Here is a 71,092-nt window from a genome sequence, read left to right as displayed (position 1 = left end):
TTTGTGCTGAGAAGTGGGAACAGCCCCAGAGCCATCTGCCAAGGAAGCTTGTGGCCAGCACTAGGGTGCCTGAGGCACTGGGCAGTGTGAGGCCATTTGAAAGGGGATAGGGCGGGTGGAAATGTGTAAAGAGACCTAGAAACCTACGTCCACACCTCTGGACCCTTCAGTACATGTGTGCCCTTCGTATCTGCTCTACAGCTAGGCATCATGCTCCAAAACAGGGTCCCTGACTGCCTTCATCTCATCCCCACTTGGGAGCCAACTTAGGGTCCCTGACTTAACATGTCCAAGACCAATCTCTTGATTTTCCCTCCCAGACCCACTTATTCCTTGATTCAATGAATCAACACCGTCACTGACTCTGGTGCTCAATCCAAAATGCCTAGCGGTCATCCTCTCGATCCCTTTCCCCCAGTCAGCAAATCCTATGGGCTCTAGCTCCAACATGATCTAGAATCTACCCACTTGTCTCCACCCCCATCACCATCACCCCAGTATAAGGCACCGTGGCCTGGATAATGGCCTTCTCTGGCTGCTTTTAACTCCCCTTTCCCCAGTACTCTCCCTTGCGGCACCTTGTTTTATTTTCTTGATGGTACTTCTCAGTAGCTGAAGTTACCTTGTTGGTTGGTTGATTTCCTTGTTACCACCTATCTTTGCTCATCAGAGCACAGGTAAGCCCCAGAAGAAGGGGCCTTACTGTTCTCGTCCATCACTGTACCCTAGCCCCTTGGCCAGCTCTCAGCACCTCGGAAGTGCTCCATCATAGTTATTGAATGATTGAAGGAATCTTCATCTGGTTCTTGTTGTCTCCATTTTACAGGGTTAAGAGAAGGAAAGTGATGTGGTCAAGGCTACAAGCTGGTGAGCAGTAACACCAGGACTGGATACCAGGTCTCCTGACCCACAGTCCAGTCCTCTCTTTTCTCCAACACTTGGCCCCTTAGAAAATTCTTCCCAGACTTCCATTCCACAATCCCACTAATGACTGGTTTGAGTTGAGAGGAAATGTTCTGGGAGCTTCAAACCCTGAAGGCTGAGCTGCCACAAATCAGACTTGCTCAGTAGCTTAAAGAGAGGTCAGCAATGTCTGCAGCCTGGCAACTGTAGGCACCCTCTCCAGATTCCCCAGGGGGCCACCCCAGCCTGCAGGGGCCCACACCTGGTGAGTCATGGCTGAGTCAGTGGAAGCTCTTTCAGGGCTGAGTGCCTAGGAGGGTCCTGGCCTCACACAGGGCGGCAGCAGAAGCAGAGACCCAGCTGGGTCACTCAGTGGAACACAGACCAAGCCCCAGGAGCATGAAGAGCCGGGCCACAGCTGGGGCTGAGGCTTGAGGGACCACAGTGGCTGCAGGGGTTGGGATCTGGAGAATTCTCTCCAGTGAGGTGGAGAGGGGCCCCAGAAGCCTTTGGAACCCCCTAACTCACTGGGATCAGGCCCCAAAGAGCTCCCACCTCTACATGAAATACTTCACTTTAATTTTTCATTTATAGATCACCTTGCTACCTCATTCCAAAGAGGACTGCAGGCTAACTAAAAAGACGCACATAGACAATACGCCAAAAGAAAACATTTTTAGAGTAGATGGGGGAAAAATGAGTCAAAGGGGAGAATAAGAGTAGAAAAGTAAGATGGAGCCAGGGATGAGGATAGAGGACCCAAAGCCTGCCGTGAAGTCCTCTCCACTCCTAAGGAGGGCACACCCTTGGCTCTGGGTTTTCTAGAACCCAGAGTGAAGAGCACAGCACCACAGCTCAAGAATGACAGTGTCCAAAAAAGAAAAGCAAACCAGCTGCTCCAAGAAGCCCAGTTCTCCTGAGGTTGAAGCACAACAAAGTCCGTCCAATGCACGAGTTGTCCAGTGGGCCCTCTTGGGGGGACACTGCATAATGTAGGACACAACCTCCCCAACACTCCTCACAAAAGCTCAGGGATGGGGCTGTTATCTGTAGCGCATCACAGTGAGTTTAGGTCACAACAAAGGGTGGCAAGGCCTAGGGAAACAGAGTAGGCGGGGGAAACAACAGGGCCCCATCGGAAGCCCCTTTTGGCAGTGGGTGCTGGATGAGACAGGCCATGGACAGATCAGTTTAACTCTGGCTTTCAATTTCCTCATCTATAAAAAGAGAATAATACTTATTCTCACAGAATTTCTATAGGGATTAGCAAAATTATATTGGCACTGTTATGGACTGAATGTTTGTGTCCCTCCAAAATTCCTATGTTGAAATCCTAACCCCCAGTGTGATGGTATTAGGAGATGGGGCCTCTGGGAGGTGATTAGTCATGAGGGTGGAGCCCTCATGAATGGGATTAGTCCCATATAATAAGAAACACAAGAGAGATGATTTCTCCCTCCGCCACGTGAAGACACAATGAGAAGGCGGTTGTCTGCAAACTAGGAAGCGGGGTCTTACCAGACGGATGTGGAGCACTTGGACCTTGGACTTCCCAGCCTCCAGAACGGTGAGAAGTAAATGTTTGATGTTTGAGCCACCCAATCTACGGTATTCTCTTATAGCAGCCCAAAGTGACTAAGACAGGCACCAATATACTATAAAGCTATAATAATTAAAACAGTGTGGTATTGACAATTCAGGAATAGACAACTAGACTAATAGAACTGAATAGCAGGATCTGTGCATATATGGAAATGAAATGTATTAAAATGTCGGCATTTTAAGCCAGTGGAGAAAGGATAAATGATTTAATAAATGATGTTGGAGCATTTGGGTAATCATCCAAAAAAAATAAATTATATGCTCAACCTCAGTAGTAACCAGAGAAATGAAAAGTAACAGTGAGATACCATTGTCCCCCATCACACACACACAAAGTCAGACAATATCAGGAGTTGGCTTGGTTAATGGGTAAACGGGTCCTACTGGTTGGGATGTAAATGGTTACCTCACTACATGTAGGGAAATCTGTCAATATCTAGCAAAAAGGAAAAGGCCCAGTCATCCACGATGTCACCTCCAGGAACCTATGTTGGAGAAGCGCAGGTAGATGAGGATGGTACTGCACCACGGTGACGGGGAACAGCGGAGACGTCCATCAGGAAGGAAGTGGGTCAGGGAAGTGGCTCAGATCCATGTGTATCAACATCAAATGCCTACTGGGGAGGAAAAAGGCAAACTGCAGAGCAATACTTACAGGATTATTCCATTAGGAAAAAATACAAACAAACAAAATGAAACCTTGTGTATGTGCTTTATATATACTCGTGTGTATAAAAGTAAAGCCATGAATAAGGAAAACACACCCCAAACTCATAGCAGTGATTATTTCTGGGAGGAGGGGAGAGAAGTAGTACAGGGGAAGGGCAGGTGGCAGGGGCTAGTCAGAGAGACTTAGCCTTACCCATAATGCTCTCATTTTTTATAAATAAGAATCAGTTTACTTACAACTAGTATACTTTTTAAGACAGTATACAGTATGGAAAAACAGTATAGTATACAGTATAGAAGCAAATATGCTGAAATATTAATAATTGTTAATTATGGATGGTAAGACTGTGAATGAATGTTCTTTTCTCTTCTTTTTGAAGTTTTGATTTTTCATTATTTTTCAAATTTCCCACTTCTGCAAAGAAAGGGGACCAAAACTAAAACAGAAAGCCCCAAAACATTTGTCTCCAGACTACCCCAGGAACAGGGCTCTGGGGTGAGCAAACAGGCCGGGTTCTGGCAGCCCAGGCCCAGAGTGAGCAGCGAGAAGACTCAGGCTGCCTGGCCTCCTCTCAGGCCTCCCAGGAGGCGGGTCGCCACTGCTTTGCCCTCATAACACACTCCCACTTAGCCCATTTCTTTCCCACAGACTCTGGCCTTGCCTCGGCCCCAGCCCCCGCACTCCAGCCCAAAACAGTCTCCCAAACAGAACACATGAGAGAGTTTCCGGTCTCCACATGGCCTAAAGCCAGAGGGGGCCTAAATTCTCACTCCCTTGCTCAAGCCATCAGGAGGGATGACCTGCCACAGGAATGAATTCAAGGCCTGGAAATGCACTGGGACGCATATTCCCTAACTCTGCCCCCACTGGGCTCATACCCAGTCCAGATACCCAGGTGCACACACCTCAGCTGCCTGGGCCTTGGGGGAAGGTGGGGCAAGTTGTGGAATTTTCCCAAGTGATAACTACTGAATGGAAAACATTTTAATGAGCCTTGCTCCTGAGCTCTGGGCTGGAGGGGAGTGGCAAGTCCCAGACTAGCAGCCAGCTTCCCATGTGAGCTGCGGGGGCACTTTGGGAAGTGAGCTCTCTCTAGCCTCAGCCTCTTCATCTGCAGAAAGGACATAGCAGAGGCTGCCCCTTGCTGATTTCCTGAAAACGGAGACAGAGTAATCTTCTTTTAGCTCCTTAGAAAAGAGGAGCAATCACACAGGCCCATTAGTAACAAGAAGAGACTGCTTCTTGTCTTTCTGTAAGTCAGTGTTGGGGAGGCCAGTGGTGGCCAGACTACCTGTGAGGTGAACTAAGTGAGCCCCATCCAGCTCATTCCTAGGTTGGGAGAGATCAAATGGTCCAGCGCTGAAACCACCCACCCCATCGCCAGCTGCCCATCCAGGACACTCCTGGCACCCCCAGCTTAGCTTGTTTCCCTCCCCTTCCTTCTTTAGCAGAGGGAACTAAACACAAGGGTTTATAAGAATGGGTGCTCATTCATTCATTTGTTCACTTACACAAGCATCGTTGATTAGATACTCTCCATGTTCCAGCCCCAAGCTGGGCACTGGGAACATTTCTGGGAATGGAAATGAGTAAGACATCACTCCTGACCTCAAAGGCTTAGAATCTTTTAGGAGAGATGGACAAGAGATCAGTGACCTCAGGGTGAACTGTTAGAGCAGGGGTTTGCCCTGGTGATAAGGAAGCATAGATAAAGGGCACTAACTCAAGCTAGGGGAATGGATGGGGGCGGGGGGGTCAGCGGATGGAATCAGTACATTTAGGGAAAGAATAGAGAATCTATGTATCCTAGGACCTGAAAATAAGTACATCTGACCAGATTTATTGAACATTTCTCTACTCCCCTCTAACACATAAGTCAGATCACAAAAATATAATTATCTGGCCCAGAACCAAGTATTTAGCAGGTACTGGATATATTTGGGTGGGCATGTTTGCATGTGAGCAGGTTTTAGAAATCTAGTGGTTCTTCTGATGGCAAGAGAAGTCTTTTGTAAAGACATACTTCAGAAGGACTATGATGTTTAAAAGCTTGGATCTCAACTGTACTTTAAACTGGGCCTCTGATTTCTTTTTGGTTCCATCTGATTTTGTTTAGACTCTGAGATCCCACAGGCCTGAGTTGTTTGCATGGCTGGACTTCAGGGTAAGAAGGGCCAATGAGGAGTGGGTGGGGTTGAGAGGATTTTATTCAGTCACTCTGAGGTGCTTTCTCTCTCAACTGCCAACAGGTCATTTTTCCCCCTTGGAAAACTTCAAAGATAATCCTACTCCTTCAGCGCCATAAGCCCTGACTTGCAAGGCTGCAGAAATGCCCACTAGGGAAACTGGCTCCAAAATCTGAGGTCAGGCCCGGGGAGAACAGAGTGGATCCTACAGAGAGAAGGCATGATGAGACTGCTCTGAGGTGGGGGTGTGCCATGGGTAGGGCTCTGCCGCAGAACTCTTAGACCAGGCTGACCTACCCTTCCTGCAGTAGCCAGACTGCCCAGGCCTGCATGGACCACGGCTCTCATGGGAGCGGTGGGCAAAATGTCAGGCTATTAGTTCATCCTGGCAGCATCCTGTTCACTTACACAGGCTCCTGACTCCAGGACACCAGGCCACTGAGGAAGAACGGATCCTACTCTCTTAGTCTGTTCAGGCTGCTCTAACAAAACACCACAGATTAAGTGGCTTATAAACAACAGAAATTTATTTCTCACAGCTCTGGAGGCTGGAAGTCCAAGAAGAGGGCGCCAGCAAATTTGGCGTCTGGTAAGAGCCTGCTGTCTGGTTCATAGCTGGTGCTTTCTCATTGGTCCTCACATGGCACAGAGGAGAGGGAGCTCTGCGGGTTCTCTTCACAAGGGCGCTAATCCCATTCATGAGGGCTCCACTCTCACGATTTAATCACCTTCTAGCACCATCACCTTGGGGGTTAGGATTTCAATGTATGAATTTTGAGGGGACACATTCACACCATAGCACCATTCTGAACATTTCCCTGCCCTTCTTTCTTTTTCCTCCTCTTCTTCTTTCTCTTCTTCTACTTCTTCTCCTTCTTCCTCCTCTCTCTCTCTCCCTCCTCCCTCTCTCTCTCTGTTTCTCTTTCACGCTCTCTTTCCTTCTCATAAGCCTTTGGCATCATCACAACCAACCATTTCCAAGGAGGGCTGATTCCGTTTGCTAAACGATCTGATCATGAGACATTAATCTGAAAGTGATTCATCAGGGGGTCCTGCAGAAGTGGTTTCTCTGTGTGTTCATCAGTCCGTCGTCTGTCCCTCGGTTTCTCTCGTCCTTGAGTGCAATAAGTCAGCCCATCACCATGTGCCTGCATCTTTTTTTCTCTCCCTGTCTGCTGCCAGTTCTCTCTGTGAACTAGGAACAGGCCTGGTCATAAGACGTTAGTCAGCAGAATGGCAGCTGACCACACTGAAGTGGCTTGCTGAAACCCCGCCAGGAAGTGCTAGGAGTCTGTGCCTGAAAACTGCGGCTGAACCGTGGGGTATGTTTGCCTGCTCTGTGCTCCGTCCTGTTTTCCTGGTGTCAGATTCCAAACAGAGCTACCTCATGTTCAAAGAAGACACACAGGGCAGCTAAGATATTCAGGAATCTTGCCAGCTTGATTGTTAAATATTTGCTCGTGCTGTGCGTTAGACTAGAATGAGCAACTGGGACGGCCTTTTCAGGCGGTGCACGGTGGAAGAATCGGCTAGTGCACAGACATGATAAGAAACATCATTTGTTGGGTGCCTACTCTGTGCCAAACATTATGTCAGGCATTTTATAGGCATTAATTCTAATCCTCACAACAACTCATAGTGGTAGATACTGTTAACTCAATGTGTGATGAGGAAACTGAGCCTCAAAAGTGTTAGATATTTGCCCAAAGCAGCCCAACAGCAAGTGACAGAGCCAGGACTAGACTCAAGGTCCCCGAAGCCCAGACTTGCACACAGTATACTTCCTTCCCACCTCGCTGGGCAGGACGGGGTGGGAGAGAAAGTGTGCATCCCATTTGTTTTAAGAGCTAGGGGGTCAGTCGGTTTGAGTTGATTTTAGGAGAGCAGATAATATAAGGGAGATTCCATCCCCAGTTAGGGAGTTCTGTCCTCGGGGCAGAATTCTTGGAAAGGGGCTGAATAAGAAGATCCACAGACCAGCTTCCCCCAGAACCCCTCAGCAGTCCTCTGCCTGGCAGATGACAAGCACTCCATTATCTTTTGGGACCTAGTCTTGATCCTGCCTCCAAAGCCTGTACTTATGGTCTGGGTTTTCTTAATGATAGAATGATTAAGTTTGACTTTATCTCCGTGTGCAATAATTTCTCCTTCTGACACCCTCTTCTGGCCTCTCATATCATCAGAGATTGGCTGGTGCAAATGAAGTCAACTCCTTAGCCGCAGCTGTTGGCTTGGCCACTAGGAGCGCTGTTGAGGTCGTGAAGCAACTGGGGGTCCCTGACCTTGCTTCCATAAGGCGCAGAGCTCTGCTGCACGCCCTAGGCTTCCTCATCCTGCCTTCAGGTCTGCCTTTCCTGGCCCCCGAGGTTAAAGCAGGGCAGAGAACAAGCAGGCTCTCCTCCAGGATGTGGGGGTGCAGCCTTGTTCATGAGTGTCTCACCTGCCAGCTCTCATCCAGACTCAGGGCAAGCCCACCATACTCTTTCCCTCCATCTAGCTGGTCTTGACTTCCTGCTAGCCCAGACTTGGAGTAACCACCAGACATTCCCATTTTGCAGTTTCTGGTCCTGCCTCCTGTCACTGCCCAGCATGACAGATTCTATTCAGTGGATGTGGGGTATCCTGGAATTGTGAGTCAGAAGATGCCAGAGCTTGAACCCCTTGTTCCAGTGGGGAAGAAACCATCCAATGGGGGAAAGTGATTTGACAAAGGTCTAATTAGTAACTGAGCCGGGACTGGGACCAGGATCTCCTGATACCTATCCAGGGTTCTTTCCGTTGTTCAAAGGAGCTAGGCCCCTTGGGTGAGATGATGCTTGTAAGAATTTAGAAGGCTCTCCCCTGCCCATCAGGGCTGTTGCACCACCATCACTAGCGGCATCATTTCTGGTTTCCTTCGAATGCTACACATGCCTGGGGAGGCCTGGTTGTCATCCAGTTGTCACTAGGAGGTGCTGGAGCTGCGCCTGGAAATACTCTCTGCAGCATCTTCTAGGTGGTGATTCTTACAAGTGTCCACAGGATAAAAGGGCCAACTCTGCAGGAGATGCTGAGATGCCACGAAGGAGAGGAAAGTGATCTTAAACAAACCACAAGCCAGGCCTGTAATTGGGCCCACCTCTAACATTTGAGAGGTCCAAAGCAAACGTGTAAATGGAGGCCCACATGCCATGTGTCTGAATATTTGAGAATTATAAACCAAGGTAACAAACTGTTAGATAATGTTTGTTCTTTCCTCTTGCCTTGACAAATATATCTTTAGAACAACTTCAAAGGCAGGTTCCAGTTGTGCACCCTTGGACTCCTGGAACACAGAGGGGCAGGGAGAGTGAGGTTGGCAAGAGAAACCCAAGCCTGAGTCCCATCTTCATGCATATTCCACAGACCAGGAAAGAGGCCTGCACAGCCCCAAACGTGGGCTATTTGGGCAGGAACTTCCTGGGTCCTGGATACTTACAGCCCAGAGTAGAAAGAGAGGAATAGACTTTTGAGTGGGCATGTCCCCTGGCCCCATGGCCACCTCACATGGAGGAGGCCCAGAGTGGGGCTATCTAAAGCATGGGGTCCAAGGCAGGCCCCCTTGCCCATGTATAAGGACAGTACTATTAAAAGTATTTCTATTTTATAGATGAAGTCACTGCAGCTCAGAAAACTTGAGCGACTTCTTACAGTCACACACCAGTGTCAGAAGAGCCAGGACTTGACCCTAAGTCTGCCTGCCTCCAGAGCCCCTGCTGTTCTCCTTCACCGTCCATCATTACTGGGGAGTGAGTCACTCCCTGCTGTGGGTCTGGACTTCCATTGCCCTCACCACCAGTAAAATGGAAACAATCTCTTTATTGGTCTCCTTGCCTCCTGTCCTGTCCCCTCATCCATCTAGTTTCTCTGAGATACAGAAGCCATAACACACTCCCTCTTAATCCCTTGCCTTCAGGATCATGTCCAAAGACTTACCCCTGTCCGTCACTCCTGCCTGTACTTTTCTTCTCAGCCATGCTGAATCTCTTTCTGTCCTACACACTTGCAAATCCTATTCCCTCTCCTGCCTTGGGCCTCCCCACCACCTCTCCTAGCCAGCTCCCACTCCTCCTCAGCTGGACTTAGTGGCACCTGTCACCTCCCCAACTCCAGTTCCAAGGTAGATGCTTTGTTAATCATCTTCCTACAGCAATAAGCTGAAGGCACCGTACCCCCATGCCTAGCACCGGATGGCACAGAGGGAGCCGCCCACAAATGCTCATTGAACTAATGGGTTCCTTACAAGATAGGAAGTTGGCCCCATCTCCCTTCTGTGCCTCAGCCCTAATCAACCCCTTCTGAGAGATAAGGGCAGAGAAGAGCCATTACTGTTGCCAGCATCAAAGCCATATGACAAATGCTTCCTGGATCCTCTTGAAACGCTGGGCCCTGGGTGGAAAAGTCCCTCTCAAAGGCAGATGGTAGAAGCTAGCAGACTCTGGCTCAAGATTGCGAGTTCTAATTGCTCCCTGGAGCAAAATTAGGGGAGGATGTCACTACCCACTGTGTCCTCCGTACAATAGAGCCGAACAGAAATTTCTTCCTTCCTTCCTTCTTTCTCTCATTCAACGAATAGGGACCAAATTTTAATCATAAGGGATACACAGGAGCCTTAGACAATGGAGTTTGCCCTTGAGTAGCTTAAAAATTCCCCCAGGAACAGGGGAGACTAATTTAGGGAATGCTTTACGCTGGGGGAGTGCCAAGAAGGCAGAGACCCAACCCAGCTGCGCATTCTGCGCATTCCCTTGGGAAAAAGGCAAAGCCTTACAATGGTCTGCCAGGTCCACGGGATCTCCCCCAGCACCCTGCCCTGTCACTTCCCTGGCATCATCTCCCATAGCTCTTGTCATCCCCCTGCTCGCTGTACTCTAGTGTGAGGCCCCTTTGCTCTTCCTGGATTGCATCAGGCATGTTTGCTTGCAAGGTGCCTTTGCACTGGCTATGTCTTCTGCCTGGAACACCCTTCCTGCAGATACTTCATGACCAATTCCCTCATCTCCTTCAAATCTTTGCTTGAAAGTCACCTTATTAATGAGATCATCCCTGCCCACCATGCGTGGGTCAAGCATGTTTTGATCACTGAGACTACCTTGCCCACTGCTTGGAGGGACTGCAGGGTCAGTGTAGTGCAGTATGAAGTGTCCTAGACTCAGAGTCAGACAGTCCTGGGACCCCTGCCACTCCCCGGAGTGCGACTTTTGGTAAGACCTTAACCTCTCCCAGTTTGATGTCTCGTAAGTAAGATAGGGAGAATATTTCTTGACTCTGATATTTCACAGGATTTCTGTAGGATCAAAAGAGATGATGTCTCACTCATCTTGGGACCACTGGAAAGGAAACCACTCTGTAGCCTGTAAAGTGGTGTGCAAACGTCCGTGAGGCTGCTGCCGGTCGCCATATGCACTCACTAAGAGGGTCCAGACACCTGGGCCAGCCATTCACACATCAGTACATCTTGCCTCTTGAAAGTCAAACTGGATCGATAGGAATGATCCCACAGGCAGCTCTAGAATCAGTGTGCTGTCGCCGAATCCAGACTCATTTTTGTGGACTCAGCCCAATGTTCTCTGGTCCAAAGGGCCAACTAGAGGGAAAGAGCCCCCAGGTGGCCCTGCTGCTCTGAGCCACAGGGATCCCCCCCCCCCCATCACTGGGCTCCAGCCCAGCCGTACAGCATCTCATATAAAAGGCAGCTCCATCCACAGCAGGACACATCAGGTTCCCCAAACACAGGGACATCTTTTCTTTATAGTAGTGTTTCCTGACATTGCTAATTACAAAAACTATTCAGTGTAGAAAATTAATGCAAGTCTATAGAGGAAATGTTAAGTCCTCTGTTATCCTGCCCCCCCCGAGATAACCACAGCTAATATTTGCATATACCTTCCCAATCTTTTTTTTACACATATAAAATAATTAGATATTAGATATTAGATTAAAGGTTTCATAATGTCTTATTTACTTAGACATTTGGTGTTCCAGTCTTATTTACTTAGCATGAAATCATTAGCATTTCCCTATGTCATCAAAAACATTTTGAAAATATTATTTGTATGGCCACATACTACCCAATGCTGAAGCTCTAACTATGATTCATTTGACCACTGCATATGGCTAGACATTAGAACTGAGACTCTTCCCACAGAGACCTCCTCTTCCCTCCCTCGCTGACTCTCCTGCTCCTGTCACTGATCACCCTCCTGCCCAGGCCTATGCCAGGCAGCATGGGAGACACGAGGGTGAGACCCCATCCCTGCCCTGGACAGGCTGCCTGTCTATGTGAAGACAGAAGACAGCGCACCCACAAGAAAGCAAGAACAGGAACCCTATGCCAAATGAGGGGCTAGGCGGGTGAAGATGGGAGAAAGCATTTCCAGATGAGGTGGACGGCCCTACCAAGGAGACATTGGAGCACTTACCACGTGCTGGGGCCGGAATACACTGGTGAGCAGTGAGGCAAAAGCTCAGTATTCAGCACAGGCCCTGTGGCCAGGGACAGCCAGCCAGGAGGATGCCAAGTCCCCGAGTCCAGACCCAGCCTTCTGCCAGCAAACATGGTTCCTGCCCCCCAGAGCCTACAGCCTCGGAGAGAGACAGATACTAATCAAATAACCTCACAGTGAAGATAAAATTACAACTGGTCCATGAAGGAGAGGTAGGTGGGGTTATGAGGACATGTAACCTGGGGTCCCCTCAGGAGGTAGAAGTGTGGTCAGCCCCGTGTGGGAGGAGCAGGTGTGTAGAAGGACCTGGAAGAGTGTCTGTCTGGAGAGCAGAGCATCAGAGCAAGGCGAGACCCAAGAGGTGGGCAGAGCCAGACCACACAGACCTGGCAGCCCAGGTGGGTTTTAATCCTGGGATGATTAGGAGCTGTTGAAGGGCTTTCAAGCCCGGAGAAGCAAGGATTGGATTTCCATTTTGAAGAGTTTGCTCTGGCTGTGGAGGAATAACCGGCTCTAGGGGAGACAGTCGAGGGCCAAGATTGGGTGCAGCGTGGTCAGTAACAGGCTGTTGCTGGAGGGGAGCAAGCTGATGGTGCCTCATGCCAGGGCAGTGGCAGAGGGGATGGGAAGAAGTGGAAGGATTGGATGGATATTTAGGAGCTGGAATCAAGAGGGTGGGTTGATGCTGTGACTCTCCAGGAGACCCCTGCTCTTGTACACTTGCTAGCTTAGACGCATTAACCCCTTAGCATGAAGAGGTGCTCCATTAGCAGGATGTCTTCTTAGACAAAGTCCCTTACAAACGTCCTAGTGAAGAGGGAAAGGCAGGAAGTGGGACAGGGCCCAGCCGAGGAGTTGCAGTGAAGGACACGGGCACCAGGGGGCAGCACAAGGGTCTCGGGCATCTGGGGGGCTGAGTCCCCACAGAAAACAAGGCCAGCCACTTCCCCATGGAACCCCAGAGCAAGTCACTTTGCAGCCCCACTGCTCAGTGTGCACATCTGTCCACGGAGATGACAACAGCACCCCCAGTGCTGTTGTGAGGATGGCAGATGAGATAACTTTGAAGGACCCTGCCAACCCCAGGCATCTAGGAAAGGAACCTGGCCATGTTTCAGGCTACCCCGAGAATGAGGCCAACTTCCAGTACTCAGCCCTGGGATCAGGGGTCCCAGGAGGAGGTGGAACCCCAGGATCTGGACTGGAGCCCCCTGTATGCAGTCAGGATTGGTCCTAAAGGCCAGGATGGGGCAGCCTGGCTGCTGTCCTGTGTATGTCTTAGATGTCAGGAGCTCTAGGCCCTGATGGAACCGGGCCTGGATCTTAGAAGAGCGCTATCTCTAGTGGTGACACAGCACAGAGTGTTATAGCCGTGAGGCACCCTGTGGTTAGGGGGGAAAACATGTGCTCTGGGGCAGGCCCACCTGGACTACTCCTAGCTGGTCTGGGAGACAGCTCTGGAAGAATGTCTTCTTCTAGTTAACCTCTGGTTTCTTCTTGGCCTCTCTGAGCTTCAGTTTCCTCAGCTGTATGCGGGAGATGCCCACGCCTGCCCTGCTGCGGCTCTGTGACGGTGCGGCACGTTAGGCACTGGGTCATGGGAGTTGCTGCTGGTGGTTTGAACTCAGACTGCATCTGGGTGGAGTGTAGGCTCTGGGCTTGCCGACGCAGGAAGGGGGTTCTCCGGCCCCCTCCACGCAGGCAAATTGCTGACAGTGGCAAAGCCACGTTGCCATGCTTGAGGGAAAACTGTCTTGGTTTCGGGTTTAATTAAAAAACGGATATTTGGGGTTGGTTTCGCCTAGGGTTTGGCAAACGCGTGTGGTTTTTGCTTCTACTTGCGGCGGGCCGGCTGCTCCGGCTCAGGTCCTGGCGGGGACGTGCAGCTGGAAGGGCTTTAGGACCCGGCCGCGCGTCTCCCGGACCCTGCGCGTCCCAGGTCCCCGGCCGCGGGCGGACAGGCATGAATGAGAGGCTGGAGGGGATGGGACTGAAAGGGCTCGCGGTGGAATAGCTCTGCCGTCGCCAGGCAACCGCCCTGACGCAACGCAAAAAAAAAAAAAAAAAGTCCCTTAAAAAAAAGAATAGTGCTGAGAATTCACGGGAGCACAAGAGAAAGGGAGGCAGAAGCCGGCTCAGCCCCCGAGGCCGGGGCCAGAGGCTGCGGAGCGGGGAGCCCGCGTTGGGAGGAGAAGGCGGGGACCTCGCTGACACCCCTGGAAGGGGCCGCGGAGCGCCCTGGAAGGTGGGTTCGCTGCAGGGGCGGGGACCTTCCCAGGGCTGGGGGCCGGGCTGGGGGTGATGTGGCTGTGCCCGGCTGTGCCGGCTGGGGAGGGGGCTCGGGGCGCCGCAGGTCCCCAGGGCAGACAGTGGCGGGAAGGAGCCCTGCCCGGGGCAGGGGGAACATCGATTCCAAAGCGCCCTGGAGTGGACACCCCGCACCCGCCCGCAGGAGAGGGGTCCGCCTCACCCGCTCCTGGGGCCTCACTTCCCGCAGGGGAAATGGGACAGCGGTGGCTGAGTTCCATCTCCCATATCCCTGCTGGCCCTTTCCAGGGTTAAGATCTGGGTGGAGATTTGGGATTCGCGGTATGACGGGGAGGAGCCCCACTCAGTCTCTCTAGGTCTGCTCCCAGACCGCCGGTCATCTCCAAGCCCACCCTGTCCCCTCTGTCTACTTCAGACTTGGTGACATGGAAGTTCCTGGCTCCAGGATGCAATGTCTAACTCAGGAGAAGTGACCGATGGCACTTGGGCCCAAGGGTCCTCTGAAGGGCTAGAGCCAGTGTGGATGCCAGCCCAGTGGCACAGTGGTTAAGTTTGTGTGCTCCACTTTGGTGGCCCAGGGTTCGAGGGTTCGGATCCCGGGCACGGACATATGCATTGCTCATCAAGCCATGCTGTGGAGGCATCCCACATACAAAATAGAGGAAGATGGGCGCAGATGTTAGTTCAGGGCCAATCTTCCTCAGCAAAAAAAAAAAAAAAGAAAGAAAGAAAGAAAATAAAGCCAGTATGGTCAGAGGGAACTGCCCAGCCCAAGACCCCTCCTGGAATGAGCAGGGCAGCCATGAGGCTGGGCACCCCGGGTCACTGGGAGAAGGCAGGAAGGTCTGTGGTCCCAGGCAAGGAGGTAGGTGTCTCCTTCCTCCAAGCCAGGTTGGATGTTCTGCTTTTTTAAAAAACCCTTATTGCTGGTATCTGGGTTTCATTCTCCTTGGTGTGTGGTTCCTCTTGAGAAGGTCTCGAAGGTGTGATGGTTCTAGGTTGGTGGACCACAGCCCCTGTCTTAAACCCACAGGCAGGTTCTCCCAAATTAAGTTTCCACCAACTCCCAGCCATCCCTGGTGGATGGCCAGATGAGGTGAGCGCAGGTCCCTGTCAATAGGCAATCCTCAAAGTGCCCGAGGGAGATGTGGCTCTAAAGCAGCTTCCTGTCCGATGCCCCAGAGACAGTCCTGCCACCCACCAGGCCTGGGATCGAGTGTAGAAAGTGCTGGGCAAAGTCCTGAGAGAGCAGAGGTGGCTGTGATGCCTCTAGCTGGACTGTGTCTGCAGGATGGCAGCTTCTGCCAGTCTGTGTTTAAGGGGCTTGGCAAAGCAGCCACGAGCTGTACTTAGAGTGGATAAAGATGACAGCTCTTTCCTGAGTGCATTTACCGACCAGGCACTGCTTGAGAACCCTTCGAGTCTGTTGGTCACTTGATCCTTACAAGCGCCCTTCGAGAGGACATTACATCCCCATTTTGCCGACAGGACTCTGAGAAGTTCAATAACTTGGTGCAGCTCACGTGGCTGGTGAAAGAGCAGAAAGATTCAGCCTCACGTGCCTGACTCCTAAGACAGTGCTCTCAAAGGAAGGCTGCTTTAGGAGATCGGAGGAGAAAGGCCAAGAGAGCGGGAAGAAACAGTCACACCCAGACCTAATGAGAGCTGTGTGGCAGGGTCGTCCTGTGACCTAGGAAGGTCCCTTGCTACCTCGAGGGTCCCTGCGGAGCCAGGAAAGCCATTTCTTGTGTCCGGAGCCTGAACGACTCTGCTATCAGGGATGGCTCACTTCAACCCTACTCGCCTGAAGTGGAGAGAAGGGTCCTCCCTCGCCTCTCTTTTCCTTCTTGCCCAAAGACCCCCAACTTCTCATGCACTTGCTCCCATCTTGTCCTCCCAATTATACGCATGGATTTCCACTAAATTAACAGTCTCGCTTCCATATCTACCAGTTTGGCCTCCCTCCAAGAGGGACTCTGGCAGGGAAGTAAATTAACGCAGTGCCTAACTATTTGCTGAGAGAGTTCCACAGAGCCCCAGGCCAATGAGGAAGAAACTACTCGGTAGGCTCCTCACACACTCAGGTGGTTTTCTCTAGGTAAATTTTGCTAGTGGAAATCTCCCTGGGCCCCACAAGAGCGTCTGGAATTCCTAGAACCCTCTGGGAGCTGTGCTCTCTCTGGCAATGGCTCTTTGCTTGACTGGGATGTTGAGCTACTTGCCATGATGGAAGGTGAATGATAATCTGAGCAGTTTACTCCCTGGTTTACAGACTAGGGGTGGAGGAGTTCTCATTCACTAACTGGAAATCCTTTAGCATTAACCAGGATGGCTCTTAATATGCAAATATGCCCTGGGATTTGGATTGGGGTGAGGAGAAAGGAAGGAAAAGCAAATTCGGAAGCAGACCTTGAAGGGGTGAGGATGGGCTAAAGAGAGAGCAGTGGGCATGTGGGAGCAGGAAAGATGAGACTGGAGGTGGGAAAGGGTTTAGAAGGAACTTAGCAATCAGCCTGTAGAATTTGAGCTGCCACAGAGGATCAAGTTGCCAACATGAGTTTGGAAGGCTGCAAATGTCAGCCTTTCCATGGTTAGGACAGTTGCCCTGGTGCATGAAAGCCCAGTGCTTCCCGACCCTGACCCTCCCCCCAACTTCTCTCTGGAGAGGAAGGAAAGATAAAGAGAGAGATGAGCAAGAGAAGTAAGAGGCTCGTGCTGGCCCACGCCCATCTCCTTTCCTCTTAAAGGCTACCCCCACACCCACCGCCACCCCGCAACAATTCTCAGCCATGAACAGCTCCTTCAAGACGGGAATGCAGAGAGCAGGAGCCTGCTTCCCTGTGGGCATGACCCATCAAGGTTGGGCTCTCGTCTCCAGTGGCGGAGGGTAGTGAGCGCTCCAGCATCAGGCTCCTTCACACCGGGGCCCCTGCCCAGCAGCTTCTGCAGATCCTGGGGAAGAGGTGGGGGTTCAGATTCTCCAGGGCGCAGACTGAGTCCCTATTTCTTCAAGGTGACCTCTCCAGTATGGCCGGAAATTCCGCTCGGGTATCCTGATCCATATGTGGGAGCTGGTAATGGGTCCCCAAAGACTTCCTCATAGGGCTCGTCCCTTGGGACCTCGAAGGGAAGGCCCAGCTCAGAGCTGGTTTTCCAGGTACGTAATGGCCCAGTCAGTGACCTTGGCCACAGTGACCACAGTTTCAGGGCTTGTTGAAGGCTGAGCAGTGTTTCCTCATTCCAGGAAGCCAGCAGAGCCTCTGCATGTAAGCTGGGCGCTTGATGGGGAACTCTCAGGGTGATGAGTACCCAGGAAGGTTCTGGATCAGCACCCTTGAGTGGGAAGCCACTTAGCCCCTCCCACGCTCCTGTCTGCCATCAAGTTAAAAGTGACACTACTTCCCTCATCCTCTGAGCATTTACGGGTGCGAGGCCCTGGGGACACGGTGGTACTGTGAACTGACCTAAGCTCGTTTGGTCCTAACTCTCTGGTTTTGTTGTGTTGTGTTGTTTTGTATATTTGTTTGACAGCATCCACTGAAAGAAAACTTTGAGGAAGGTGAAGGCAAACCTCATTATCAGGTTGAATGAAAGCAAGCCTCAGACCAAATACTGCCACACGTGTAGACATTTTTTGAACAATTGTTTATTTGCAAATGGGTCCGGCAGTGTTCATACCGCCTGTTCTGGGGGCTCGGTGAAGGCAGCCATCTGCTCTTTGGGTGCCCTGACCACACATCCCCCGAGATCTCACTAGATCCTTTCACCCTGCTCTTTCAAGAGTCAAGAGTGCCTCAAAATTTGTTTGGCCAACCCACATATCTTGAATACCTCTGTTTTCACCAAGGAGAATGCATTTCTAATGTTTACACTACTAATCATCAAATGCCTGGTGTTGAGCAGAGAGAGAGACAGCCAAAGTGCTTGCCATAGCCCCTCTGGATTGGGGACCCTCTGCACGGGGCTGCTGGCCTGGGAGCGGGGAGTCCCAATCTGAATGCACACTTGTTGAATGCAGCTGGTTGCAGCTAGCCGAATGATACCACACAGAACATCTCACCATCTCTGTGAAGGGTTTTAAGATTAATAATAGACATCCTACCAAGGAAGCATAAGACAATGGTCCTGCCCTCAAGGAGTGCGGAGTCTACTCAGGGCTGCAGATGAGAAAAGGTAATTTGTGCAGCCCGGGTACTGGGCTGACTGTAAAGTGGTGTTCTGCACATTCTAGAGCACACAGATACACATGAGCTATCTTTATTTTTTTTTTTTAAACATCTACTCCATTACTTTTTTTGTTTTTTTTTTTGTGTGTGTATGTGTGTGAGGAAGATCAGCCCTGAGCTAACATCCATGCTCATCCTCCTCTTTTTGCTGAGGAAGACCGGCTCTGAGCTAACGTCTATTGCCAATCCTCCTCCTTTTTCCCTCCAAAGCCCCGGTAGATAGTTGCATGTCATAGTTGCACATCCTTCTAGTTGCTGTATGTGGGACATGGCCTCAGCATGGCCGGAGAAGTGGTGCGTCGGTGCACGCCCAGGATCCGAACCCAGGCCACCAGTAGCAGAGCACGTGCACTTAACTGCTAAGCCACGGGGCCAGCCCACACATGAGCTATCTTTAATGGTTCAGTAGCCATTCCCTCTTTCGATAGGCCAAGGAGAGGTCCAGCCAAGCGCTGTCATGGGCGGGAGGTGACAGTCCTATTAGAGGCATAACTAAGAATTCACATACGCTTTCTCTCATTGGATCCTTCCAAGGCTTTGAGGTAGGTTCCATTATGATCCCCATTTCATGGATGAGGAACCTGAGGCCTAGGGGTTTGAATTGATTACCCAAGGTCATAGAATTAGAAAAGTGTCAGGGCTGGGATATCAACCCACGTCCACCGACACCCAGCCCTGCCGCATCCCTAACCTGCTCTCTCTTTCTCCTGTTCCTGATTCCTTCCCTCTAAGGTATGAACTCAAGCAGCTCAGCGGCCCAGCTACGGTCAGCTCAAGCTGACACAGTGCCAAATGTCCCCTCCAAACCCCTGTGTGGGTGCCATGCTGTACCTTGGGTTAGCTGCAGGCAAAGCCGGACATTGCTAGCCAGGCTGAGGCCACACCGAAACCACCCCCTCCACCCGAGTCCTCAGGATGGTTGCCCCGCAAACACCGGGAAACTCTAAGGGCCCTTCAACCCCCTGAGAGGTCAGCACACCCAGAGGGTGTATGAAAGTGAAGTGACCTGCATAGGCACAGAGCACACTGTGAAACTTCTTAGGAAGTCCTTGTGAAACCAGTGGGCTTGGAACTCGCAACGCAGAGTAAACTAGAAAGCCGATCCTCAGAACAAATCCCATTTGAGCTGGACTTTGTTGATTCTATTTATTTGAAGTTGGAGCCAATTATCCTGTGGATTTGGATGGTCTTAAACCTGCCTTGTTTGGGGGCTGAAACAAATGCCAGTTAGGGGACACTTTGGTGAGCCAGACCCCACGGGGCGAGGAGGTACATCCCCAGTGTCCTTAGCTGTGAAACAGTACCCTGAGGTCCAGTCAGCTGTGAAATGTTCCCTGTTCTTATAGCCGGAACACCCACTTGAACTGTGTTCTACTTTGATCTCTGCAAATTGCTTTAAAGAGCACTCTGTGTCTGCTTTCTGCCCCCTAATCTCTGCTGCCATGGCCTTTGGCCAGAAAAGTCCTGTGGTCACATGCAGCGGCCGGCCAGGGCAGCAACAGGCTGCCTCAGCCCCCTCCTGGGCATCTCTGCCTTGTCAGGCGTTTTCATGGAGGAGAACCTCTGCTTCAGACTCTGCATTTCCCATGGCCAATTCTGCACCCCCCTACCCCCCACGGAACTGCTGGATTCTCAGGCACCTTTCTCCCTGCCTGTCACAGTAGAGCAGCCCTTTCCCAGAGCCTCGCAGCCTTGGAAGGGACACGGTGGCGGTGACTCTGGGTAGCCCGGCAGCAGCCCTCAGTTTTCTACTCTCCTTTCAGTGAGGCAATAAATTAGATCTATGGCTCCTAGAAGCCAGGGCCTCTCCCCCACCAACGGGCAAGCACACCTCTTTCTGGGCGATTTTCTTGGCAACTTCTTTCACTGGGCAGAATGATAGGAGAGGTTTCCACATTCCCAGCCTTACAGCAGGAGGCCTGTGTGTCTGCTCTAAGCAGCCAGGAGCAGAGCCCATCAATTATTCAGCATGGACTGAGCACTTTGAATGTGCAAAGGTCTTAACAAGTATTTTTATAGATTCTTGCCTCACAATATCCCAGTGAGACAAAGTAAGGTTTCCCTGTATTCTAAACAATGGAAGCTCAACTTGGAATCAGAAGCCGTGGGTCCAAGCCCAGCCAGCCCCATGAACAGTGCTGTGTGACCCTGGGCAAGTCTTATGACTGCTCTGGTTTGCAGTTTCTCTGTGGTATAACTCTTGGGAAGACCTCTCCAGCCCAGTCCATCATGTGTGGGAAAAAAATCTGTAACTACAGTGTGATTTCAAAATGTTTGTGATTGCTCTTGTTATTCCAGGTGTGGAAATGGAAGCTTTGAATGATAAGTGGAGGTGCAACCATTAGCAGAGGACATTGCAAACTGAGCTGCACTGGGAAACACGCCCAGGAGAACGCAGGTAGGTGGGTTCCTCTGTCCCCCTACGTGCTGTGCGTGCACTCCGTGACATGGTGACAACCGCACCGACTGCTGTGGTCCAGACCTTGTGCGTGTCGGGGTGGAAGGAAGTATGGAAGAAGCAGAAGCCCTGAGAGGGAAGTGAGCTGCTGCAGTCACTCAAAGTGGGATGGGTCCCTGGAGCTGACTTCCAGGCCTGAGGCTCTTTTCTGGCCCACCTGGGCTGGGTCTGTCTGAAATGGTTGTCTCATTCCCATCTCCTAGCATCAGTGCTGGGATCTTCGGGGCCGCTTGGGCTGCCTGCATCAGGAAAGTCAAGGGGAGAGAGGAGCACAGCCCACCCGGCTCTCCTGGGGTCCTGATCTGGGCCTCACACCCATCTGCCCATTCTCCCACACTGGCAGCCTCAGGTCTAGGCATGCAACTGCCCCTGGGACTGGCCTGGGAGCCCCCCACCCAACAGAAACAGTGGATAAACGAAGTGAGTTCTGTCCCTCACCAGGCACTTTGCTCAAGTTCTAAACAGGGGGGTTTCCCGTCATGAATGGCAGAACCTTCCTTAGGCTCAGTTCTCCTCGCTGCCCGGCCCTGCCCTTGGAGGAGGCCTCCTGCCCAGGAGAGACCCTCACGCTACAGTAGCTTCGCTCCCCAGCATCAGCAGAGAGGGACTCCAGTCTAGGTGCTTGAGTCTCACTCTCCTCGCCTGCCCAGATCAATTTCACAGGAAAACACAGCGCTGCCATAAGAATGTTTAAATGTTATTATTTGGCCCTGGGAGTCCTAAGAATGCTGGGCTTTAAAACACTGAAACACTTGAAGCGCTTGTTCCCGTCACATTTCTACTTATGACCATTTGTGACGTGATCACAATGCTGGAAGTGGGAAGACTGGGACTGAAATGGTGATTCCTTCACTTACCTTCATCTGACCTGTGAAGTAGGGTAATACTAGTCCTATCTCAGGGTCATTTCAAGGATTCAGCCAGACATTTGCACAGGGCCTGGCACATAGTAGCCACTGGGTAATGGTTCTCGTCTCCTTTTCCTCTTGATTCTAAGAATTTTCATTTGTTGCTGTATTCAGACAGAGAGAAAATGGCCATTTATATATTTCTTTTATTTATGCAGAAAATATGCATTAAAGTTGAACTGGTTATACCAAGCATGTAGCTGTGAGAAGTATGGGGAAGAATTGGAGACAGACTCTCCCCTCCAAGATCTCACAGTCCAGTGTAGGTAGGTTACTCAGGCCCCTTTTGATGGCAAGGGACAGAAGCCCAGCTTAAATGAGCTCAAGCAAAGGAGAGAATGTATTAGTGCATAGTATTGGAAAGCTTGGGGTCTTTGGGCACTGCTGGGTCCAACCGATCAAAAGATGTTATCAGGTCTCTCTCTCTTTCTTCTCCTTATTGAAGGCTTATTCCTTCGTACTGCAAACAGGCTTTCTCCATAACGCTGAGAAGGTGGGCCCTGGTCACTCCAGGTTTATATTCTCCCAGCTGGGCTGTCCCAGCTGAAAAGACACCCTATTTCTCCAAGTGTCTGTATTTAAATCCCATGAAAATATTCAGATCGGCCTTGCTTGGCCATTTGTGCACATCCATTGGACCAGTCACTGTTGCCAGGGCAAGGGCTAAAATGGATGTCTAAGTGTGGGTCATGTGAGCATTCCTGGGGGTGGGGGTGATGGGCAGGGAGCTGTGACTCACAGTCCCTTTGGAACTACCTGAAATGATATGGGGGTGGTTCCCACAGACGGAGTGCTGAACAAAGACACATCCGTCCACCTCACAGGATCATCAGAGACAGTGATACGATTCAAGGAGACCAATGGTCAGGACCTAAGACTGGTGCAGAAAAACACTAAAAAATATGCCAGGGGAGGAGGTGATCATCTCCATTCAGAAGGAGCATAGAAGACCGTAGAATGAGGTGGTGTTTGAACTAGGCTTGAAGACTTAGTCAAATTCAACCATGAGGTTATGGGGAAAGGATAAAACATCAAGTTGAGACCAGCCTCCCAAACCACCCCAGCCCCGCAATTCAGACTCACTAGAAACATTCTGACCTTGAAAGTCCTACCTATGACCCCACAGGAGGTCTCCTATAGGCAGGAAACCATCCAGAGATGTGAACGCTCCGGCTAGAACCTGTTCACTGATTCCCAGCATCGCCGTCCTCAGCATTTACTGAACATCCACTGTTTGCAGACCCTTGTGCTCAGGACACAAAAGAGAAAGTAATGCCCTTCCCACTGATGAGCTAGACATCTGGTCAGGGAGACAAGACACTCCCACAGCTCAAGATCGTACAGTGTGCGGTGGGTGTGACGGAAGCCAGCGCCGGCTGGGAGCATTCAGAAAGGAATGGTCTAGAAGGTGGGGTATTCTCTAGGGCATTGGAGAGGAGGCAGCCTCAGCTGAGCTTTAAGACAGAGCTGTAGACTCAGTGAGGAGGAGCGAGCTCCCAGAAGAGCCAATGACGGGCAAAGGGATAAAACAGACTGCCCAGAAAGTCCTTCTTCCTTCATTCATCTGTTCAATTCCTTGTTCATTCATTCAACAAGTTGACTCAGTGCCTACTGTGTTCCAGGCACTGTTCTGAGTGCTGGGGACACAGTCTTGAACAAGAGAAAGTCACTGCCCTCACAGGGGTGAGACACACGATAAGCGAGTAAACCAATCTACATGTAACATCATAGTTATGAGTGATAAGAGCTACGAAGAAAAATAAGTGGAGACATCTCCATAGATGGTCTGAGCTGGTCTGTGTGTGGAGGTGACATCTGAGCAGACTTGAGTGACATGGGCCCGTGAGAGCAGGGGGCCGTCAGTTGACGGAGCTGAGGCTTAAGGGCAGGAGCACAGCCTCAGACTCGTAGAAGAAACGGCCGGATTCTCACAATAGTTTGCTGCCTGGAGGAGTAATCCAGGCAGCAAAAGAATGGCTTCCATGAAGTGGGCAGCATGCAGCCCCTGCAGTGTGCTCTGCTCTGGGGTGTAGCTCACATGTGCCTTTGAGGAAGACCCCACTGTCACGCACAACCCTGACACCTCCCCACTTCCCTTACTAGCATCCCCCACCACAGATGCAGAGCACACACGCAACAATATAACCCACCCAACCACACACATACACACACACACACGTGCACACACACATACAATGTCCCAACACGGTTCACCCCCACCACGTACACACAATTGCTGCCAAGGGTCCAGTCCCTGCACAATGTCATTCCCCCATCTCAGGCACTCCCAACACCAGCTCTGACCAAGACCAAGACCTTGAATAAAGAAGATGAGCCTGGAAAGATGATCTGTATAGGGCCAACCAGCGGGTGTCCCCTCCTGCTTCAGTCACCATGGCAACCTCTGATGAGGAGGGAAAACACACTCTCTGGCTGCTCCTCACAGCTCTCTGGCTCCTGTGAGCAGCTCTGCAGGGCACAGGCTGTGTCTCCCAGCCTCTCAACCCCAGTCATTAGCATTCCTGCAAGTTTGCCAAGCACAGAAGGGAATTTCACAGGTTCCATTGGCCACCGGAGGTCAGTCCTGAGTCCCGGCCCTGGGCTCCTCATTTAAGATAAGCATCGGGGTTTTATGATTAAACCCAGACCAAAGAGCCTGCCTTGTCACAGCTCTGCCTTTCTGTCCCAGACCTACTGAACTCTCACCCACCTGGAAAAAAAAAGGGGAATAGCTGCTTTAGAAAAGGAAAGAAAAAGATTCAGGTGTGAGCTGTGGTCTGAGCCATGCTGAATTTTTTTAAGTTTATAAAAAGCACTCTAGTCTACCAAGCCCTTTCCTCTCACTCTTGTTTCGTCCTCGCTGCGGCTCTGCAGAGTGGATGCTGCAACAACCCCATTTTCAAAAGAGAGGCCCGAGACCCAGAGAGATGAAGCCAGGTGACTCTCTGAGTCTCATGGCTCCTGCAGGAGGTGGGCTCCCGTCCCAGACTGCAGACCCCACAGCCTGGGGAGCTGGGGCCCCCTTTGTTCTCAGCCTCCGTCAGCCTCTGATCCACTCTCAGGTCACAGCCTGTGGGCCCTGCTTTCGTCTCGGGTAGAAGGTGGGGCTGTGTGGCTCTGCTGAGAGGTGGGAGGTGGGTCTGGCTTGGCTTCCAGCCACTCCTTTGCTGACTCGTCTGAGGCCTTGCCCACCGTCCAGGCTGGTCCTGGCCTCCAGCAGCAGATCAGTGGGTAACAGACAGTGGGGGCTGGGGGTGAAGGCAAGAATGGACCCTTAAGACATCCTATAGCCCTAGACCTGCCTTGCTGAGGAAATTCAGATCCTGTGGGGGCCTAAGTCACAGTGTAGCCAATTCTTCGTTGCAGAAATGTCCCCGCAGGAGACAGACCACAGCAGTGGGGCTCACTCCCACTCGGTCTGTATTCCCCACTGTGGCTTCTGCCACCTCTCTGCTCATTCACCTTCTCCCTCTGTGGGCCATCACGCTCCTGAGATAAACAGAGGGGTCACTTCTTGAAAGAGAGCACCTCTGTTGAGTGTGCTGCATGTGTCACCAAGCCTAAAACCAGAGCATGTCAGTTTTTGCACAAGGACCATGGGTGGCACTTCTGCTAAAAGGAGCAGTGTAAGTGTAAATTTACACATACGGAAAACTGTTATGATGTCCTCACACCAGCATTGCCTGTAGTAGATTCTAAACTAGGAAACATAACTATGAATGCAGATGGACTCTCAGTAAAAGCTTCTTTAAGAGGACAGTGGTCATCCACCCTGTGGTTCTCAACTGGAGGTGGCACCACTCACCTCTAAGGGACACACGAAAACATGGGGGAGGGCAGCCTTTTTTGGTTGTCACACTATTTTATGACACTGCTCAGCCCTCAGTTATGTATTTTGCCTCCCCAAATGGATTGTACGTCCACCCACATTTCAGTCAGGGCTCTTGGTTGTAAGCAATGGAAAACGTTACTGAAAGGCGTTCACAGAATTGACGGGAGGTAAAGACCCAAGGGAGAAAACAGGGAGAACCAGGGCAGCTCCAAAAAACAGAGAGGCGGGAAGCCTGGTAAATTAAAGATCTGAGACCAACTCAGTGGAGTGCTAGGTTTCTACTCACACAGCACTCTCAGAACACTTCGGACACCAGGTGTGAGTTTTCCACACCAAACAATTTTCCAGTTGTCTGCAGCCACCAACTGGGTGTCCTACAATTTAATGTGGTTTTGACACTGTCTACCTAAAGTTAGCATCAGATCCCACAAGTTAAGGGCTCAGTCCCACAGACTGCCCCCCACCTCAGGCACCAACTGCAAATCCCAGGTTGTCATCTGTACTTCTGACCTACTGGCTATAAATCAGGAATTGCCCATAACCCCATCTTTGGATTTAGTAATTTGCTAGAATGGCTCACAAAACTCAGAAAACTTTTATTTCTGTTTACCAGCCAGATGAAGAGGTATGTAGGGTAAGGTATGGGGAAGGAGCATGGAGCTTCCATGTCCTCTCCAGGCTCCACCCTCCTAGCACATCCACGTGTTCACCAACCTGGAAGCTCTCTGAACCCCTTCAGTTAGGGTTTTTATGGAGGCTTCATTACATAGGCATGATTGATTAAATCATTGGCCATTGGTGATTAACTCAACCTCCAGCCCCTCTTCCCTGCCCAGAGGTCGGAGGCAGGGCTGAAAGTTCTAACTCTCTGATCACATGGTTGGTTCCCCTGGCAACCAGCCCCATCCTACGGGGCTTTCCACAAACCACCTCATTATCATAAACTCAGGGGGGGTTGAAAGGGGCTTGTTATGAATAACAAAAAGTGCCTCTTTCACCTTTATTGCTCTGGAGCTGGTTCAAGAACAGGGGGAAAAAAACAGATATTATAAGAAATACTCCTGTCTCTCTCATCACTTAGGAAATTACAAGGGTTTTAAGAGCCCTGTGTCAAGAACTGGGGACAGAGACCAAATACATATTTCTTATTATGTCACAATACCATGCCCTCCAACAGTCCTTTAGCAGGACGATTTGGCTAAGATGATGCTACCTTCCCTGCACTTCACATCTGCCTCCAAGGCTTGCCATGGCCACAGATGAAGCCTAACCCTCCCTCCATCCTGGCCTCACCCACACCAGATTCAGATACCTGGCTCTGGGCATCCGATTGGCTAAGCTCCAGTCACATGCTCACACCTGGTGGCCAGGGCACTGGCCAGGGAAGAGGTGGGTATGATCCTCTGGTCTCAGAGAAGAAGGGCGCCCAGCCTGCCTGCTGTCTTGCACAAAATGAGGACCTCCCTAAAAACAGGATATGGAGAACAAACAAATAAAAGACAAATATGAACAAATATCCACTCTGTTATTTTATATTCTTTGTCCAACACGTGCTTATGCTGGTTACAAATGGCAGAAACTCAGTTCAAAGAAGCTTAAACAAGAGGAAAATATAGGCTATATAATCACGGTCAGGTGGGGTGGCTTCCAACAGGGCCTAACTGAGGGCCTCAAACTATCTCATCTGCTTGTCTTGGTTGTCAGGCAGAACCTCTCCCTGTGGTGAGCAAGATGGCCCCCAGCAGCCCCAGGCCAGCATGGAAGACTGCCGGCTTTTGGATGGTTCCGGCACAAAAACCCAGGAGGGCTCTCATGGGCTCAGCTGAGTCATGTGACCACCCTGAGGAAAGAGAGGGACCATCAGTCCCACGAGAAGCATGTGGAAGGACTCCCCACAAGAAAGATAAATGCTCTTTCCAGAGGAGGGAAGGGATGCTGAGTGGAAATTACCTCATGATGCGGGACCCGGAGGAGGTCCTTGAGCTGTATCTGTGATGCAGGATTGCCCTCTGTGCGCGCCAGCTCCCAGTGCAGGGTGAGGCTGTTCCTGTCTTCCTAGGGCCTGACGGCCTGTGTTGAGGACTCTGAGGTCAGGGCAGGTGTCATGAGGACAGGTGGTGAGGGTGCCATCACAGGAAGCCCTGGGCTCCTCTGCTTCTCTGGGCCCATCCAGACTGGCTCAGGCTTGAGCAGGTATAGGCCTAGTGAGTGGGGTGGGGGGAAATCTGTTCTATTTGCTCATTCATTCCACGACCGTTTAAGGAGAACAGCATGGCGCTAAGTGCTAGAGGTTCCAGGATACAAAGCCCAGTTCTCGGCCTGGGGAAGCTCAGAGTGGGGGTAGAGGAGACCATCAGGAAAGTCCCTGGTAGAAGTGCTATGGCTCAAGAGGGCTGGTAAGCCCAGTGGTTGTGAGCCAGGCTGCGGGGCTTCAAATCCCAGCCTCACCAATTGTTAGTTCTGTGACCTCGGGCAAGCTCCCTAATGCTCTGAGCTTCAGTTTCCTCATCTGTGTAATGGAGACTGTGATAATAATTGTCGTGAGGATTAAATACGTTAGTATATGTAAAGCCCTTAAAACAATGCCTGGCTTGGTATGCTCCAATATTGTGGTGATGACATAATTGTTTCTCCCACGTGCTCTCGTTGCATCCCAGGCACACACAGCTTGGCGAGTCAAGGAAAACTTCCTGAAGGAGAAAATCCCTGAGAACCGAGGCATAGAAGGGAGGGAAGGGTGTTCCAGGCTGAGGGAACACCTTGTGCAAAGTCACGGGGGCGAGAGGAGCGTGGTATTCAGTGGGACAGGAGTGTTGGAAAGATTGAGTATCTTTTCGTTGTATCATTGTGTATCATGGAGAAGAAGTGAAACGGTTCTAGGGAAGAACCCCAGACTGGAAGGAGCAGGCATGAACCTGTGGATCCAAACAGAGAGAGGGAGCTTTTGAGTTTCTCAGGAGAACGCAGGGCGATAGGGAGGGAGGGAGGGAGGGAGTGCTGCCAGGGAATGGGCTCACACTCCCTTCACCAGTGAGAGACAGAGACAGAGAGAATGGTCAGCTGCCCCCAGCATCCTTCCCTGACTTCACAGCCAATCTAGGAAGTGGGTTTGAAAGTTGTCCCAGTGGACAGATTAGGTCATAACAAGACGAGGTGTTGGCTGAATGCCTGAGCTGCACCCACCTGGCTCCTCCAGCAGCCGGAGGAATTGGCTCATGGCTGGCACAGGCTCTTTCGTGGCAGTCGCTGTGGGCCGGAGCGAGCCAGGCAGCGTGTTTGAACAGCAGTGCCTATGTGCAGCATAGGTCCCCGGGCTCTGGCATGTCGCTGCTGCGAAAAGGCTGACGCCCCCCCGGGGCTTGTCCTCTGCTACGGGAATTTTGGGTTCTCCTGCAGCCGGGTGGCCTGCCTGGTGGGGCACACCTGAACCTAGTGGGATTGTGGTCTGACCTTGTTTTTCCTGATGCCCCGTGTCCCAGGTTTGGCAACGTCCTTTAGTTTTCCTCCCCAGGCCTCTCTGCCTTTTCAAAGCCCAGAGTGAGAGAAAATGTGCTGCTAGGCAGCAGGAAAGACTTAGGCTAGATGTAAAGAAGGCCTGTTTGCCCAGGTGTTGGAGGGCTCTTCCTCCCAGGGCCTGTGCCCCGAAGTCCTTGGTTTGTCCAGAGGAAAGGGAAGTCCCTCCTGCCCTTGCAGCTCAGGAAGCTCGTCAGTACTGGCCTCTGCTTCCCTGCACCCGGCCAGCACCTCTCCACCAGCTCAGCTTGGTCAGCTCAGTGCCCACTAAGTGCCCCCATCCCTGGAGTGACCTGTGTGGGTGACATTCCAGCTCAGCTCCCAGGCGCAGCTGGAGGGGAGGGAAGAACCCCATGGGGCCTCTCGGGCACCAGGGCATCCAGAGGAGCAATGCCCCCTGGGACATGTCTGATGACCAGGAGAACAAATCCTAACTCAGCAAATCCTCACCACTTGGGTGTGCTGGGGGTAATAGGCAGTCTAGGGCTTGGTCCAGCCTGCTACGTGTGACCATGCAACCTAAAGTGGCGAGTCCCTGACTCAGGACTCCCCACGTCCCACACATGCTTTGATGGTAATAATAATCCTCAGGTGGGTACAGCTCTTTACAGTTTGTAGAGCGTTCACGTACGAGATTCCAGCAGATCCTCACAGCATCCTTATGAGGCAGATGGGGGTGGGGAGCACCATTGCACATGTTAGGAAACTGAGGCCAAGAAGCTTGGTGGTAGCAGATCTGGGACCAGAAGAGAGGCATTCAGCCCCTCCACCTTGCTCTCACCACATGGCAATCACAGTGTCAAACCTGGGTCACCCTGGCCCTGAGCTGTCGGCAAGGGTGTTTAAAATGTGAGCAAGGAGGGAAGGGAGTGGGGTGTAGAGTGGTGTTTTTGTAAGCTGGGCCTTTTTTCTCCCTCCTATGGCAGACATGCTGTCCCAGCGTGATGAAAATGCAAGTGAGACTCGAAAATCTGGGGGGAGAGGGGGTCAACCGACTTCATCTTGTGTGGCTTCCAGGAAAGGACGGAAGGATTCAGAGATGGGCTCAGGCCACCCAGCAGGTCAGGGACCAAGAGGATGACTGCCCAGCACAGCCAAAAAGCGGCCATCTGGTGACGTGATTGACAGAGCACTGATAGGTCTCAGCATCTGTTGCCAATCCTCCTCTACCTGGTATGTGGGAGACCAGCACAACATGGCTTGATGTGTGGTGTGTAGATCCTCGCCCAGGATCCAAACCCGCGAACCCTGGGCCACTGGAGCGGAGTGTGTGAACTTAACCACTACACCACTGAAGTGACACGCCCAAGGTCAGAGAATTGGGTGCCTGAGGGGTCTCACTCCAAGCCCCATGCCCTCTGGAGTAGAAAGAGGCTGACCCAGGGTCAGAGGACTCTGTGCCCAACTCCCACTGCTGGCACCTGCCTGTGGCCGTGGGTGAGTCGCTTCACCCCTCCTAGCCTCGATTTTCTCATTTGTGGAGTGATCCTGCCTGCTCTCAGGACTGCTGTGAGGCTCGAGTGGAACGATGTGCACACAGATCAAAGGATCGTCATTAGCTGACTCAGCGCACTGGGGCTCCTGTAATGCCTCCAAATTGTCCTGACACCTGACATCTTTGCAGGCCTCTCTGAATCGATTTTGACACCACTAATTAAAACAAACTCCCCCTACCAGAGGAAGCAGCCACATAAAGTCATCAAGTCGTACCTGTTTCCCACCCCAGTGGGAAGACCCTTCCCTCACAGCTTCTTCCCGGAGCCATTGAGGGCCCTGCCCTCTGCAGTGAGTATACAGCAGGGGGAGAGTAGGGGAGAGGAGGCTTCCTATCTGGTTCACCGGCTCACAGATCTATGGTCGAGAGGGTTTGCTCATGGTTTGTCTGCAATTAGATCCTCTCCAAAAAGCTTCGCTGGAAATAATCAGAGCTCCCCTGCTAGTGGGAAGAAGCCCTGTAGGGTAAAGCCACCCCAAGGCACACTCAAAACAGATTCTCGCACCTCAGCAAAGAGGCAGACGGCACCTGGGAGGGGCCCTAGAAAGCAGCTAATGGGTCTTTAGATTTGGGGAGATTCTTAAGGAGCCTGTGTGACTGTGAGACTGCACCTAAAGGCCCCGTGAGAACACCCCACGTTGGCGGGGCATGCTAAGCCTACAGAGAGTGCCTACAAACCTTAGTTCTGCCAGTCCCCAAAACCCCGGATTTTGGTATTATCACCCCCATTTTACAGACGAGGAAACTGAGGCTCAGCAAGTCTGAAAAACCTACAGCTGGGCCATCTGATCCCAGGTCTAGTGTTTGTGTCTCAAGACCAGGGGTTCTCAACCCTAGCCACTCCTTGGATTACCAGGGGAGCTTTAAAGATATGCTGATAGGGCCGGCCCCGTGGCTTAGCAGTTAAGTGTGCGCGCTCCGCTGCTGGCGGCCCAGGTTCGGATCCCGGGTGCGCACCGACGCACCGCTTCTCTGGCCATGCCGAGGCCGCGTCCCACATACAGCAACTAGAAGGATGTGCAGCTATGACATACAACTATCTACGGTGGCTTTGGGGGGATAAAATAAATAAATAAAATCTTTAAAAAAAAAAAATAAAGATATGCCGATGCCTGAGTCTCTCCCCAGATCAATTTATTCAGGACCCCCTGGGAGCGGGGCCTGGGAATCCACGTTTGTGAAAGTTCCTCGGGGGATTCTCACCTGGGTGGCTCTGGCTCTAGGTGAGAACTAGGTTTCTCTGCCATCAGTTGGGGTGGAATATTCCTCCTCATTTCTCAGGGATTCCCCAATGCAGGGGCTGGGCTCAGAGCATGGGAAGGATGAGGAGGGTGTGGAGGGCGGCCAGACTTCCTCTGGTCAGAGCCCGTTGCAGCAGGTATTGTAGAAACCACCTGGAACAGACAGCAAGCCCTGCTCTTCTTGGTCATCTCCACGCCTGGGTCGGAGAGGATGGGTGGCCCGGCCTGTGGTTTTTTGCCCCCCTTCTCTGCCCCGTCCTGTGCCTGCCCGCCATCACCTCTGTGATGCCCAGTTCCCATCATCCCAGATGAGCACAGCTCTTAGTTTCAGTTTTTCTCCTTGTAGAGATCTTTTTAGGCACATACAAGTCAATAAAAATCTCTCTCCCTTCCCCTCCTTTTCCACACCAAGAGTGGTGTCCTCTGCAGGCTGTGAACGTCTTGTTTTTTTATATAAGCTTTATCTTGGGCATCATTCCATAGCAGTTCATTCTTTTCCACAGCTGCATGCCCTCAGCATGGAGTTTTAAAACTCACCCTGAAAACCAAGGACTTCTCTCCCCACTCCGAGTCCAGTGCCTCCTACTCTGATGCACCATCTCCAGTTGCCTGAACCCTGTGGGCGCAGGGACGCAAAGGCTGAGAGGCCTAATTCTAACACGGAGTTATTTCTCTTCCCTGAGCTCTGACATCGTGGGGCAAGAACCTTGGCTCAAACCTCTTCTCTAGAGGTGGGAAGCCCAAATCAGATCAGAGAGCTGCAGCCCTCGCCCAGGGGGCCCTGCTGTGTGGGCATTTTAGGTGACTGTGAGAACCATCTTTCTAGAACGGTGAGTCACGAGCTTTGCTCGGTTGAACAATCCACCTTGAGTGCAGTCGGCTCTTCCCTCAACTGCTGCAGGTGTCTTCCTCCTCTGAAGAGGTGAGGTAAGGTGTTGTTCTTGGAGGAAGCTGACAGTGTGCAGTAAGACTCGCCCAGAAGAGCCAGTGCCTGCGGCGGGTCAGGGGGTCTGCATGGGACCAACGGGCAGCTGCGCTCAGAGGAGGGGCCTGTGCTCTGAGAATCAAGCCGCCGGGCCTTGTCCTTGCTAGGCTCTGGGAGCTCCTGGGTGAGTCATTTAACTTCTCAGAGACTCAGCTTCCTCAAGTGTAAAATGGGACAAAAACAAACACCTACAGACTTGCAGTGAGGATTAAATGAGATAGTAGAGGTAGAATCATTTCATAAACGGTGAAACACTGTGCAAAGTATTGATATATTATTAACTTCTCTGCATTGAGTTAAGGTGTTAAATTGCCTCGCTTCTAGTTCTGAACTAGCAATTAGCAGCCCTGTCACCGAACCTCTCCGAGCCTCAGTTTCCCCTTCTGGGCAAGGGGAGGGATTAGTACTGACATCATTCGCATCTTTCCTGCAGGGCCTCATACCAGCCAGCAGCTTCTCACCGCCTGCCGTTCTCCAAGAGGAGGGAGCTCGGCCCTGCTCCCCCGCTGGCCTCTGATCTGCCTACACCTCCTCTGGGACTGAAAGATCTTGGCAAAGCTGCCCCCAAAGATTCCTGCTAACACTTGTCTGTTCCTGCCTTTTGTGAAGCCTGGCACTCGCAGGACTCGGAGAAGAATCTTAAACCCCAGCCTCTGCAGCTGCTCCAGAGGGCGCTCTGTACAGCTCATCCACCACCCGGCTCAGCTCCGGGAGCTGCTCACATCCTAGCGATGCCCCGGGGAGTGTTGGTCCCAGCTGGATGAGACCGTTCCCGAGTGGGACTCAGGCTTGCCACCGCCAAGACTCCCACGCTGCCCCCCCACCACTTCTCATGTCTGGCTGCCCTGGCAGACTCTAGAATGTCTGTGCCCCAGATCCAAGTAGAAGAAGTGGCCGGTGGGGAAGAAGGGCCGGCCGGAGCAGCCCCGCCTCCTGACGACCACCTGCGGAGCCTGAAGGCCCTCACCGAGAAACTGAGGCTGGAGACCCGCAGGCCCTCCTACCTGGAATGGCAGGCCAGGCTGGAGGAGCAGACATGGCCCTTCCCGAGGCCGGCTGCCAAGCAGGGGGAGTGTGGGGAGGAGGAGCCCAGGCAGCACCCTGCACCCAACAGGAGTCCCAGGGACGACGGCCCCAGGGCCACTGGCAAGCTGGAGGGCTTTGAGAGTATCGACGAAGCTATAGCCTGGCTCAGGAAGGAACTGGTAAGTGGCAGCCTCTCCAAGGATCCCCAGAAAAGATTCCATTCTCTCTCTCTCCTTTTGTGTGTCTCTCTCTGGCTCTATGTGTCTCTGCTTCCATCTCTCTGTCTTCCTTCGTCTTTCTCTCTCTCTCCCCCCATCTCTACCCCTCCTAATTGCACATGGGTTGTCTTCCTATTAAATCAAGGGTAGACCTCATTACTACGTGATTACATGAGATCCACCTGTCGATCAGCACCTAATCACAGGTTCTCATGGAGGAAGGAAGTTACCGGTAAGAACCTGAGCCCAGGGATGGGCCCAGTGGCATAGCACTCTGCTTCAGCCACCAGGGGTTTGCAGGTTCGGATCCCGGGTGCGGACTGCCGCACCACTTGTCAAGCCATGCTGTGGTGGTGTCCCATATAAAGCAGAGGAAGATGGGCATGGGTGTTAGCCCAGGGCCAATCTTCCTCAGCAAAAAGAGGGGGATTGGCAATGGATGTTAGCTCAGGGCTAATCTTCCTCACAAAAAAAAAAAGAAGAAGAAGAACCTGAGTCCATGTTTGGAACCTGTCCCTACACTTCCCCAATGTCACTCCTGGCATCGAAGTCTCACATTCTCCTTCCTGCACTGCTCAGGGGGCTCCTAGAGTGGGACTTCCCCTCCTTCTCTCTGAAGCCCTCTGTCTGTCATCTGCCCAAGTTCCCAGCTGGCTCCTGTGACCACTTGTTTCAGCAAGCATGAGTGGCCGCTCTCCCCATGGTGCTGTGCTATACAGCAGGGCTGCATGGGGCGAGCATAGGGCGGAGCGGTGCGGGGACAGAGCTGTGTGGGGACTGCTGTGCGTAGCTCAGGCTCAGCCTGGCAGTGCTCCACTAATACTGAGCCATGTACAAAGAGCTGCCCAGAGGGAGGCGTGGCTGATCAGGCCTGGGATGAAGGCTTTTGCGCTGGACCTTGGAGGCTGAGTAGGAATCTGCCCTGAAGTCAGGGCTGGGAGGGCGTCCAGGTGGAATGAGTGTGAGCAACGGGCATGCGTTTGGGAGCTGGGGCCAGCAGCTCGAACTTTTTTCTGTCCACGGGTACAGCAGACTCTCATCAGTGGCATCTGTCAGCACATAAAAAGGGGTAGGCATGCAAAGCTGTGAGCCAGTAACCCAGAGGGGAATCACTGGTCCCAGGCATGATGCTAACCCTCCCCATGCTCTCAACTCCTGCTCTGCCCCATTTCCTGTGGCCCAGGTCACACCTGCCCAGTCAGGCCACTCTGGCCACAAGTGAGCCAGCAATCAAGGGTCAACTGCCTTGCAGGGTAACTAGTAACTCCTGGGTCAACAGAGTAGGCAGAGGTCTGCTTGGTTTGTTCCGCAGAATCCTGAAAAATAAACCCTCACTGGGGCCTGGAACTCCTATTGAGTTGAAATAAATAATTGGGGCTGGAGACTCAGGGACTCAGGTATCTGATTAATTGGAAATCTTTTTTGGTTTTAATCTTTGATGTTAAGACTGCTTCTCAAAATGCACCATTCCACTGTCTGTCTTGAGTAACTGGGGTGTAAGTTGGCTTGCATAGAAGATGGGGCACCTGTGGAATCCTGCTGCGTCTCTAACGCTCCATCACCACTGGGTGTTCATAGGGGTGTAAGAGGTGTGGAGAGATGGACACTAGGTGGCCAGGATGGACCCTGGAAGCTGCTCTTTAAATTCTTGAGGCTGAACTGCTTTGATTTGTTTTCATCAAGAAGAACAAAAAATATTCCCATTAATCAAGGATTCAGTTTGTTTGCTTTGGGTTCATTTGAGGTTTTATTGCTTCTGGGAGTGGAAGCTTTTACTTTCTAAGTTAGCATTCCCCATGGGCCCCCTTCAGGGTGGAGATCAGAGAAGGGATTCCTGAGTGTAAACAGTCGGGAATTCTCCAGAGCTTGTCATCCTCATCCTCTGGATGAGAGCGGCACCTCTCAACCCTGGCTGCAGATTGAAATCACCTGGGAAGCCTTGCAACCTCCCAAATCCTAGACCACACTGCAGACCAATCAAATGAACGTATGGGGTGGGACCCAGGTATCGGTAGCTTTTAAAACTCCCCAGAGGCTTCCAAGGTACAGCCTAGGTTGAGAGCCATTGCCGTAGATCTACAGACTGTGCTCATTTTTCTTGCCAAGCCATTGCAAGCCAAGCAAGGGAGGTACCCTGGCCAGAGTACGCTGACCGAGAGGAGGAAGATGGGCCAGGTCAAGGACAGCCCTGGGTAATGCATAGGGTAATACTCCGTAGGCAGAGAGAGGAGTGTTGTCAGCACTAACTTTGCTGCCAGAGGCTGTCTTAAGTAAGTACAGGGAATGCCAGCATTATTAATAATGCTTTATATTTGCATGATATTTTCCACCCTCCCTGCCACTTCCTTGTGCTTCCAGGGGTGAGTAATAATAGTAATAATAATAATACTGAGATTTGTCACTAATTGAGTTTTTACTATGTGCCAGGTACTTCACATGCATCACTTACCTCTTCTGATGGGCACATCACCTTCCTGTTACCCCCATTTTACAGAAGAGGAAGCTGAGGCTCAGAGAGGAATGTAGCAATAAGTGAGACAGTAGAAATTTGAACAGTGGCCCATCTGGTTGCATCACCCATGCTCTTCTTAGCCACTAGACTACATAGTGTCTTCCGAAGGCAATTGATGTTGCCATGTGATTCCTAAAAGTGCAAATTCACAAAGATGTCAGCAGTCAACAGAATGCATGGGGGTGGGGGCAGAGGAAGAAACAAGATTGAATGAGGGAGTCCCAGCCCTCACTCCACTATCTCTTGGATTCTTACAACAGAACTGTGCAATTGCTGTTATAGTCTCCATTTTACAGAAGAGTAAACCGAGGCTCATAGAAGTCAGACGACCTGCCTAGGATTATATGACTAGTAAGTGGCAGAGCCAGAGCTTGAATTCAGCCTTCACCCTTGAGAGTAGCAAGCTTTGGGGGGAGAGGCAGGAGATGAGGCAGGAGAGGTGGCCTTCCTGCAGAGGCCCAGTAGGGCATGCCTGCTCAGCTGCAAGGTAGAGAGTCTCTTAGAGCAGTAACTCTTAAACTCTAATGTGCACACAGATCACCCTGCTCTCCTGTTAAAATGATGAGTCTGATCCTACAGGTCTGGGATGGGGTCCACAAATCCAAATTTCCAACACGCCCCAAAGTAATGCTATCTGCTGGTCCATGGATCACAGTTTGAGAATCAAAGACTGAAGGGCAGGCAAGACTGGGGCCAGGGGACCAAGAAGGGGCCTCAGAGGGAAGCCCCAGGCATCCCCAAGCCTGTGCCCCAAGCCCTGTCCCGGCCATAACTGCCCTTGCAGCTTGTGGCTCAGCCAATGAATGGGCCTCCAAGAATGAAGTCAGAAGTCAGAACATCCCGCACTGAGTGGTCCAAGAACCTTCAGAACCTTCCTTCAGAATAGTGTATGTCTGAGGTCAAGAGCAGACCGAGTGCAGACTGGCAGGCAGGCCAACTGGAATGTGCAGTTCTGCCTGCTTCGAAGATTAAACAAAGGCATCTTGTAAAATTCTTTGATTGAATGGAAACAGAGAATTCAACATTTGAACAAACCCATACTCACGCTTTTAAGTCACAGTCAAAACATTAAACTTCACGTCATTGTTCATAATCTGATTCATAATCTATGAACTCATGGAAGGTGTCATTAAAAATTAACCTATTTTTTTTTAACACAGTGAAAGTGATTTCAAGTAACCTTTGTTTTATTTTAAGCCCAGAATCAAGTTTTCTATGTACCTGGGCAGGCGCTCTCTGCCGATTTGTCAGGCTCAGGTGCAATTTGTCTTTTCTCCTGATGTGGCCAAGGAAACAGGTTAAAAATCTGTACTTCAGTCAGTCTTGTGGTTGTGTTCCCTACACAATGCCAAACACTCTATTTGATGGAAGTTTGGGTTCCCTTGTGGGTTTGTGCCCAATAGAGGGCAGGCCCTGAGCAGCTCTCTGACCATCGCAAGTCTGTCTCAGGAGCAGTTCATGCCACCAGCGAGGCGTTTGCTGTCAGTGTTGGCCTCTTCAGAGGCAGGTGATGTCAGGTCTGGAAGGATGGCTGGTCCACCCCCGCCGCCTGGGAGGCCAGCTAGAAGGCCAAGAGTGACTGCCTGAATCCAAGGCAAGAAGGGATCCTAACAGCTCCTGCAGGATCCTCTCTCCCTCTCAGCTTTCACTGCAGGAGAGATGATAGTCCCTCCCGTCACCTCCAGGGGCCTGCTAGGAGAGTGGGTTTCTCTTCAGGTTCCTGCGTTGGGGAATACAAGAAGGCGGAGATCCTCAAACCCTGTTGGCATTACTCTTCCAAGCTAAGAAAGCCTGCCCTTCAGATCCCCGAGTTCCAAGTACGTGTCGCCACTGGCTGTGGCAGGCAGGGCTGCTGCCTCTGCACTAGGTGGCTTCAGGCCACCTGACTCCTCCAGGCTGAGGTCCAGCCTCCCTGTTCTCGGGACCAACTCAGAGCCAGGTTAGTGGCCCTTGTGCCACTCTGCTTGTTCCCGGATGCTCATGTGGCTGGGAGGTTACCACCTCCAGCTTTCCACCTTCGCGGCAGCCTCACTGGGTGGCTGAGTGGCCTGGGCTGGGTGGGGGCGATGCTTCAGGAAGGGGTGAGCTGGGAAAGGCATGACCCTGGAGCTGTGGGACTCAGCCCTCTAGCTGAGTCTGGAATTTAGAACATTTCGCAAATGCCTGTTGCCAGAGCTCGCAGCACAAGGGGAAAAGGACGCTCCCTCCTGTCTTCTCCCTTCAATCCTGCTGAAAAGTTCCCCTTGCTAACCCTGAAAGATAAAGGAAAGGGAGAAATCTTCTACTTGGCCTGTGTGGTGCCAAAACTAGAAACAAAACATCCGGCTTCCTAAGGGTTGTCTTTGCGGTGAGAATCCCTGGGTGTTGACAGATATTTTTCTTTCAGCCTCACGCAGGTCTTTGATCCCCACAGACAGAGCCCCCTAAAAGGTGTTTATGGTTGTTAGAAAAAGGGAAAAGAAACCTGACAAGTTTTAATAATTCCAGGGCCTTCTGTGGCAGGAGGCCTGTAGGCCTGGACCCAGCTGGCCCCTCTGTGGCCGGCAGCTTGACTTCAGCCTCTCCCAGTTAACCCTCCTTGCCGAGGCTGCCTGCTTGGCAAGCACGTGACTGGTGTGTCCAGGCACAGCCCTCTGAGGCCAGTGTTATCCATTTCTGCTGAATGATACGGCCAAATGATAGTTCAAACTCACTGAACATCTTCTCATGGGGATGGAGGTGCGAAATGTGAAGGTGATGGCCATGTTAATGCCTCCCATCTAGGGAGCACTGTATGGTCCCCAAAGCACTTTTATGTACAGGAGCCTGTGAGAAGGCTTGGAGGTATTGGCTGTTCCCATTTTACAGATGAGATGATTGAGGCTCAGAAAGATGATGAGCCTGAGAGTCAGAGAGTTTAACTGACTTGCCCAGGTCATATGCAAGGATGTGGCTAAACCAACACATAGACCCACATCTCCTGGCTCTGGATCCAGATCTCTAGCCTTGTGCTAGGTATACATACATCAAATGTTCAAGTCAGTGAAGCCATGAGTTGTCAAAAAGCTTGCGTTTAAAACCCTAATTTCAGAACGGACACGTGTAAAGGGTTACAGAGAGTTATTAGCAACGCCTCGTAACAACACTTGAGTGGGGAATGGGGCGGCTGTGCCTGTTCCATGATGAGCATAACTTGCTCAGAGCTTCCCAAGTTGATAATGGCTGAGCTGGGGTTTGATTCACAAGAGTTTCTGGTCCAGGTGTCCCTTTGCCCAAGGCTACGTCTTCTCAGCATAGCTGGGGGCTTTCAGCCTGTCTACACCAGCAACCTGCAGGAGGGGGACTGTTCTAATCTGGCCAGATACTGGCCCTTGAGTGGTTACTGAAGAATTTATAAACAAAGGAACCAGCAAAGGAAATACTCCAAAGCATCAATGATCTTCATCAATGAAATGCTCGTACTAATATGACTCTTGGGACTTTTCAGTAGTTTCTGAAATTTCTAACATAGGAATATATATGATTCGAGAGAAAACAGATTATAAAAGACAAAAGAGAAAAAGAACCAAGCTCCTCTCTGTCTTGCCAATGTAATTGCTACATGTTCCTCACCTAGTGGCCCATAGATTTAAAAAAAAAAAAAAAGATTTAGAGTCTCCTAGAATAAGATAAGAAAAATGAGGCCTGCTATCCCCAGAAATACCCCACACAGCGTGAGGGCTGTTGCAGTGAGGACTGCCGACCAATGAGACGAAGTCGACTCCGGGTCAGGAGATCTCGCCCGTTCCCTTTCTTGGCTGTCGTGCAGAGCAGGGGAGCAGGAGAGGGAGGAAGAAGAGGCCTGACAGCAGGACCTAACCAGAATAACAGCTCCAGGCAGTCCTGGAGCTGTGAGAGACAGGCCGGGGCCTCTGATCCAATCCTCTGTTCATTCAACACAACCTCTGTTCACTGAGTGCCTGGGCGGGGGGCTGGGCGCACCTAAGGTGAACAGGACAGGCTTCCTGTCTTGATGGGGTTTCCTTTGTGGAGGAGACAGACACGTAAATACAGTGACATGGTATGAGGAGAGCTATACCAGACGTACAATAAATATAGTTCCAAAGTGCTTCGGGGAGCTGAGGGCCGATGTGCCATGGTGACTGGTCCCTTGTGCCAGGTGCAGTGGACAATGACATTAACCAAAGAGAAGAAACACAAATCCCTCACTTCCTCAGCAACCAGAGCCCCATCTTTAAGCATGACTGGCATTAAGCTTCTCCTATTTCCCTTTAACATTTCTCCTATAGTAATTAAAACCCAGTTCCTCTGATGGGCGCCCTCCTGGTTATAAGAACTACATTCCATGCTCGTGTGTAGTGACTATTGGACGAGGCACCCAGGGCATTTGTCAAAAATACAGATCCCTCCCAGGTCGTCTGTGGAAATACAGATTCTGTAAATCTGGGGTGGTGTCAGGAATTTAACAAGTGCCTGTGGGTGATTCTAATGCAACTGGCCCATTAACGGGTCACAGCTGGAGTGGGGAAAGCATAGAATGTGTAACTAGATTAGACTTCTAGTTCAATTCTACCACATTCTAGCTGTGTGACTTTAGGAAACCCAATTAACCATAGCCCTGGTTTTTGTCACTGTAAAATGGGGATAATAAATACCTTTCTGGCAGGGTGTTGAAGGGGAAGATGAGGAGGGCAGAGGCAGAAGGCAGGGAGCACTTGCTGAGTGCCTGGAACAGTTAGGTACCAGGTCATGCACATTTATATGCGTCGCATCATTTCATTCTCCCAGCGCTCTTTTAAGGTAGGCACTATTACTATCCCTATTTACAGATGAGAAAATGGAGGTCAAGTAACTTGCCCAAGATCAACCAGCAGAGCAGGGATTGAACCCCAATCTGCCCCACCTCAACCCCTGCTTTGAACAGCTGCTACACAGCCAGTTCGTCCCACGATCCAATGAGCACGAATGCACTTTGTAGTTTATGAAATTTTATGCTCGTTCAACACATTCTCTCCCCTCCTGGAACTTTGTGCTGTTGTTCTCCCAAGTTTACTGATTTTGCCCTCTTTCCAAGAACTCCCCTCTCTCTCTGAGAAGGACGCTCATTGTTCTTATACCAAGGCCAGGTCTGGTGGCACACACGTTCAGAAGGGACTGTTCAAGCCTGAGGTGTGCCCCTGGGCTGGACAATCCCTTGCTTGGAGATGTGTTATTTTACAAGCTCCTGAACCCGCCTCCTGTCCCCAGGCTGCTGCCAGGGGCTGAAAATCCGGGCACTGCCCATTGGCTGTTGGTCGTGTCCCTGAGCACAGGCCTGAGACAGACACAACCAGTGAGCAGAAGAAAGCCAGGGAAACGTCAGAGAGGCTCACTCAAGGTGGCTAGGCCCTCGGCCGCTTGGAGACAGTCTGCAACAAGTCCGCACCAAGGGCCTATCACTCAGGAGCCACAGTCACAACCATTGGTCCAGGCTGAAGCCCGCAGGCCACTCAAGAGCCAGGAGAGAAGGAGGGTCCCAGGCCGGTCAAGAAGTCCTGGCTTCTCTGCTTCCCACAGAGCTCCCACCCAGGGCAGGTACCCCACCGGTACTTATGACTAAGGAAGACAAAAGCTCCTCTTTCTAATAGTGCTAATTATGATAGTGCTGGTTAGGGTTATGAATGAAATCATCAAATGCTAGAGCAGGAAGGAACCAAAGGGATGATCAACCGTCAGTTTTTAGCGAAGGAAGGAGATGTGCAGAGAGATTCGTGAATGTCCATCAGGCAGCTCACAGGCTCCATCCCAGCCCTCTCCGTCCCACGCCCTTTCTCGTCTCACACTTATGTCAGCAGCCCCATGGTTGGTGTGGCCACATTTCATGGTACTCAACAGTTCCAGAGACCTTCCTGAGCACTCAGGGTGCATGGGGTGCAGGGGCCCAGCTCCAACTCATCCCCTAACTCTGGAATATGAGGGGGGACCCGGGTCACAGACGCTCCACAAGCACAGCAAATACTCTGCTGAGATGGGTTCTTAGTTTACCCCAGGACCGTAGCCTACTGTGAGGCCCCTCCAGTAGATGAAGCCCAGACCATCTGTTCTTCCTAAGGAGGCAGGTTCCAGGGTAATGGAGTGTGAAATGACTTTACAGAGCAAAATGGCCTCAATCAATCCTGGAAAGTGAGGCAGAGAATAGATTTGCTTCACCTCCTTTTGGAGGCACGGGCGGGAATCTATATATAGAAACTACTGGTGGACGGGAGCCCTAATTACTCACACAAGACCCAAGTCCACAGAGTGCTCGTCCCATAGCAGCTCTCCCTCACTCTTGGTCAGTGGAATTACTCCCTCTCTCTTGGTCCGCTAGTGTTACTGGCTGGTTTGGGGCTCACTCAGCATCAGATGTGCAAGTGCCACTCCATCAGTTTCCAAACTGGGAAGCCCAGAACCCAAGACAAGTCTACAAGTCCCAACATCGGTGCTCCAGGTGTCTTCTGAGGGCTCTCCAAGGATGCCAGGGCACCTCAGCACCCTTTATTCCCATCTGACAACTGCCCTGGCCAAAGCTGATCTCCAGGTACTCACTTAATGAAGCGCAGTCCTTGCCTGGGGCGGTTAGTACTTCCTGCAGGTGGAAGTTCAGAAGGCAATGCAAGAGCAGGCAGACAGTCCCCATCAGGGGAGTCTTCTCTCTGTCCGCTGTCTCGCCCAGAGACACCCCTGCAGGGCATGCTGGTTTGGAGAGGTGAAGGAGCCAGCCCTCCCTGCAGTCTTGCAGGGGGCCCAGCAGGAATAGCCGTGCCGTGGGCCCCACTCCAGTAGCCTGGCATGAGCAGCACAGTCCTGGGACTGGCTGTTGGCCCAACAAGGCTCCTGCGTGCTGTCCAGGGCAGTGGCAGGGAAGTTAGGGAAGGCCCTGGCTCCACCCTGGGGACCTGGACCTCATCCTGTGCCAGCCCTGCCTGGGAGGGTCCCCTGCCTCCATTTCAAATCCTGAGGTGCTTTGGCATTACTAGCTTTGTGATTCACTTGGTGGTGGAGATGCTAATACTGCCCTACCAACCCCACCAGCCGTGCTTGGGAAAGTGCAAAGAGTGACACAGGTATCAGGTGTACGTAATCACTCAGGAAGTATGTGCGAAGCGTGGGTTGGTGACTAGCTCTGCTCCAGGCACTGTTGGGGAGCAAGGAAGAATCATACAGGGCCTCCGCACCCAAGAACTCCTATAACCTAGAAAGAGAGATGAGAATGTCATATGGGAAGTAACAACAAAAATTGAATGCTTAGCTCTGTGGTTCTGATCATGAAGAAGGATAAAGTGGAACTAATATATATGGAACCCCATGTCCTGTACCAAATGTCTTAGATATGTTTTATTTAATTCTCAGACTGGTTATTATTACTATACCCATTTCACAAATGAGGAAATTGAGGCTCAGACAGCTTGAGCAACTTGCCCAGAGTCATACCACCAGTGGGTGGTGGAGAGGGACCTTGAACCCACGAGCTGATGCTCTGCTCATCCTACTCACTGGATCTCCACAGGCCTGGAGGGCAGCTAGGGTAGAAAAGTCAGGAATGGTTTTCCCAAGATCGTCCCAGCTGTGGAAAATCAAGACCTGGCTCTGGGGAGCTATTCATTCATTCATTTGTTTGTTCATTCAACAAATGGCTTCTGGGATCCAGAGCTATGCACCAGGCACAAGGATGGGCCTGGTGAGCACACAGTCTTGATCTCTCCTTGGTGTTTGACCATCTGGTGGGGAGACGGATGAATGAACAAACACAATGCTGTGTGTAGGTGCTGTGGGAGGAGGCACCCATAGTAGGGGTGTCACTCAACCTGCAAGGATCGAGGGCAAAGGCTAAGCTGGGCCTGAAGAATGGTGGGGTGGGAAGAGTGGTTCTAGGGGAGGGGACAAAGACCCAATGCGGCTGCCCTGGGGGGCGAGCGGCTCAGAATGGGAGAGCGAGGCTCAAGAGAATAGGAGAGCCAGGAGGCCTGGCTGTACCTTTGAAAGGTTTGAAGAAGGGGAGAGACATGCCCATCAGCCTCTTGAGTGTAGGACCAAGTGCAGAGTGGGAGGGGAGGCAGAGAGGAGGCCAGCCAGGAGGCCAAGGTGTGGGGCGAGAGGTAACTGTGGTTACCTCTATGCTAATGCAGGCCTGTCTTTCCAGGCCTGTCTCTCCTGCTCTTGCTTTCGTGCACAGAATTCCTTCCTTGGGTGTACAGTTTTCTGGCCCCCCTCACATCTGGCATGCAGCTTATGAGGTGTGGGGGTGATCAGCATCCCCTTCCACAAAGCGCCCAAAGCCACTCATCTAGTCAGAGCCTGAACTGGGACTGTGTCTTAGTCTGTTCAGGCTGCTACAACAAAATGCCCCAGGCTAGGTGGCTTAAACTTCGGACGGTTAATTTTTACAGTCTGGAGGCTAGAAGTCTGGGTACCAGCATGGTCAGGAGAGGGCCCTCTTCCGGGTTGCAGACCCCTCACTGTGTCCTCATGTGGTGGAAGGGGCGAGGGAGCTCTCAGGGCCTCTTTTATAAGGGCACTAATCCCGTCCTGAGGGATCCACCCTCATGCCCTAAGCACCTCTCAAAGGCCCAGCCTTCTAATACCATCATATCGAGGGTTGGGATTTCAAAATATGAATTTTGGGGGGACACAAACATTCAGACCCTAGCCGATTAGAACCCAGAGCCTCTGAGGGCAGATCTGGGGGCCCTTAGAATGGATCAGTCAGTCCTTCCCAAAGGCCAGCCTTACCTGTGACAATGGCGGTTAGGCCTAGGACCTTCCAAGCTTGAAAATCAAAAATCTTATGACATATGTAGAGCTTGACACATCCGAGGGGTTCCAAGGGGAGCACAAGAGCCCCTCGGAGGAGCCCAGCCAGACAGACGAGTCATCTCCTGTGGAGGGGATGGAAGCCAGGGTGCCCTCTCGCCCACCCACACCCTAGGCCAGGGGCATCCAAGAGAACCCAGAACCAGCCTGGCACCTGCCCCGGCCCAAGGCCAGAGGTTACAGAGCGTGTGGCAGCTGTGAGTGTGGCCTCTGCTGCCAGGAGCAGTGGCCTGCTGCCTCCAGAGTAGAGACCTCCGAGAAACACGTTCCAGCCTCCACCTGAGTCTTCCCCTGGAAGTTGTTCCCCTGTTGAGTCTTCTCCAACAGCTTCCCCTGGAAATCAATTCACAAACACAGTTTGGTTTCTAGAAGTGTTTGAAAAAAATTTTTTACATTTTTCCCAGAATCTAAAGTTGCCATCCAGCAACACGCTTCAGTGACACCACTCGCTTTCTTTCCTAATAGCATTATTCTGGCTCTTTCTCAGAGACCAAACCCAAGATCAAATAATGAATAATATTTTATCCAGGCTTCTAATCAGTATTATGTTCCTATGCAACACTGATTAAAGCAATAAGCTGGACCTTTCAGTTAAGTTAAATAAATCCTGTGACAGGTTACAAAAACTATTTCCAAGATTTAAGAATTACGTCTCGTAGAGAATAGATCATGTTCTGTCCCTTCACGCACAGCTGAGAAAATGGCCAGGATTTGATACCCAGTCTCGCTTCAACATCAGTCAGAGATCATTGTAGTTGTTGGGCTGGGATAGCTTAGATACGAGCCTCAGAAATAGGGACTAGACAAAACGTCTTGATCACCTTGGGATTTTTTCTGTCTGCCTGGATCTGTGCTAATTAGGACGCTCTGCAATTCTGCTCGTTTTTTCACCTCTGGTTGGTCCTGAGGCACTGGGATTTCTCTGGGGCAAGCTTTAAAGATGCATTCTGAAATCTCTGCCCCAAATATGCTTTCAGATTTTCACAGGGTCGTGTCTCAAGCCACTGTCACTGTCTTATTTTTTCTCCAAACTGAGAGAATAGAAGCTTTCACAGGCAGAATTCTCCAGAAAATGAAGAACTAGAGAATAGAAACAAAGCAGGTCATGATAGGGTTCCAGGGAAGACTTTTGTTGGGAAGAGGAGGATCTGTCTGACAGCCCCTACGTCTGCACTCATTTTAGGAGGCAGGAGCTGCAGTGGTTAAATGTGGCACCTTCAGAAGAGTCGCTCCTTGTGCTCCTGATGGTCTGATATTTACATGTCCTTTGTTTTTTTTTAACTCCTAAAATCTTCAGGACATTTTTGACCTGTAGATATCAGACTCAAGGAAGCAGTCAAGCAGATCCCATTGGCAAGTAGGAATAAAGGCATCTGCTTCCCTGGAAAGCCAAGAAATCATTCAGTGTTTTCGATGGAGCAAGTGAGCACAGAGCACGTGGGCAAAGGGTGCTGAGGAAAGAAGCCAATTCTCCAGATTTCCACAAAAATGGTGCTTATCCCCAATGCTGCAGGGGTCATGGGCAAAGAACAGAATGCTCTCTCCCCTTGCCAGTTGCCCCTCCTTCCATGGCTACCGCTCCTCTCACCCTCCTCGGAGAGGCCTTCAACCTCCCAGGCCACTCTGCCTTCTTCAGGATCTGGTCAGTTCCCAGTGCCACCCAAGTTAAAGAATGCATCACGCAGACGGGTCCCTGACTGTCCAGGACGGGCCCCCAGTCACCCACGCCTGCAGCCAGACTTGCTGCAGTAGAGTGACCAACCATCCCTATTTGCCCAGGACTGAAGCGCTTTCCAAGACATGGGACTTTGGGGGCTAAAACCAGGAAGGTCCTGGGCAACCCGAGTTGGGGTGATCACTTCAAAGTTGCAGCTTTTGTTGTTGTTTTTTAATTGTGGTAAAATACACATAACATAAAATTTACCATTTTAACCATTTTTCAATGTACAATTCGTTAAGTAGATTCACATCACCACCATCCATCTCCAGAACTCTTTCATCTTCCCAAACTGGAACTCTGTGCCCATTAAACAATTTCCCACTCCCCCTCCCCCTGACCCTGGCAACTACCATTCTACTTCCTGTCTCTGTGAGTTTGACTCCTCTAGGTGCCTCATATAAGTGGAATCATACAGTGTTTGTCCTTTTGTGACTGGCTTATTTCACTTAGCATAATGTCCTCAAGGATCATCCATGTTGTAGCATGTGTCGGAATTTCCTTCCTTTTTAAGGCTGAATAATATTCCATTGTATGTGTATACCACATTGTTTATCCACTCATCCATCCATGGACACTTGTGTTGCTTCCACCTTTTGGCTATTGTGAATAATGCTATGAACATGGGTGTATGAGTATCTGTTTGAGGCCCTGATTACAGTTCTTGTGGGTATACACCCACAAGTGGGATTGCTGGGTCACATGGTAATACTGTGTTTAATTTTTTGAGGAACTGCCATACTGTTCTCCACATCATTTTAAAGCAGCCTTTGTTTTTATTGCACCGGGCCTGGAGGGAGGAGTCAGCCCCTCTTCTAACTCCCCAGGAGATCACTAGCGCCCCATGAGACTTGCCTAAAGAGACCTCACAGCAAATCCCTACACACTTATAGTACCTGTTTCTGTCCTCTGAGTTTCCTTGGCTGGCCATCCTCCCGGTTTCCTCTCTTGCTCCTTCCCCCACGGCCTCACTATGTCCTCTCCCCCAGGGCCCTTACCACCCCCTCATCTCACCAGGCAAAGCTGAAGAAATCTCCTCCTCCTCTTGCAGGGCAGTTTAATTACCACCTTGAGTTACTTAATCCCACTCTTGAGGATTCACCTTCTACCTTAAGAAAGAACTGGGCTCTCCCAAGAGGCATTCTTGTCTGACTCAAAGAAACAACCAAACTCAAAGAAACAAACTACAGCCAAGTGTAGACCACAAGCACAGCTATTGCATCAGGGCCACCGATCATCTGCCACCCCCCTCATGTGCTTCTCACCCCGTGGGAACACACCCTTCCCCACAATGCGCCGAGTCTCCCCTCTCACCAGTACTCTGCCCTAATTACAGGGTTGCTGGAATTACAGGCCACACCTCTGAGAACCTGCAAATGCTTTTATCCTGCAGGGGCAACAGGCCACCCTGGGAGGCGGGATTGGAAATCCGCACGTCCTACAGTTGAGCCTTGGCCAAGGAGAGCATTAAGCCCATGTTGGTGGGGCCAGGTCTTAGGGCCAGTGTCTCTGCCTCTTTAATAAAAGCTTAAAACTGGGAGGCCCTGGCCGGGTTCCACATTCTGAACCTTGGCCTGGAGAGAAAGAACTTAAACAGTGAACTTCTTCCCTTTATTTGACCAGCATTGTTCAGCTTATATGGTGTATTACTTATTATCTAGCTTGCTTCTCACAGTCCTTGGATGAGGCCTTTTCAGTAGATGAAGAGACAGAAGTTCAAGGAGCGTGAGTGACTTGCCCAAAGCCACACAGCTGGTGAGGTGACATTCTCCTTGAACTCACATTCTAACTCCAGAGCAATGGATTTCCCACTTCTGCTGCCTCGGGGACCCATCCCACCTCCAGGAAGATAGGAGCCATGGAGAGGACACCAGCTCTGGGCTGTTGGGCCCCAGGTGTGGTCCAAGTGCCACCAGCACAGGCTAGTCTGATCCTGGACAGTTCTTTAACTTCTCTGGGTTGGTTTCCTTGTCTGTGAAACAGATCAAAATACCTGTCATCTAGAGTTCTGGGAGACTCAGTGAAATAAGGTATGTAAAATGCATCTGATAATATGTGGTAGAAGATGCGGGTGTGTTGTCATTGCCACTCGAATGCCTGCATGGCAGAGAAGAGAGAAAAAGGAAGGAGGAGCTCCGTGCCCGGCCTAGACGCTGCTCTCTGTAACTGTACCCGCATCGCAGCCTCTGCACCTTCCACAGGAACTGCCGTTCTTCTGACTTACTCTAAATAGGCTCAGAGAAGACATATGTTCATTAAAAATTTTTGAAAAGGTTTAATTTATAAAAAGCCTCTTAACTGTATGAACCTTAAGGAAATTGTGCTAAGTGAAATAAGCCAGGCACAAAAAGACAAATACTGTGGATTCCACTTATAGGAGGTACCTAGAGTAGTCAAATTCATAGAGACAGAGAGTGGAATGGTGGTTGGTAGGGGCTGGGGGAAGGAAGAATGGGGAGTTAGTGTTTAATGGGGAGAGAGTTTTAGTTTTGCAAGATGAAAAAAGGGAATGGATGGTGGTGATGGTTGCACAACAATGTGAATGTACTTAATGCCACTGAACTGTACACTTAAAAATGGTTAAGATGGTAAATTTTATGTGTATTTTATCACAACTGAAAAAGAAATTCTGGAGGGAAAAAAAGCCTCTTAGCCCTGCACATTTTGCTCAGGTTTCTTTGGAGCCTGTGAGAACTCGTTGCTATATGGATTTGGTTTGATTACAGCGGAGTTACCTTTTAAGTGAAGATTCAGCTTAGGGTTTAAGCTGTGTGGCCCACAGAGGAGGTGAGAATAGGGTCAACACTGCCAGTTTTCCTTGTAGTGCTGGAACAAACACCATTTCTTTGAGCATCAGATGAAGTAGTTGAGTCAGGGGTCATAACAAAATATATATGCCAAGTGATTCCTAGGGCAGGATGCTCACATTGTGAGATGCTCTCAGAACAAAGGCCTGCTGAGGAAGCAGTGGGGTCCCAGCCCACTCCTCATGTTCCCTTGGGGCACAAACAAGTAGAATGACCAGAATTGCCATCCCTGTTGAAAGTGTGGCTTTACATCTCTTCTTTTGCTTACGTAGAGTTGAATGCCTCCAACAAGGGGTGTGAGAGGTAGCTCCACCGGGGTGGCCTTTGTCCAGTCAAAGGAAACTGGACAGATGCCCCACTTTCACTCCTTTTAGCTGACTCTGATGAGTGTTAAACTCTAGATTGTTCTCTGACTTTTGACCGGATCTATCAGCCATAGAAAAATAGACCCTCCCCCCACTAGGTACCCACCGCAGGCCACATCTCACAGATAGTCCCAAACACCTGCTCAGACCTGAAATTCTCCAACTTTAGAGGATCTTTGCAGACCTGAGATCCAATTCCTGATACCACAGTTCAGATCTAAGCCATAGAGTTCCTAGCTTTCCAAAGAGATCTATCCTCAAATTACAGAATACTCTGAAGAGAAGCGGTTTGAGCAAACCCCCCAGAAGACCACATTAAAGAAAGAAATGGGTGTGAGCTGCACTGTCTTTCAGACAAATTTGACCCTCATCTCCTTCAGAAGGGCTTAGGCAGCACCTATCCCAGTTCCAGGCATGACCAGGGGCTCCAAATAAATGAATGAATGACCACCTGCCCTGTGGCTAGCCCAGCATCATTAATTTGGCGCTATTGTAGATCAATAGACTTTCTGATGCCAATAAATTTGCATTGTTATGCTCAAGAACTGAGAAGTAAACTAATGAACGGGAGGCTATGAACTTTAATCCCAATTTTGCCATTAAATACTTTGCTGATCCCCAGCAAGAATTTCTGATTTTTCTCATCTATAAAATCAGGAGAAAAGAGATCTGTGGAAGCACATAAAAAAATAAGAGAGAAAAGAGAACAAAGAAATGCTTCCTAGTGAAGCTGCGTATTTTTTTCCCCTGCAATGCACTCCATTCCAAACCTGAACAGGGGAAGGGTGAGAACATTTGCATTCATTTGCATAACCACAGGTGGGTCCCTCTGGAGTCTCATGGTTGATTTTTCTAAATCAGTTTGGCTCCAAGCATCAGGTGAATGACATGATTGAGCGTGAAGACGCAAAAATACTAAAACAACCACTCGCAAGCCTAGGCAGAGTAAACGGTGAGAAGGAATTAGACCTCTTGTCATGTAGGAGCGGCTGGTGTCCTGTCTTAGTGTTGTTGGAAAATGCTCTGCACTAGGAGCCTGAAGAGATCTCATGAGCTCCCATCCCGGTCTCTGCCATCGCACAACTGGGAAACTAAGCAACTCATTGAAACTCTTCCAGCTTGTAAAACACTCAACCAAACTGCCCTGCTGGTAACTCCAGGCTGGCTGTTCAGTTCCAACAAGATTAACATGAAGATGAATTTTGGAAACTAAATGTTAGACCAGGTGAGGAGTTATTCTCACATACCTTCTTCAATAGGAAACACTGAGGCCCTAAAAATATTATGAACCTTCTAGTAGGTCACTGAGCACAGAACTAGCTCCATACCCCACACTCCAGCTCTACCCGAAGAGGCAGAAGAACTTAGTTGTCGGTAGTTTGGGTTCCCAATCCCAGCTCTGCCATTTATGAGCTTTGTAACTTGACACAGTGACTTACTTTGCTGTGCCTCTGCCTCTTCATCTCTAAATTGTGGATGATGATGGTAATATTACTTCACAGAGTTGTAGTGAAGATTAACTTGGGTGTTAATATACCCTGTTATGGACTGAATGTTTGTGTGCCCCAAAAGTCACATGTTGAAGCTCTAACCCCCAATGTGATGGTATTTGGAGGTGGAGCCTTTGGGAGGTGATTAGATTTTGAGGTCATGAGGGTGGCCCCCGTGATGGGATTAGTGTCCTTATAAAAAGAGAAAGAGAGACTAGAGCTTTCTCTCTCCATCCTGTGAGGACACAGCCAGAAGGTGGCCATCAGCAAGCCAGGAAGAAGGTCTTTACTAGGAACTGAATCAGCCTTGAATGTGGACTTCCTGACCTCCAGAACTGTGAAAAATAAATATCTATTGTTTAAGCCACCCAGTCTATGGTATTTTGTATGGCAACCCCAATCACATTTCCTCCTTCCCGCCCAGAGGTAACCATGCTTCTGAATTTAGCATTTATCATTCCTATGCATACTTTATGCGCTTACTCCATGTGTACACAATGAGACTGAGCTGGAAATACCTTAAAGCCAGGACTGACATGCACCTCTTCCAGAGGATTTAGACATAGTATCTGGCCTAGCACAAAGTATAGTTTGGCAAGCACGTCCTCATTTGTCATCTCTCTATGTGTGTCTTTTCACCTCTTTGAGCTGAGAACGTGCTAATATCTCCAGGTGGACCAGTTGATGATACAAGCGATTAATTAGGTCTCCTATTAACGGGTCTGTGCTTGTCAGCGACTATGAGGGGTGCTGTAGCCCCCCTCACGCAGCTTGGTGCTGATGCCTCCCCCTCCTGCCTTCCAGACGGAGATGCGGCTTCAGGACCAGCAGCTGGCCAGACAGCTCATGCGCCTGCGCAGTGACATCAACAAGCTGAAGATAGAGCAGACCTGCGACCTCCACAGGAGGATGCTCAACGATGCCACCTACGAACTGGAGGAACGGGATGAGCTGTCCGACCTCTTCTGCGACTCCCCGCTTGCCTCCTCCTTCAGTCTGTCCACGCCACTCAAGCTCATTGGAGTCACCAAGATGAACATCAACTCCCGGAGGTTCTCTCTCTGCTGAGAAGCCCTAGAAGGGGGCAGAAAAACCAGAAGAGAGAGTTTGGGAGGCAGGGAGAGGGTGTGGGAAGGGTGTTGAGGCCAAGTTACCCCAAGTGGGTCTCCCCATAGGCGAGACCTGTGAACCGTGGGCCCCCAGGACCTGTCGGCAGGTGCTTTCTTGGGGCCCCCAGCTATGGATCCCAACATCCCATGACTGGCTCTTGCTTAACACCCAAAGAGTTCTGCCGAAGGGCCCCTCCACCCAGATGTTCAGTGAGACCTGGGTTCCCAGCACGACACGTCACAGTCCTCCCCTCAGTGCTCTATATTCCTGTTTCCCAGAATCACTGGTGCTATGAACTGGGATCCCAAATGGGGCCCCCCAAAAACTGTGATTCTTGCAGAAAGCTTCCCCAAGGGTACTGAGCCCCCAAGGGGGAGGTGATCAGATATGTCAGACATGCCCATCTCCCTGTTACTGTCCTCTAAGTACTGGCTCAAATTCACCCTAAATGGGTGACTCAGCCACCTTGACAGGGACCCACAAGGAAAGGAATAACCAAGTGCAGCTTGGGGACGCAGGCCCCACAGCCAGCAGGCGGTGCCCTGGTGAGCGTGAGGTCCAGGCTGTGGTCAGTCTTCGACCTTGGCACTATAGGTGGCATGTAAATGGTTTCTGTTTCTGGTGTGTGCCAGGACACACCAGGGTAGCGTGGGTGCAGCAAGCACAGATGCCCTCTGTTGCCTGCCCTGGCCACGTATACCAATCCCAATCTCGAAAGAGCACCTCTGCCGCCACCCCACAGCCCTGGGGGAGTGCCTGGGAGACCACTGGTGACTGAACTAGGCAGATCCGTCAGTGGGTTTCCCATAACAGGATCCCCCTTGGGGGCCAGCAGAGGCCTCCTGGTGGATTCCAGCGGTGTCACCCACATCACCTTCTTGCCCTCCCCAGAAGGACTCGAGGGAGCGAAGAAGCTCACCCTAAGCCTCCTCTGAGATTCTGGGCCTGACTTAAAGGACTAATTTTAATTGAATCAGACTGTTACTAATCTGTTGCTAACTTGTTAATAACTGTTTGATTTTTGTCCAAATGGTGAACCAGTTGGGTAGGTCAAGTACAGAGATTCAGGATTTGGTTTCAAAAGTTTCTTCCTAACAACAAGTGTGAAGATCAGCATGTGAGGACTGAGGCCTCAATAGGCTAGGGAAGTTAACCTGGTAGAAGACCACGTGGCAGGGGATTCCCCGGCAGCTGGGGGGTTTGACCTTTGACATCATCTAGTCGAGCCCTCTCATTCATAAAGGAGTATAGTGAAGCCATGGAAGGAAAATGACTTCCCTGAGGTTCCACAGCTCTTTGTTGGCTATAGAATGTTGATGTGTTGAATCATTATTAATAATGCCTAGACAGATCATGTATCAATGAACTTGAACCCCAAAGATTGCCCTACTTCTTTGCCAAATCCACAAACTGCCAGCCCCTCTACTCTCCACCTCATTCAGCCCCCATGCACACCTCCCACTTTGCAATTCAGAATATTGGGATCAGAGTCAGAGCAATGCCTAGACAGTGGACCCACAGCACATGTATCAACAATCCCGATTCCGTATAGGAAGTGAGGTGTCCTACTGCTCTGCCTTCATGCTTCATCTTCCTGTATAATCTCATTGGGTCCCATGCACACTCACACTCACAGACACGTACACACACACACTCCATGACCCACACTGGGAAAGGTTGCTTTTCTTTTGTGGGCCAGGAGTAGGAGGATGCAGATGAATGGTTCCTAGTTAGAAAAGAACTGGTCTCTTCCTTGTGATTTCAAAGAACCAGAGGGTTTATGCTTCCTTCAAAGAAAATATAACCACATAGCCAAGATTTGTTTTCAGCCTGACTCTGAGCAGTGACAGAAGTCTGAGGCCCAAGGGACTCTTCCACGGAGAAGACCTCGGAGGAAGGCCAGGGCTATTCCCCCTCAGGCAGGAAAGGAGGGAGATTTTCTCTACCCTGCAATGTCCCTCCTCAGGGATTAGGTACAGGCACTGCCAAGTCCTACAGAAGCAGTCCTGCGAGGCTTCTTCCAGACGAGTCCTCAAGGTCGTGGGATATCAGGCTGGCCTATTACACACACTCACCACTCACTGTATAGAGACACACGTACACATACCCAGACCCTCACAGGAAAGCTCATTCTATATTCTGAAGAAAATGCCAAACTGATTTTTTTTTTCTTTCTGGAAATTATTACAGTAACTGAAAAAGTTGGATTCAACTAAAGCTGAGTGATTTAGTTAAATTTTGTCAACCCTATTGAACTGGAATCAACTGGGCAATTTAGTTGCTCAGTTAACCGAATGCTTCTTTCCTTTCTTTGTTCTCTGAGAGGAAACTGAAGTCAAGGCACCCTTTTTTGGATAGGTTAGATGTCTCGACTCTTTTGCTTAGTTCATCCCAAGAGAATTTTCTTTTGGGATAAAGAAGGAGGAGAAGGAGGAGGGGATCTGAGGAGAGCAGTAGAGGGGAAAGATAGGTGTGTTTTCTTACTCGTTGTCCAGTGTCTGTTAGCTCCCTTGTCTCCACAGTGAACACAGACAACTAACCAAGCCGATTCAGCCTTGTGAAGCCCCTGCCTTGTGTGGTGAAGAGCTGTCTGTGAGTGAGCCGCAACCTAACCTGCGTCGCCTGCTCCCCAGGGCGACCTTCTGGCTTACCACGTGTATACAGTACTGTTTCCAGTTTTACTCATTGTCTACCCGTCTCTCTGTCATCCCCAAGGACCCCTGGGTATAAAACATGAAGTCTCCATTGACACTGCAGCGTGCGGTGATGTCTGAGGCCTTCATGGGCTCGGCAGTGATCCCAGAGGCCTGGAGAGCTGGGCAGGCTTGAGATGCCCTGACCAGCCCCTGGCCTCATCCCTGTAGCAATACCAAGTGCTATTACATAATCGATGGACAGTTTATAATTTTATTTTTTATGATTATTTGTTTCTATATTGCTGTTAGAAAAAGTGAAATAAAAATGTTTCAAAAGAAGATATCTATATAAAGAGGAGAAGTTTGCTTCCTTTTACCTTGTTCCTGTTATAGCTCATACAGGACCAAGCACTTAACTGAAAGGAAGAGAGAGGGAGAGAGAGGGAGAGAGAGGGAGAGAGAGGGAGAGAGAGAGAGAGAGAGAGAGAGAGAGAGGAGAGAGGGAGAGAGAGGGAGAGAGAGGGAGAGGGAGGGAGAGGGAGGGAGAAGGAGTGGGAGGGAGAGGGAGAGGGAGGAGGGTAGGAGGAGAGGAAAGAGAGGAAGAAGAGGAAGGGAAGAGAAGGGAAGGGAAGGCTTGATCATTCAACCCTCAAATGTAGATGTGGGAGGAAGGAAGAGATTCACCCTAATCCCTCTTCTTCCTTTCTCGAGCCTTCGGCCAAGGAGGGCTGCTTGGTGCTGGTTGCCATCAGGAGCTTCCCTGCGGGGGCTAAGTGAGCTCAAGATGCAGAGTGAAGAGACGCAGGCATTATTGCTGTAAATCCATTCTCTCCTACGGTAGCCCCTTCCAAAGGTGACTCTGACTGGATTCAGAATGTTTGGGTCAAACTCAGAGCAATGCCTGGACAGTGGACCAACAGGACATGTATTTCAAATCACAGTTCCATCCTGGAAGTATGGCACTTAGCATTACTGCACTCTGAGGGGATCTTGTGCCTTAAACTTTTTCAGCCTCTTGCAGCAGCAGCCCTCAAAATCCAGCCTGCCTGAGGATCCCCTGGGCACCTGCTGCCAATGCCTATTCCCAGGAAAACCCCTGGGCTCCACCTCAGGGATTCGCTGTGTAGCTCTGGCACGGGGCCCAGGAACCTGCCCCAGGAGACTGACACGGTGGGTCATAGACCCTTCCAGAAATCTTCAAAAGGACAAAGCAGGCAAGGGAAGGCATTGTTTTGAATGCTCCTATCAGTGTTATCAGGAGACGCCTATGTCAGAGCATCAAAACGGTTGTTAGAAATCCCATTTCGTGGAAGAACAGCTAAAGAGAAGCTCTCTAGCAGTCCCTTGAGATTATATCACCTGCCTACGCCAAGAGGATGCGCGACTAGGATCTGTTTCGTACAAAGAGCACACAGCATAAATTGGACGTGTGGACTCTGGGTTGTGAGGTGAGGGGCAGAGTGGGCACTTGGAAACCCGCCATCACCATTGGCCGTGTGGTTCAGAGGGACTGAAGAAGCACTGGGCCTTACCACCCCTGCAGACGGGACCACACATACACTTTTTTAGACCAAAAGGACACTGCTCTAATTTGTCCTCCAAACAAATAATTTTAAGTGCCACAGAGAAGAAAAAATGCAACAACAGCCTCATGTGTGGGAGGCGGCTGCTTTTACCACCTCGTCAGGGAAGGCTTCTCTGAGAAGGTGCTGTTTCAGCTGAAACTGCAGCCACACGAAGATCAGGAAAAAGAGTGTTCCGGATAGATAAACAAGAGCCCAGATTCTGGGGCAGGAAGGAGCGTGGTCTGTAGCGCAGCCAGAGTGCAGAGGTGCGGTGGGAGGGGAGCTGCAGAGACGGGCCGATCATGTCAGCCTCATAGGTCAGAGTAAGGAGTCTGGGTTTTATTTGGGTTGTGTGTGAAGTGTTTTGAGGTTTTTGAGCAGGGGAGTGATATATGATCTGATTTGAATGTTAGCAAGACCCATGTAAAAACTAAGGCGGGAGTGGGTCAGAAGTGGAGTCCACAGAGGAATTAGGAGGCGGTTACAATAGACGTGAGAATGACATGGATGCGGATAGCAGTGGTGGAGGGGGTCACATATGGTCTGATTTGGGATTTACGTTGGGATGTACTTTGGAGGTAAAGCCAACGGGACACACTGATAGCTTGGATATAGAGTGGGAAGGAAATGGAGGAATTAAGGATGGCCCTCTGGCCAGCAGCTGGATGGAGAGGGGGGCCATTTACTGAGACGGAGAGAGTTTGAGGGGAGCATGCTTGGGGGAAGACGGGCGGCATCAATGGTTCTGTTTCAGCCATGTTGCATTTTCATGTGTATTAGACATCCAAGTGAGGGTGAGGAGGTGCTTGGATGTAAGGACCTGGACTTCAGGGAAAGGCCGACGTTGGAGACATATATTTGGGAGTCTGGATTTGGGGGTCTGGATGATATTAAAAGCACCATACCTGGATAAACTCCTCTCGGAAGAGAGTGTAGACATAAAAGGGACTCCAACATCTAAAGGCCTGATAAAGGAGGAGGGACCGTCAGAGGAGACTGAGAAAGAAGACCTAGTAAAGCAGAGGAAAAACCAGATGAGAGGTGTCAGGAGCCTTAAAGAAGAGAAGAGAGTCGTCAGCATCAAATGCTGCTGAGAAATCGAGGAGGAAGTGGACAGAGATAACAGTGGCTTCAGCACAATGGAGACCATGTAGTCATTTATCACAGTGGTAATAGCCATTGTAGTCCAGGGGTGAGGACAGAAGTCCCGTTGTGTGGGGTTGAGGGGCAAACGGGAAGTGAAGAAATGAAGGCAGCAAAGAGAGCCCACTCTTTCAAGTGTTTGCCACCAGGGAGCAGAGAAACAGGAGCTGGACAAAGACATAAAGACAAGAAAATGATGTTTTGTTTTCTTGAGACAACATAAAATAAATGTATAATAAAGTAGCATTGTATATTAACAATGTATAATAATAAAAATATACAATAAAGGTGTTGGCGTCTAAGATATGCCAATGGGAATAATCTGTCAGAGAGGCAGAATTTGATGGTGCGGGAGAGAGGAGAGGGTAATTACAGTGAAGTTCTTGAGGAAGAGAGGGCCCTGGAGCCAGAGCATAAGTGGGGAGGTTGGGCTGCACGAAAAGCAAGGAGCCTTCTTCCACTGAAGCAAGAGGGAAGGCAGGGGGTCGGCTGAAGATGTGCGAGTTAGGGAAATCCCTGGTGGGAAGAGGAGGAGAGTCCTGCTGGATCCTTCCTATTTTCTCTATGAAATAGGAGAGTGACTTGTAGGCAGTGGAATATCAGAGGTTTGAGGAGAAAGAAGTTTTGAAATAATGATCTCATGTTAATTTATTAGGAAGGGGTAGTCGAATCTTCCCACGGTGTTGGCTCCCCATCTGAGGCTTGTGGTCATACAGGTGAATGTGGTTGAATGATTTTTTTCTCCAGCAATGGTTAGCTGTCCCAGTGCAGACACAGGCCAGGCAGAGAGCAGAGAGGGGATGTGCCAGGCAGGGCCACCGGAGAAGGAGGAAGGCAAAAGTTAAAGTGTTTTGCAAAGGAGCAATCATAGTGTTGGACCAAGGAATCCAAGCGGAGTGAGGAGGAAAGAGGGGACATGGGGATGGGTGTGACAGCAGTGCTAGAGCACTGGGGTCTGTGGGTGGAGGTCTCAGTGCCATCTGGGCACTGCCGGCATGAGAGTCCAGAGAAAGAGAGAGTGCGTAGAAGGTGACGATCAGAGTACTGGGGGAGTGGAAGTGACATTTAGAGACGCTGCAGCTTTGTCATTCAGAGACACACCCTGATGGTACATTCACTGCCCAGTGGCCCCAGCCAAGTGTGTGCCTCATAGACTAGTGACATCAGTCAAAACTGTGGCTGCCAGGGCCTCCCGCAGATCTTATCTATCTTATTTAGAAAGGCGTTTGAACTCGGTTGACAACATTCTCTTTGGCTTCTCAGCAAGAACAGAAGCATCTCCCCCTTCCTAATTCTTTCCGTCAGCAACCTAAAGTCTGTGGTCTTGATGGCAGAGGAAGAAGGCTGTGGTGGCCGGGCTGGAGGAGAAAGACGACAGCGCGGCCAAAGGCGGCCCTGCCGGCACAAACAGGCCCAGCATAACTGTGAACCGTATCTGATGGGAACTGCTCAGCCTTGGCTATTTTTAAATACCCTGTTCACAGGCTCAAAGCAAACAGCGATGGCGACAGCTAGGCGGTCTCCAAAGGAAATTGATTCAGGAAGACAAACCTCAAAGGTTTGAGGGCTCTGGAAAGCAGTCATCCACCACTCACTGCAGGGAGATAAGTTCACTGTGGACATTTCCCCGACCGGCAGGGACCGGACCCAGACTGTGTGGAAATTCCCTGGAAAATAACCCGGCGAGGCTGGTTCCGCTTTGCAGGACTGTAGCATATTTCCTAAACCGTTCTGTCAGACTCCGTAGCTCTTCTTCCTGCCTCCTTCTCCGCGCAGGGACAACTGAGGCACTAAGAAAGATGACTTGCCAAAGAACATCCAGAGTCCTGCGGGAAACCTGAGTTAGGAACAACAAACCAGCCTCCTGTCTCCCTCTAGGAGACTCACCTCCCCAGGTGGCCGGCCCAGGCACAGAAGTGGGGGCCCCATCTGGAAGGGTGCTGCATTTGGGGTAGCACAAGGCTGGGGGTGGAACAGACGCTCTCTCCTCTACCCCAGCTGCACCAGGCAGGGTTTGTGGGAAAGTGGAAGTGGCTCTCGGCATTCCAAGAGAGGAAAGAGCTGATACAAGGGATTAGGGGCTTATGGCACCATCAGAAGAGTCAGGGAAGTGGCTGCTAGAAGGGACGGTCCACAGAGCTCGTCCTGAAACTGCGCTGGGTTTCAGCGAGCTTGGCAGGTGCCTTCCGGGACTTCCTGAAGCACCTAAGCGGGTGATTCTCAACAGGTCTTCCGTCTACACCTCTGCCTGCCGCTGCCACAGGGAGATAACGGCTTCAGATGCTGTCATGGACAGAATTGTGTCCTGTCAACATTCAAATATTGAAGACCTAGCTCCCGTACCTCAGAATGTGACAACATTTGGTGATAGGGCCTTTAAGGGGTGATTAAGGAAAGATGAGGTTATTGGGGTGGGCCCTAATCCAGCATGACTGGTGTCCCTATGAGAAGAGATTAGGACACAGACACACACAGAAGGAAGACCATGTGAAGACACAGGGAGGAGATGGCCATCTACAAGCCAAGGAGAGAGGCACAGAAATCAACCCCACTGCCACCTTGGTCTCAGACGTCCAGCCTCCAGAACCATGAGAATATAAACGTCTGTTGTTTAAGACACCCAGTCTGTGGAACTATATATGGCAGCCCAAGCCAACTAAGACACTTGCTTTTCCTCTGTATCTCCCTCTTCCTCCACCCCAGCTCTTAAAGCATCTACCTGGAAGTGACTCATGTCACTTCTGCTGTCATTTCTTTGGCAAAAACAAGTCACATGACCAAACTGGACCTCCAGGGGTGACGAAGTGCAAGCTTACCATGTGCCCACGAGCAGAGGAGAACTGGAATGTTTACGAACAGGAGGTTAATGACTACCCCACCCCACCATTCTTCCCCACCTCACCTGGGGGGACCTGCAAAACCCCATTGGCCTGTAGCACTAAGGACAGCTTGGCCAGCAGGCTCCCAGGTGTGCTATAGGCACCTGGGAGCGCCCGAGATGATGCAGTAGGTCTGAGAAGAAAAGATGCGAACTTCCATTAATATTTTTAATCTCTTCTTATCTACTTTTAATATGCTTTAAATGTGCATAATGTACTGGTACAATAATACATTATATGAAGTGTAAATCTGTTGGGGGGTCCGTGCAAAGCTTTTTGCAGATGAAGTGCAACATCAAACAAGTGGGCGACCCGGCCTTTGCCTGCAGAGACATGTACGGGATTTCGCCTGCTGCTGGGCCCGAGGCTGGGCTGGACCGGACCCAGAGATGGATGATTCTTTCTCCTGAGAGGTCACACAGGTGCGTCCTGTGCCGAATGTCCAGCTGCCCCTCTGTGGCCACCAGAGGTCAGTCGCTGCACTTTAGTCTTTTGGTAAAAGGCACCACGTTCCTGCCAGTCTGCGGGGCTCTGCTCCCCCCGACCACAGAAAACAAAAGATAGGAGAGGAAGAAAGACGAGGGAGAGGGAGAAAGCAAGAGAGAAAAGGAGAGGAGGCCTTTTCTCCTTGCAAGCAACAGCAAAAGCAGTGAGGATTTGTTTAAGTGTGGAGTTGGCACCAAATCGGAGAATGTGAAACAGGCTGCTTCCTCCGCTGCACCCCCACCATTTTTATAATGTCTTGGTCAATTCTTAGAACAGGGCCCAGAAATCACAGTTTCTGGGTCTGAGACTCAGGGTGCAGGAGTGGGTCCAAGGCCAGGGAGCCAGAGGACGTGCCAGTCACCCCATAGCCCATGTGAGCCCACACCCTAGTGTGAGCAAAGCTGGCCAATCTTGTGCCCACTCATCCCCCCACCCCCTGCAGCTCCCCAGGGGGCCCTGCCAAAATGACCATAGCTCAGCCCACAGATGGAGGGGCACTTGGAAACCCTGGAGAGTCTGGGAGCTGGATGCAGGGAGGAAGGAGGTACCTATTGCCTGCTTCTTGGAGGAGACAAAGGAACACAAAATGTCATCTGCTGTCCCTTGTTCCCGTCCCCACCCCGGCACCCTCAGCCTAAAGTTGCCTCCAACCTCTGCTATCTCTCTCTCCAAGGAAAGACAAGGCTGAATGAACCATCGTAAAAATGTTGCAGGGCGCCCAGGGAGGTGGAACTAGATTTTCTGAAAGCAAGTTCCTGTTCAAAGTCTCCAGCCACTTCTATTTCTAGCAGTGGAGACAGTGAGTCTCCCTGAGAAAAACCGCCTGAGTGGTCCCTTTCAGGGAAGTAGATGAAAGTCGTCAGCAACCGTTCCTCTGGGGAGAGTGAGCCAGGACTGTTGGCCTCGACAAAGACCGTCCTCCCCCACTCCCTCTACATGGCTAGGTTGCTAAGCAGGGGTGGACAAATTGTGTCAGGGCCAAGAAGCCTTCTGGGAGAAAGGGATCTGGTCTCCTTTACGGACTCAAAGCTATTCCAGCATCTCTGAAGCACCTATGGTGCCAGACGCCTGACTCCTTCAAGGAGACGCTGATTGCGATCGCAGACCAAGCGGGACAGCCAGACACGCAAGAGCCGCATCACAGGGGCTGTGACACTGGGAGCCCGGGCCCTAGAGGAGGTGACAGTCCAGACTTCAAGGGGCAAAGCGGAGCACAGGGAGCAGCGTCAGGGAGTGATGAGTCTCAGGGAAGAAGGAAGAGGAGAGAAACAGACTGGCCATGATGAAATGGGGCTCAGAATTATATCATATAAAATATTAAAGGAGCTGCTGAAGTGGGACATATGTGCTCTCAGTCAGAGGGCTTTAGCGATCAGAGCACAGACCAAGAAGCAGGTCCAGGAGGGGGAGCAGCTGGCCAAGGTCACTGTCCAGTTGGTGCAGAGCTGGGTGTGTCCCGCGGTCTCCTGACTCCTCATGTGTCTCTTCCCAACACACTCTTTTCCCTGCAGCTCCTCCACCTCTGAGTTCTTCTCACCAGAAGCACGCAGAGGAGGACTGAGAAAGCTGATCTGTGAAGTTCGTCCCCTGAGGAGTCAACAAACGGTTTTGCCAGACTTGTAATTCAGACCCACTGTGTTAAGGAAATCCTAAAGTGCCCCCTGCTGGAGAAACGCGGAATCTATTCACATGTGGATTTTTGTCAAATAGTTTAGCAACACCAATAATTTACACCTTGATGTTTGCTTGATTTCTTGCAGTTTGCTATTGTCATCACTTTCCATGTTTGCTGGAAAATTTCAAGTTCAGATGCTGTTTCCAGCACTCAAAACCTGAAATCTCTATATGGAGTATTCTGTCTCAATGTAATTAAATTCTACAAATACTTTTTAATATTTAGTATGTGCCAAGCACCGTGCCATCTCTAGGAAAGCAAGATGACTAAAAACTGAAGAGACACAACGCTTTGGTTTCATTCATGCCATCTGAACCGAAATTCGTGTTTCACCTCAGTTCTGGAACGCAATCGTTTGTAAAGAAAATAAAATGGCCGTTAACCTGAAAATAGTGTAAGTTTTTAATTTTATTGTTTAATTTGGTGCTTTCCTTTACATTGTGAAAAGCTACAATTGCTAATTCATGCAGCTATTTTCTCCATTACAACTGAAAATCAAGAAACCCTTCCATCTTTCTCTCGTTTGCTCTCTCATATCAGAACACCTGGACTGCTCCAGATTTCCCCCACGTTGGCTTCACTCAGTTTCAAAGCTCTAGCAGTCGCTCAGCTTGCAGCTAAAATCTGGCTTCCTCATCAAGAGGGAAAACTTTCTTTTTTTTTCTTTTTTTTTTTGGTGAGGAAGATCAGCCGTGAGCTAACATCCATGCTAATCCTCCTCTTTTTGCTGAGGAAGACCGACTCTAAGCTAACATCTATTGCCAATCCTCCTCCTTTTTTTCCCCCCCAAAGCCCCAGTAGATAGCTGTATGTCACAGTTGCACATCCTTCTAGTTGCTGTATGTGGGATGCGGCCCAGCATGGTCGGAGAAGCGGTGCGTCGGTGCCCACCCGGGATCCTAACCTGGGCCACCAGTAGTGGAGCGCACACTTAACCGCTAAGCCACGGGGCGGCCCCAGGGAAAACTTTCTAAGACAGTGACTCAAGTAATTCAATTTGCTTCTTCAATCCCTCACTGTCCATCTCTGTCTCTCAATTTCCTCCCATCAGTCAGAAACAAAAGGATGGCATTTACAAAATGCTTTCTGTTCTTTGTCGTAAAAGTTTCCTCATGACTAATTGTCCTCAACTGGATGTGTCTCAATTCATTTTGTTTTTATGGTCTTGCTTTTTTTTTTTTTTTTTTCCCTTTAAGAGGAGATGCCTCTCTGAGCTGCTCCCCTCTCTCCAAATGGCCACCGCCCTTTCCAACAAGCAGTATATCTTCACCTTAATTATTCCTGGCAGTATATCCAGATATAAGTTAGCACCACAGTAAAGTCCATGTGATCCATTATTAACAGTTTGTGGAAGAAAAAAAGGTGGGGAGGGCTTTCTTGAGCTTAATATTAACTTGAGTTCAAGAAATAATGCAATTTATACCTATAATTTTTTCTCAAAACCTGAATGGGAAAATGATTGAAAGGAAGGAATAAACAACCCAAACCATCCCAACAACCTCTATAACCTCAGGAACTGGATGTGTGATTCTCCTTTTCTGGGCCGGCCCAAATTCCAGCTTAAAGTTTGTCAACAAACATTAAATTGTTAATAGTGAACATATTAAGCATCCAAACTATACAATACCCACAACATCAGAATATTTCTGACCTACTGTCCAGGTCAGTGGTTTTAAAAAATGTGTAGATACAGGTACATGCGTGAGTGTGTATGTGCGTGTGTGTGTGTGTGTGTGTGTGTATATATATATATATATATACATATAATTTTCTCCCTGCCTCTTTGAGCATCTGGTCCTCTTTTCCCTGTGTTTGTCCCAACTCCACAATTAGCCTATAAGTTTCCTCTCTAAACTCCTAGTACCTAAGTCAGTAACCAGAGCGGTCAGGGCCCTCAATAAATGTGAGGAAAATGAGTAGACCCAGAATTATTTTAAGGGTCTCATCTACCTCAAGTGTTTACAGAAAGTGACTCCGGGTCCTGGGGAAGAACAACGCTCTTGCACGGTTGTGACTGAGCTGAGCCAGAAGTGGGCGTTCTAGACCTGGACAGTCACTTCCCATGGCCTGAGTCGCTGGCCCCCTCTGCTGATGGTCCTTCTAATTGTCCATGAGTACAGCAAGTCACCTGCAAATCAAGACTGGGCCCTTCTAGGCATGGCCAACCTCAAAGTGTCCTTTGTATGAAGACATCACACTTGGATCTCAGAAAACATTAGAGATAGCAGGTGAAAACAAAAGTCCCGCGCATACCACATCCTAGAGAGGAGCCAGAGGCAGGAGAGGCAAACCCAGTGAGCCTGTGCAAACGTTTCCCTTCTCTAGACCAAGGCTCTTTGAAAAATCCCCAAATAATTGGGAATTAAGCAACATACTACTAAATAACCCACGAGTCAAAGAAGAAATAAAAAAGGAAATTAGAAAATCTTTTAAGCCAATTGAAATGAATACATGACATATCAAAATTTATGATATTCCAGTTAATGCAATGATTAGAGGGAAATTTCCTTTAAATATTTATATTAGAATGAAAGAAAAGCCTAAAATAAATTTTCTAATCTTCCACCTTAAGAACTTAGAAAAAAAGAGCAAATTAAACCTGGAATAGTAGAGGGAAGAAAACAATAAATATTAGCACAAAATTCAATTAAATAGAAACAGAAAAACAATAGAGAAAGTCAATGATACTGAAAGTAAGTTAATTGAAAAGATAGATAAAATTGATAAACCTCTAGCTGGACTGATCAATTAAAGAGAGAGAAGGAGAATAGATACAAATTACCAATAGCAGGAGTGAAGGGGAACCGCACACAGATTTCTGTAGAAGCAATAATAAGGGAATGTTATGAAAAATTTCATAGTTAAATTTGACAACTTAGATAAAGTGGAAAAACTCCTTGAAACACACAGATCATCAAAGCTGACTAAAGTAAAAATAGAAAATGCAAGTAACTCTATAACTACTACAGAAATTGAATTCTTTTTTTTTGGTGCGGAAGATTAGCCCTGAGCTAACATCTGTGCCCATCCTCCTCTATGTTGTATACGGGATGCTGCCACAGCATGGCTTGATGAGCAGTGTATAGGTCCGTGCTCAGGATCCGAACCCACAAACCCTGGGCTGCTGAAGTAGAGTACATGAACTCAACCACCACGCCACTGGGCCGGCCCCCAGAAATTGAATTCGTAATGAAAAGCCTTCCCACAAAGAAAGCTCCAGGCCCAGCTGATCTCACTGCTAAATTCTATGAAATATTTAGACAGAAAAAGAATACCAATTCAATGCAAACTCTATCAGAAAATAAAGGAGGGCACACTTTCCCACTCATTTTATAAGGTCTTTATTACTCTGATACCAAAATCAGACAAAGACATAAAAAAGAAAGAGAAGCACAGATTAATATCTCTCATGGAAAACAATACTGGCAAATTGGATTTAGCAATACACAGAAAGTAAGATTTATCCCAGCTATTCAAGGTTGATTAAGATTCAAAAATCAATTAATGTAATTCACTGTAACAGGATAAATGAAAAAAAAGATTATCTCCATAGATGTAGAAAAAACATTTGAAAAGATTCTATTCTCACTGATGTTAAAAACTCTTAGCAAACTAAGAGTAGAAGACTTCTTCAATGTGATAAAAACATTTATGAAAAACCTAGAGCTAACATCACGATTAATGGCAAAAGACTGAATGTGTTCATCCCCAGTTTGGGAACAAGGTAAGGATGCTCACTCTCATGGCTTCTTTTCATCGATGAACTGGGGATCCTAGCCTATGTAATAAGGCAAGAAAAAGGAATAAAACATGGGGCCAGCCCAGTGGCATAGCAGTTAAATGCACGTGCTCTGCTTCAGTGGCCCAGGGTTCATGGATTTGGATCCTGGGCGGGCACCGATGCACTGCTTGTCAAGCCATGCTGTGGTGGCATTCCATATAAAGTAGAGGAAGATAGGCACGGATGTTAGCCCAGGGCCAATCTTCCTCAGCAAAAAGAGGAGGATTGGCATTGGATGTTAGCTCAGGGCTAATCTTCCTCACACAAAAAAAAAAATTAAAAGAAAAAAGAAAGGAATAAAAGAAAGATTGGAAAGTAAAAAGTAAAATTATTTTTATTGCAAACTACGTGATCATATATATGGAAAACCCTAAGAAACCTACAAGAAAGCTATTAGAACTAATGTGAGAGTAACAATATATCAAGTTACAAAGTCAATATACAAAAATCAATTGTATTTCTATATATTAGCAATTAGAAATTGAAATTTTTGGGGGCTGGCCCCATGGCATAGCGGTTAAGTGTGCGCGCTCTGCTGCTGGTGGCCCGGGTTCGGATCCCGGGGGCTTACTGATGCACCACTTGTCAGGCCATGCTATGGCGGCATCCCATATAAAGTGGAGAAAGATAGGCACAGATGTTAGCCCAGGGCCAGTCTTTCTCAGCAAAAAAGAGAAGGATTGGCATGGATGTTAGCTCAGGGCTGATCTTCCTCACACACACACACACACAAAGAAATTGAAATTTTTTAAAATTAGCCTCCCAAAACATGAATAATTAGAGATAAATTTAACAAAGTATAGGTAAGACCTATACATTGAGAAATATAAAATATTGTTGAGAGAAACTGAAGAGGCCCAAAATAAATGGAAACATATACCATTTTAATGAGTTGAAAGACTCGATCTCCCTAACTGATCTATAGATATAACACAACTCCAATCAAAAACCCAGTAGGCTTTCTTGTAGGAAGAGACAAGTTGATTCTAAAATTTACACGGAAATACAAACGACCTAGAAGAGCCAAAATAAATTTGGAAAGAAGTACAAAGTTAGAGGCCCTCACTATCTGATTTCAAGACATCATGCAGTGACAGTAATCAAGACAGTGTAGTAATAAGGATAGACATACAGATCAATGGACGGAAAAGAGAGCACAGTAATGGATCCCCACTTATATGGTCAATTGATTTTCAACAACTTGCCAAGGTAGTTCAATGGGGAAAGTATAGCCTTTTCAATAAATTGTACTGGAACAACTGGACATTCATATTATTCATATAGAAAAAAAGTGAACCGTAGCCCTTACTTCACAACATTCTCAAAAATTAACTTAAAATGAATCATAGACCTAATATAAAAACTAAAATCATAAAACTTCTAAAAGAAAATGTAGAAGAAAATCTTTGTGACCTTGGGGTAAGCAAAGATTTTTTAGAAAAAAACACAAAAGGCACAAACCAAAAAGAATTTGACAAATTGGACCTCATCAAAATTTTAAACTTCTGCTCTTTGGACGATATTGTTAATGGAAAGGTAAACTATGGACTGGGAGGAAATATTCTCAATATATATGCCTGATAAAGAACTTATATCCAGAAAATGTAAAGACCTCTTACAACTCAATAATAAAAAGACAACCTAATTTTTTTTAAATAAGCAAAGACTTTGAACATGCCCTTCACAGAAAAAGGTATACAAACGGCCAAAAAGCACATGAAAAGACGTTCAACATCATTAGTCATCAGGAAAATGAAAACTAAAACCACAATGGCATACCACTTCACACCCATGATGATGTGGAGCAAACTCTCATACATTGCTGGTGGAATTGTAAATGGTACAGCCACTTTGGGAATTTCTTATATGGTTCAACATATACTTACCACAAGACCCACCAATTCTACTCTTAAGTATTTACCCAAGAGAAATGAAAACAGGCATCCACATAAAGACTCGTATGACTGTTCATAGCAGCTTTATTCATAATAGTCAAAAACTGGAAACAATCTAAAATGTCCTTCAGTAGGTGAACAGATAAAAAATTGTGGTATATTTTTACTATAGAATACTATTCGGCAATAAAAAGGAGTGAGCTACTGATAGATACAACAGTAGAGGAATCTCAAAAACGTTACACTGAGCAAAAGAAGTGAAACACAGAAGACTACAAACTGTATAATTCTGCTTACATAAAACTCTACAAAAGACACATTTAATTTAGGGTGACAGATGGTAGCTCAGTGGTTACCTGGGGCAGGGATGGGGACTGACTGGGGATGAGGCACAGGGAAGTTTTTGGGGTAACAGGAATATTCTGTAGCTTGAATGTGGTTGTATGAACGTATACATGTGTCAAAGCTCATCAAGATGGGCTCATGGGCCGGCTCCGTGGCTTAGCGGTTAAGTGCGCGCGCTCTGATGCTGGCGGCCCGGGTTCGGATCCCGGGCGCGCCCCGAGGCACCACTTCTCCATCCAACGCGAGGCCGAGTCCCACGTACAGCAACTAGAAGGATGTGAACCTATGACATGCAACTATCTACTGGGGCTTTGGGGGGAAAAAAATGAATAAATAAAATCTTTAAAAAAAAAAAAAAAAAAAAAAAAAGATGGGCTCAGTAAATTATACTTCAATAAAGTTCATTCCAAAAAAAATGTAGGCTCTCTGGGGAAAAATAAGGCTTAGAAAACACTAGAGATTAACAGATGGAAAGGAAAATCATGACTTTTTGGAGTCCTAGAGACGGAGGCCAGAAGACACAAGAGGTAAAGCAAGTGAGATTCTGTGAAACGCCTCTCCCTCTCTGAGCCTCAGTTACGCCTGTGGTACAATGGACAGGACCCTGTCTATTCACATCTAGGTTCGGTTGACTTTTTCTCTGCATCAATTGCCAGTCGTGCCTATCCACAGCTACAACCACCATCACAGTAAGCCTTTCACATATGCGTTGGATTTTACGGTCTGTGGCCAGACATCTTCATATCTTCTTATTCAATCCTCACATGGCTCTTGACTCAGATACTATCGTCATCGTCATTGCTACAGAAAAGGGGACTGAGGTTCAGAGAAATTAGTGATTTTTCCAAGATCACACAGAAAATGATGGACCTGGGATTCAAGTTCAAGTGCCAATGAACTTTGATTTCCAAATTCTCTTACCTCCCCTATCTTCCTGTCCCTTGGAAAGGTAACTCAGTTATTATGTAATTAATTAGAATCACCATGAGCAACAACATATCAGTAACAAAACAGTAACAGATCTGAGAAGAACTATGATGTAACCTTCATTTTCTTGCTCAGGCCACTCCACATGTATTTCTCAAAGGATGGAGTGACTATAACTCTGCTTGTTGTGTTAGGCTAGGCTTTACTTATTAATATTTCAATTCAACAATGTATTGAAATAATAATGCAGGCAAGGCATTATTTGAAAATGGGCATTCAGAAATAAATAAGGCACAGCCCTTGCCTTCTAGGAACTTAAAAGTCAGTCCTGAACCCTTCTATTCAGCTCAGGACTGTTACCTCCTGTGCATGGTCCTAACACCAACTGTTACCTCCTACTGAAATCCCATCAGATCTCTCCTAGTGACTCACAGAATGGGGGCAAGGTAGGGGCACCACGTCTGGATTTTCTGTTTTCCAAGAAGTACAATGGTGTTTCCCAAAGCCAAACAGAGGCAGGATCTGATAAGTGCAAAGGCACTGGCGGTCACAATAGAAAAGAGTAATTTAAATCAGACCTAGCTTGTGGAATGCAGAATATAGCCCTGTTCTGTACAGGGCTGTAAGCTTCGAGCTAGACATCACCAACCTACTTAAGAATTGGTAATGTTAATTATTAACAGACATAAAAGGATAAATAGAAAGTAACACAATGATATTGGGGACTTTAACATTCCACTTATATCAGTGGATAGATTATCCAAACAGAAGATCAATAAGGAAACATTGGCCTGAAATGACACATTAGACCAGATAAACTTAGTAGAACCATTCCATCCAAAAACCATAGAATACATATTCTTTTTGAATCCACATGGAACGTTCTCCAGGATAGATCACATACTAGGCCACAAAACAAGTTGAAATAAATTTAAGAAGACTGAAATAATACC

At 49.5% G+C, this 71,092-nt stretch overlaps 1 protein-coding gene across 2 annotated transcripts; it reads left to right on the top strand.

The window, feature by feature from the left end:
- Nucleotides 1–13,881: 13,881 nt before the first annotated feature.
- On the top strand, nucleotides 13,882–55,777 carry FAM167A (family with sequence similarity 167 member A). Of its 2 annotated transcripts, XM_087437395.1 has the most exons (5): nucleotides 13,882–14,070; nucleotides 17,107–17,250; nucleotides 20,618–20,717; nucleotides 33,185–33,956; nucleotides 52,502–55,777. In XM_087437395.1, the coding sequence occupies exons 4-5, from the start codon at nucleotides 33,612–33,614 to the stop codon at nucleotides 52,763–52,765; spliced, it is 609 nt and encodes a 202-aa protein (XP_087293521.1). In that variant the 5' UTR covers nucleotides 13,882–14,070; nucleotides 17,107–17,250; nucleotides 20,618–20,717; nucleotides 33,185–33,611; the 3' UTR covers nucleotides 52,766–55,777. The 2 variants fall into 2 exon arrangements, with proteins under 2 accessions (XP_087293521.1, XP_004433571.1); XM_004433514.3 differs by lacking the exon at nucleotides 17,107–17,250.
- Nucleotides 55,778–71,092: the final 15,315 nt, after the last annotated feature.

This window comes from Ceratotherium simum, chromosome 12 (genome assembly GCF_057802395.1).
Source record: "Ceratotherium simum simum isolate JZ-2026a chromosome 12, ASM5780239v1, whole genome shotgun sequence".
NCBI lineage: Eukaryota > Metazoa > Chordata > Mammalia > Perissodactyla > Rhinocerotidae > Ceratotherium > Ceratotherium simum.
Note: the sequence above shows the minus strand (reverse complement) of the source record. Positions and strands in the feature narration are given on the sequence as shown.

Coding starts and splice junctions, on each gene's coding strand:
- FAM167A (XM_004433514.3), top strand. CDS start 33,612: ATGTCTGTGCCCCAGATCCAAGTAGAAGAAGTGGCCGGTGGGGAAGAA. Junction 33,957..52,501: donor CCTGGCTCAGGAAGGAACTG/GTAAGTGGCAGC, acceptor CCTGCCTTCCAG/ACGGAGATGCGGCTTCAGGA.